The 72,089-nt window shown below is 45.2% G+C and overlaps 1 long non-coding RNA gene across 1 annotated transcript; it reads right to left on the bottom strand.

Annotated features, from left to right (window-relative positions):
* Positions 1-23,242: 23,242 nt before the first annotated feature.
* LOC142768576 (uncharacterized) lies at positions 23,243-43,223 on the bottom strand. The gene is made up of 2 exons (XR_012885344.1): positions 43,065-43,223; positions 23,243-23,500 (listed from the first exon to the last, which is right to left on the bottom strand). It is a non-coding gene; the product is annotated as an uncharacterized LOC142768576 (long non-coding RNA).
* Positions 43,224-72,089: the final 28,866 nt, after the last annotated feature.

Below are 72,089 nucleotides of genomic sequence, written 5' to 3'. Positions count from 1 at the left end.
TACAAAATGAGAGATTTAGTACAAAAATCATACTTTCGGGCATACGTTTGTCCAAAACAATTTTGATTAAATTGCACTAGTGCTCCTAGAACTTTGACAGCGCATTTATGGAGTCCAAAATGCCCAAAAACTCCAAGTTTTTGGAGTCTAAAGAAAATTTTCGGTATCGTACATTACCGAGCAGTAATTGCAGTGTTCGTCTAGCTGTGATATGATGCAGAAAATTTTTGTTTAGAACCTGCAACGACCGAAAGTAGACAACGTACAAGAGGGAGCAAGAATGCGCAAGCATTGAACCTAAAAGAGATGCTTGCATTTGCACATGTAGTGGATGTGTACGTTAGACCTTGGCGCTTACATTGCGCCTACTACGGTCAATGTGTGCCTGACCGGCAGCTCCCTCACGAGATTTGGTTTTGCCGGGACCAAAACAGACAAGATGACTGCGACACACGACGGTACAATGGTCATGGCAGCAAACGAAGTCCATGATATCGCCCTTGATTTAGCGCATAATTAAGTAACCTGATATCAACTGGTAGATTGTGACTGCTGCTAAGCTGGAGCTCAACTTACCACGACAGTATGTCTGTTACAAAGTAGGAACCAGATAATGACACAACGCTCTACGGCGAATTTGCGGATGTTATGGTGTCTCGAAGGCGACACCGCACAACTTCCACAGTGAAGGGACAAGGCAGACACAGCTGAACTGAATCGAAACAACACATGTATTTAATTGCTTTTAGATCAACAATATTCTTAGCCTAATCAGTAAACCTCGATTGTGAAAACGCTATAGCAGCCTTACGCAAAATTACCATATAATCAATAACATAACGAACACAAAGTAGTGTGAAAGTGGTGCCGCCAACACTCGACTCGCCAGTAGGGCCCATGGCAGACAACCCACGGTGCCGTCTACCGCAGACCATCCGCAAGAGGCAGCCGTTCCCGCCAAACCCATGCACCAGAAAGGAGCGGTCACCTCTCATTGCCCGCACCCATGCCTTCCGCTAGGCATCACTTCCGGCACCACTAAACTAACCATGATGATGATGGTGGTGGTAATAAATGCTCGTTAGCACAACGCCACCTATCCTTCGATTGTTGTGAACACTAAATGTGGCGTATGCGCGAAACACGTGCGCCCCGAAGCGCAAACTACTTTACAAGGGCTGTTAACCACCACCCCCTTCCACTGCAATGTTTACAAGGCATTGTGTCTGTGATGCCACGTGTTTAAGCGTACAAGTACAGTTCTATTCATGCAATTGTAGAGTTTGTGGACCCACGTGTATGTTCTACTAAGCTCAGCTTGGCTTTTCTCGCACACTGATGGGTGATAACATACACGGCACCTTCAATATTTGTAAAGCAGCTTTGATGGCATTCGTCATCTCTGTGTCACTCATTCTGCTTGTTCATCTAACCCCAACACCCGAAACCACTTCTTGTCATCAGAAATGATCGGCTTGCGTCATGCCTTGACTAAAGAGGCATGCATCACTCTGTCAGTGACTGCCTTTTTGCTAGCAAAAAATGTGGTGGACTTTCGCAAGTTTGTAATAGGCCTGCAATGGTTGCGGCAAAATCTTCACTTGAAAATTCGGAACTTGGACCAGACAGCCATCAATATCAACATGCTGACGTGTAGGATGGTCAATGAAGGGGGAGGACACAGCGTGCTTGGTAAAACTGTAAACACAGAAAATGCAGTCACATGGCATGGTATTCTAGTTTCTTTTAGTGGTACTAAATGGCCCTCCCCTCTATGGTGGTTCATTTAAATCTTTGAACAAAGAGACATGCTACTTGCGCTGACCTTCTGCTTCTTACTATAACTAGGCTGGGGTTCCCTATTTTCGAAAACGAAACAAATGTGTACCTCACCTTGGGTAATATATGGCTGTAGAGGGTATGGAAGCCACACACAACTCGATTTATGCGCTGAAACACCGAGTGAACAACCTCCTGTTTAAAGTTTTCCAATAGAGGTCACGGCCTTAGAAGATATGATGACGGCCCTCTTGTGGGATGTGGACATGCTGGTGCAAGAATTTTGTGTATTATGGTGTAATAATGAAAATTACAAGAGATTAAACTTCTATTACAGCAGGTTTTCGTTTTTTGCTCATCATATAAACCCTTTTCAGTGGTGTAATGGGTAGGAGTAGTTTGTTGTCGTTACTATGCCCACATTGGCAACGTAATGTGAGATCTCTGATTTCGTCAGAGGCGCATAGCCATAGACTAAGCGAGGCTTTCCGGATGTGTCACTCGTTTCAGCTACTTGCAGGTAGTGCTGTGAGAAGTGCAGTATTAGGGATTGATGAGGTTAATGTGGTAAACAATTACGTGACGTTGGTCACAGAAAAGTGCGCTTACACAATATTACCGTACAATAAATAACTTAACAAACACAAAGTAGTGCGAAGGTGGCGCCTCTAACGCTCGACTCACCACGTGGGCCCACGGCAGACGACCCGCGGTGCCGTCCACCACGGACACGCCGCAAGAAACGACCATTCGCGCCAACTGCTACGCAACCGCAAGGACCGCTCACCTCTCATACGCCACCACCCAGGCTTGCCGACTGGCATAACTGCCGACACCATCACACAAACCATAATGATGATCGTGGTAATAAATGCTCGCGAGCGACACGCCACCTAACACTCGATAGTTGTGTACCCTAAATGTGGCCTATGCGCGAAACACGTGCGCCACGAGGCACAAGCGACTTTACGGGGGGGGGGGGGGGGCGTTAAAGTGGCTAAGTGTTATCAGTGATGTAATGATTACAACCCTGTGTCCGAACCCATTGAGTTCAGCTGCGCTCTAAATTTACGTTATTGCATATTGCAATCATGGTTTATTTTCTTTGTGATCTTTGGACCTTTTTCAGCAAGACATTGAAGGAGAGTCTATTCTTGCACCCACGATACATCGTTTCACACTAGGTATTTTCTGATCACATTGCCGTTTGGCATTTCCTAGCATCATTTATAAGAAAACCTGCTGCTTGTTTCTGCACTAGTTTAGCCTGGGGTCAGCATGCAGCGTTGATCATTTGCAGGCGGGATGTAGAAGGTCACTGATGTCAGTTTTCACTAGTGCGTAGCCATGCTACTTTTTCAAGCATAAATCAATTCCTTTGGAGCCTTGACAAACCTTAACATAGCAGCTGCTTTTGGGCTAACAAGATGTTTATTGTTTAACTTTTTGCAGATTTTCTGCAATGCAATGCATTATATGTTTGTTCTGCGTAGCTAATTGTGGTCATTCATAATGAAAGATTTCCAGAATTACTTCAGAGGATGATGAAAATACTTAGTTATATTCTGATAGTGCACAAATGGAGCTCATCAGCTTGGAACCAGCTATGTAAAAAATCTGACAATGGATGCTTTCTGCTGAAAAAGGACTGGGTCTTGACTTGCCTCCTTTACTAATTTCATTGCGAACCCTCAATGAAACTGGTGGGATCCATTAAAAGGCTTCTGATTGCAGAATCTTATACGAGGTCTGTTAGAAAACTATCCGACCCTATTATTTCTTTGCGAGCACCTGATGGATTCGAAGCAAGCACACGTGCATCAGCTGAACTTCGTTTGTATACGTGAATTTTTTCTCGCCTGCCAATAGCGTCAATCCCTAGGACGCATCGTTTAAAAGAGGTAGTGCGCAATGCTCTCATTGGTTTTTGATTGTAAGCAAAATGACGGATTGACTGGAGCAGCATTACTGCATCAAAATTTGCCAGAAACTGGGTGACAGCTAATTGGAAACCAATGCAAAGATCAAGACTGCCTTCGGTGACGACGTTATGAGTCGCGCACAGATTAAAGAGTGTTGCAACCAGTTTAAAGACTGCCACACATCGGTGGAAAGTGAGTCACGCTCTGGTCACCCATCAATATGCCGAAATGACCAGGTCACCGCCCAAGTGAATGCTGTGGTGATGCAGGACTGTCGTGTGACTATCCAGAAAATAGCAGATTGGCATCAGCATTTTCTCTGCACATTTCATTAGGACCGAAGATTTGGGCATGAAGTGTGTTGCTTCGAAATTTGTGCCGAAACTTCTTATGTTGGAGCAAAAGCAATATCGTGTTGAAGGCTCACATGACATGCTAGATTTCGAAAACTGTGACCCTATCTTAATGAACACCAGTGTCAATAATGAAGAGTCTTGAGTGTATGCGTACGACCCGGAAACCAAATCCTAGTCATCACAATGAAAGCATTTCTCATCACCAAGACCATAGAAGGCCCGCCAAATGCGCAGTAACGTCAAATTGATGCTGAGTGCTTTCTTTGATTCCCGCGGTGTGATACACCACGAGTACGCACCACAGGGTCAATCCCAAAAAGTACTGCAGGGAGGTCCTTCATTGCCTACGTGATGCTGTGTAGCGCAAGAGACCAGAGTTGTGGTCCACACGAAGATGGTCCATTCATCACGACAATGCTCCCGCGTAATACTCACGCTTGGTACCGGCTTTTCGGCGAAAAGACAAACTCCTTAAGTTCAACGGGCTCCTCATTCTCCTTTTATCGCCCCCTGCGACTTGGCCCTTGCACAAACTGAAGAGGACATTGAAAGGAGGGCGATTTCAGACAAGGAAGGACATTACGGCGGCCATCACAGCTAAGCTAAACTCTATTCCGAAAGAGGCCTTCTCAGAATGCTCCCAACAATGGCAGCACTGCTGGGATAAGTGTAGGGATTCCCAAGGGGAGTACTTTGAGGGGGATTGGGTTCCCAACGCTCCAGTTATGACAGTTTTTTTCTTCCACCAAAGGACACATACTTTTCTAAAAAACCTCGTACATGGTCACTCATATCGTGACACTAAAATTTGATTTATGGTGATGGATATGCCCTAGTCCTAAAGAGTGTTCTTCTATTAGATAATGCAAATTAAAAAAATGAACACTAATGCACCACTCATTTTTGCGCACATACTCTGTCGAGGTAAAAATACTTTGTTGCACATAAAATGACATTGACAAAACAAATTAACAAACTTGTTGAATAACTTTTTATTTGTTGACTTTAGGACCTTTGTTTCTTAAAATAAGGCTGTAGTGTGTGCCAATTTTTATAACCCATCGTTATGGCATTTATGGTATACCCAGTAAAGGCACGAAAATAGTGCATACTTTGAAATAAGCATAATAAAAGGTTGAAGATGACATTGTAACCAATTGTGCTTAGCGCGGTCTTTGTTGCACGAGATGAGAACTACACAAGTCAAGGATGCGATAAATTTTGAATCAAGGCACGCAAAAAAAGGATATAGTCAGGAAAGTCTGCAAGCATTCTGAAATACATAGGTAGACAGCTTATTCTTCGGGTGTGATGTGGTGCATGTTCCAATCTATAAACAAACGCAAAATAATATTTCACCTGTCAGCAAAAAGCGACACAGTGTCTGCCCCTCAGTTTTACGCTTCAGAGAGAAGAAAAAGGACGCCGCGGCTACTTCCCACCCTCTACTCATTTCAAATATGCCTTACCAATTCCAATTGGACCCAAATGTCAATTATTCCACAATTCCTCTACTTCCCAGTTGTACGACAATTCACAGGGAAAGAAAAGGTGGAGATTGCGTTTTTTTCACACACAGTTTGCATTTACATAGGCAGAGGTGGAACAGCTGCGCCATTTGCAACTTTGTCCGCCGAACTTCTACCTTTTCCATCCTGTGCCTAAACACCTCTGTTGCGACAAACTCTCACATCCACGCCGTACTAGATTGGAGCAGCCAAATTTTTTCCATAGGTGCCCCGTGCCTGAAATTATGGCTGAAACATTGCATCTTAAGTTTCATTGTAACATTTATAGTTGCGGTTATATTTAAGTTATATTCAAGGCTGTGATCAATAGAGCAAACGCTACGATCTTTGCTTGTAAGGTCCGATAACCAGAGCGTGAGCTATTGCTGTAAGCAACAGGACAATTAGGTCATAAACCCCTCTACGTGCAGCGCTCTCAATGCCACATAACTGTGTTATAAGAGCATATCTTCAGCAATTTGTAGAACTACGACATATGCAATTCAAGAGAGTTAGCTCACAGCCATGTAACATACAAATCTGTTGATAGCACAATAATTGTTTTGCTCTTGCACTGCAATTGTTTTATATACAGTCGAACACAATTACATTGAACTCGAAGGGGATCGCGAAATAATTCGGTATATAAAAAATACGATAAAAAAATTCTGTACTCGAGAGCTTACCAGTAAAATATCATCACCTATACAACAGATACCTTCAAGAATGTCAACAAATTGCACACACACCCCGCAACAGAATAATTTATTTGCGTTAAAGAAATTGCTTATCTAAGCCTCCTTCCTTGTTTTTGAAATGTTGAAGACACTGGCCTCAATCTTATTAAATATGTCTAGGTGCAACAGCTCGGTTCTGTTCACGTGGCCGATACAACGGCGAATGACGCCAAATTCTGCCGCCACTTCAGTGCCGGAGTACACGCGTGCAACCAGAACCTCGTCCGGACGATCCTCCTCGTCACATGAGCTGACGGCCTGCCCATCCTAGGTCTCTGCGACCACAGCTACTATGTTCTCGTGAGTGACGCTCGCAAGGAGCTGGACAATGCAGTCCACTTTCACGAAATCGTCCGCAGACACTTCGTGTGGAACTGCTGCCTAGACGTGGGACGACAACTCGCGAATCGCGTCCTTTATGCACACGACGTCGTCGTCTTCACTAGTTTCTCCAAGTTCCGCCGTCTCCAAGCCTGTCTTGCGGAAGCAGTTGACCGCTGTGTCCGTCTTCACGTTTCGCCAGGCGTTGAAGATCTCCACTGGAGAAATTTCACGGAGATTTCCGGCCACTCCTTCGTCATTCACTACTAGATGTCCTGTCTGCTGACAGCTTCGCTTTCGCAAGAAATGATTTTGCCTATTGGCATACCAGCCGGGGGGGAAGGGGAAAAGGGTGCGAGCCACCCCTTTGAGAAATGTTGAGGGGGCTCAGCCCCCCCCCCCCCCACTTTTTACAGTGGTCGCTCTAGGCTGCAGGCTTGGGAACCAACAAGTAAGACGACGTTTTTCGTCACAAGAGTAATAACTCAATTATGTTCTAACGAGAGAAGAAAAATGTTACGAGGCAATGTTACCAAATAGTGAAATTTTGGCAACATTTCCGCTATGATGATTTTTTTTGTAGGTTCTTTGCGGTGCGGGTCGCCAATGTGACGTTTTTGCGTCTTGCGCTGCAGTATTGCAGAGCAGGCAAGTGCTGCACAGGTGCCCCATAATACTACGTCACTTCTTCACGCTTTTATTCTGCTTTGACTTGCTGATGCAGTTACGGATAAAAACAAGCAAGATTTTCATCGACTGTGAAAAAAATTATTGGAATATGGTATATTATCACCGCTGCTCTGTCAAAGCTGTTACGAGCCCAAGAGTGTGACGAATCATTTTTGATGCTTAAGTTATTCCACTCTGAAACGCCGAAAATTGTTTCCACTTTAGTCTCTGATAAACCTGATCAGCCTTGCTTATGGTAACTTGGAAGTTGGGGCGAGAACGGCAGTAAAATGTGAAGGTAAAATGAATCTTTTAGTTACTCTACATTGATAAATGAGGGTATGCCGAATGTATGTTTTGGTGTTTTGCAGCTATAGCCCCGTTTAATGTTTATATATGTGCCCTCATTGACGCTAGGTACATCTCTTTGCCGACGACTAACATCCCTGATAAATTTAATAAAAAAAGCCTGCGGTGGTATCTGTAGATGTTAACCGCCAAAGCATAATCAGAGAAAGAGAGAGAGGCGTGATAACAAAATGAGCGTCGCATATTGAACGCGGAAATCGGGCTAAGGGCTCCATTCCTCAGACTCGGCCTTTTAAAGTGTGATTGAACTTCGTGGTACTTAATAAAGCGCATCCTGTCACCTCTGTGTATGCAAATTCATATTAAAGTGTTAGCGCGTGAATAAAGAATAAAGTCTTCAATGTATACATATATATGCCCCCGCCACTCGCGAAAGAAGGCTAAAAAAGAAAACATAAAATATTAGAGGGCCTTTTAAACACTGTCGCATTATACCATATAAGTTTCGAGGCTGCACAGGAGCAGTGTTGAATGAAGGCTTGTGATGTGTTGCTTATATTCACCTAATAAACAAAAGGTAGGCGTGCAAACATTGACACAAAACAACGGGCGCTGAGAGTGTCTGTGGTAAACATGCCTACACCCTTTAAATGGAATCCTTGCAAACTAGCTCAAGCTTTTTTTTATGCCACTGATGTTTGCACTGTGGTCAAAGTAAGCATTATGACGGGTAAATCTAATTTCATTGAGCACTGTGCAAACATGCAAAGTCTCCTCAGTAGACTTGTGCTAGTGGTAGTGCACCACCTTTAAGCGGAATACCCACTTCACCCAGTTGGATTGGGCATTCTGATAAAGGTATTGCTTATGGGGGTCTTGTAGACAACTTGATAACCATTCGTTTTCAAATTGAGGAAAGAGCTTTTGAGGTAAGCACTTGAGATGATTTACATCTGTGCTGTTTATTTTCGATGTGCTGCAAGGTGTTACTTGGGAGGACATTGCGATTAGCTGTGCAGTCAATATTGCAGATTAGGCTAGAGATAAAGGTCTCAGTCTAGTATTGTTCTAAATGTTTCGAGCAGCACTGTGGAAGCTACAGGCCTTCTCAACAAATCAACAGGGAGAGCACATCCAAGTGTAACCTTCCGCGCCCTGTCATCTGCTAGCGACGTGCGCTGCAGCGAAAGCGCCAAGAGCTTCTCGGGACACTGTGCAACTGTGCAGTGAGATGAGCTCTAATTTTGAAAGTGGTTAATTATTCTCATCGGCACCGTAAAAGCGGGCGTCTTCGAGATACTTGCACGTAGAAAATTTGAGGGATAGGTTTCAGTGGCTCATGCTGCGCTGGAAAGCGCCGCAATAGCCGAATTGAATATGAAAGCACCACACTTCATCAGATTTCGTATACGCAAGTCTATGCGCATGTGAAGTGCCGCTTGCGTTCGATCCAAAATGATGGCTCTATTGCTGGTGCCTTGCCGTTCTTTTTGTGCCTCGCCGTGCTTATCGTGCTCCACCACCCTTTTGTACGGCGCACGCTTGCTGACGTTGGTGAACGCAGCCGTTCTCTTAATGAGAGAGCTCATGCTTGCATTTCTGCCACCCTCCTCACGCAGTGACCCGAACACATTTAGAGCCAACTGCTTCGCTCCCTTGTCGTAAAATCTGATCCGAGAAAAATATCGCACTAAATATACCACCGCAGACTGATCACAACCAAAAACTGGGTCCTCCGCGGCGCTGTGGACGCTCATGCTGTGCGGACTACTCATAAAAACTTAGGCAGTGTCGTACCATTCCTTCGTACGTTAGAAGTAAAAACATAACACATGCGAGCCACAACAGCGTTATTTCTTTCATCAACTGTATGTTATAACACGTACAACCAAGAACTCTTTCTTCAGCCCCATGGATCCACAAAAACTGTTTTCTACAAAAAATCGACAAAATCGTCCTACAAATCACAGCTAGAACACGTAGAGAAGCCTTCAAGTAAAAATCCTCTGACGAGACCACTTGCAAAACTCACGAGGACGAACAACGGGCTAAGTATATGCGGCACTACATCTCGCTTCGCAACAACCTGCGCTCGAAGGTCGTGTAGCCTTGGCTCGGCTGCACGGAACTTCTGGAACAGAGTATACAACGGTGTAGCGGTTATGGTGCTTGGCTGCCGACCCGAAGATCGCCGGTTCAATCCTGACCACTGTGGTCGCATTTCGCTGAAGGCGAAATGCTAGAGGCTTCTGTGCAGTGCGATGTCAGTGTACATAAAAGAACCAGATGGTCCAAATTTCGGAAACCCTCAACTTTGGCATGCGTTATAATCAGATTGTCAGATTGGTAGATAAAAACGTACTAAAAATCTTGGAAAGTGTTGCGCCGTATGTGGTGTGCTGATTGTTTTACTTTCCCTTGTTGCAGGTTCATTCTGACACGCAGTCAAAGCAGGGTTCTACGACAAAAACTATATACCATGGTTAAAAGAAAAAAAAACAAAGAAATGAGGTGAGGACCAAGATGTTTCCCCGGAAACCAGCGGATGTGCCGGGCTAAAACAACAACATGAAGAAAAATTTGCACCATCTTCACCAAGAACAAGTAGCATGACTGTTCAAAGAGTCAAGAGTTTTTTTTTTCATTTCTTTGTGAGAGTAAACAGAATTTGTGTGCGTTTTATGTGTTCTCATATTATCATTTAGAAATTTAATCATTAACTGGTCGTTTGTGTTCAAACAAAAAAGAAGCTTGCAATTCATGAATACGGAATTTTGTGGAGAGAGCAGCAGGGGAGGTCTTGAAAATAATTTGCGGAAAACAAAAGTATAGTACAAAAACCTCGAAAAGAAAGAGCGCTTCGAGATAGGTAATAGTGCTCATGAAGTGGTAAAAGAATATGTCTACTTAGGACAGATAGTAACCGCGAAGCTGAACCACGAGACTGAAGTAACTAGAGGAATCAGAATGGGGTGGAGCCCATTCGGCAAGCACTCAAATCATGACTGGTAGATTGCCACTATCTTTCAAGTGGAAGGTATATAACAGCTTCAGCTTGCCAGTACTTACATGTGGACCAGAAACCTGGAGGCTTACAAAGGGGGTTCAGCTTAAATTAAGGACGACGCCGTGAGCGATTGAACGAAAAATGATAGGTGTAACCAAAGTGGTTCAGGGAACAAACCAGGGTTAAGAATGTCATACTTGGAATCGAGAAGTACAAATGGACGTGGGCCAGACATGTAGCGCATTGGCAGGATAGCCGCTCGTCGTTAAGGGTAACTGACTGGATTCCCAGAGAAGGCAAGCGTGTTAGGGGTACACAAACTTGAGTGGGGAAGAACAGAGTCAACTGACAGAACATAGAAGAGGCCTTTGTTCGCACATAAAGTAGTCAAGCTGATGAGATGATGATGAAATGTAAAGGTTCTGGACAATTTTCACTTGCCCGACCTCCAGACGTGAACCTGTCTGATTATCAAATGCAGGCCCAGTAGGCAGCCAAAAGTGCATGGCTTGAGGTTTGTGCTGTGGCAGTTTGCAGCAAATCTATTTTTACTTGTGTGTGGCAATTCTGCAGCAGTACGTGCAATTTCTGCTATTTCGCTTTTGTATGTTTGTTAGTAAGTACGTAGTTATTTATGTACGTCTTTTTTTCTTCTGGGTATTTAATGAAATATCTCTTATTTTACACATGCTGTGTTTTCACGGCAACTTGAATTTATTAATTTGTTTGCATGTGTTTGCGTAAAGATGCATCAATTGACAAACCTTTTGCAATTCGTACTATGTAAAAAAGAAAGGTGTGTGGCCTTTGGGTCTAAAAAAGAGAAGATCAGAAGCAATTGTACGCTAGAAAGATATGAAGTTGAGTGTGCTAAAACGCATTCGACAACTGTTTCACAACTAGCATTTCTCTGCAAAATGATGAAGCGATGGCTTGGTTTTCAGCTTGCTGAGAAGCCAACAAACGTCATTGCCCTTACCTTTTTGCATGCACTAGTGCGGCTCTGTGAGAATGTCACTTTACTTTTGTGCCAGCAGAGCCAGCCCTTTAACAATGCTAATTCTCCGAAACCAGTCCCGAGTGCACGGGTGCTCACTCACTTCACGTCTTTATGTTTTCACTACAAATTGGAAGTGTTGGAAACGTAAGATGATGGGGCCGGCTGCCGGCTATCTACCATGTGTTGGAATGCGAGTTGTTTCAAGTTTTTTCCAGTTGTGTGAGTAACTTAACAGGTAATACATGATCAGAATTGTAGATGCCCACTGCAGGGAAGAGACCCTTCCCAATGACGTCTGATTTACACAAGCTCGCGTAGCCAGTTCCATTTCAATCCTGCAAACTTTATTTGTCAAGATACTCGCAGAACAAACATCTTTCATGGTCCCACACCCTACCTGGTTAGTAACGAAGCCAGTCGTATGATTGATTGATATGTGGGGTTTAACGTCCCAAAACCACTATATGATTATGAGAGACGCCGTAGTGGAGGGCTCCGGAAATTTAGACCACCTGGGGTTCTTTAACGTGCACCCAAATCTGAGCACACGGGCCTACAACATTTCCGCCTCCATCGGAAATGCAGCCGCCGCAGCCGGGATTCGAACCCGCGCCCTGCGGGTCAGCAGCCGAGTACCTTAGCCACTAGACCACCGCGGCGGGGCCAGTCGTATGACATGCACACACAATTAAACCAGATAAAGGTGCTGTCGGAAAATGATATGATTATCTATATATTAGAACAATTATATGGTGGGCCAATGCTAGGCATGTCCGTTACACAGGCGTGTAAAGGGTAGCTCATAAACGTAAGTGTTCTTGCCATTACAGCACAGACTCTATTTTCTTCACAAATTAATTTTCGCCCGGGTGTAACAATGCAAGTATAAGTAGCAGGGAACAGGGTATTCGAAAGTGATGTTCGGAACTACGCCAAAGAATTCCCATTTCCATACATTAAAATCCCTTATTTTGGTATTTTTTCCGCAAACATTGATGAAGTTTCAAGCAAACTTCCCTGCACAACAGTGCTGATTCCCCGCCACTGTCCACGCACACAAGTACTATACACGTGTCTCACGTACTGGCGACTTTTGAAATCATGACTAGCACCTCCACTGCCACACATCAAATGCTTGAATTTATTAATTCATATACTGTATACGCAGAAAATTGTGGGCTTCAAGTCTAACACTACTAGTGAACTAGAAATCGCTCCACGTAAATAACAGAAACAAATCTCAAAGGCCATGCTAGCGTAGTCCTAGTCTTCATCCTCTTCATCCATCATCCTAATCTTAACTGGCGCAGTCGAGCAGCAGCTCGCCGCGGCTTCCTGCGGCACAATGAGGCATCCTGCCTTCCTCGCACACAGACACTCCGAAAGCCAATGGCGAGGGCAAAAAAAGGTCATGAGGCGACTTCAGAGCACACACGAAGGTGCTCTAACGTGGCAGCAGAAAGCACAACACTGGGCTGATTGGCAGAACGTGGGATTTTGCCTTGCCGTGGGTGTAGTTAGGCTGGCGATGGTAATTTACTTATGCCGCTGTCAGCTTTAGGCTTGTTGTACTAGCGTACTGATTTGCGCTGTAGTGAGAAATATTGGGGACGGTAATTTTCGTGTTTCGGTATCCCTCTCGCATTTATCGCACTGGCCGTGGGGTGGTACTGGGTGTGGCATTGTGTCTAAGATCCTGGAAAACCTGAAAAAGTCAGAGAATTTGAACTCTTCTGGAAAAGTCAGGGAAAAGTCAGGGAGTTTCCGAAAAATCTGGCCTGATCATGGAAACTTACGGCAGTCTGTGTAATCATCACAAAAAAAAGCTTAAGAAGCCACTCCTTCGGCTGTGACTACACTAAACAGCAAGAAGATGCGTGAAAAAACGTGATATCAACAGTGTGTAACTGTTGCTTCTTAGTGTAGATGTGAAAGGATAACCCCACCAAAGAAATCTAAACTTTACTGATGTTTCGGCACCCGCTACGGGAGCTTTGTTCACAATATTAGCCATAAGAAAGGCACAGGGTATATAAGTACGCCTAAGTGCGTGATGTAAGCACCGTGACTACCTTCTCCGAAGTGTCCCGTCAATCCTGTTCGGCGTAAGTGCAGTTATCTGCATGTGCTGGTATTCCAGGTGCAGGCGGATGCATATTTTTCTATGGCCAGAACAGGCGCCAGTCAGTTTTGTGGCGTGTATATTCCTCATGTTCAGTGAGGGCATGTGAGGTCTTGCGTTGTTTCTTGATGTCATATTTGTGTTTAAATGTTTTCTTGAAATCAGTGGTCTCACCGATGTACTGATTGTTACAATTGTGGCAGCCTAATGCATAAAAAAAGATTATGGAAATTTTCGCTCGGCAACTTGTCCTTCTTGTCTCAAACGTTCCTTAGCTTCAATGTAGGAACATTCACTATTTTGATGTCATTTGCTAGACCTGCCACTCTGGTCTTGTGGCTAAGGTACTCAGCTACCTACCCACAGGGCGCGGGATTGAGTCCAGGCTGTGGCGGCTGCATTTTCAAAGTGCTGTGGGCCCGTCTGTTCAGATTTTGGTGCACGTTAAGAGAACCCTAGGTGGTCGAAATTTCCATAGACCTCTACTACGACATCTCTCATATACATATGGTGGTTTTGGGACGTTAAACTCTATATATCACTCTATCAATCGATGCCTAGTGCTCCTATATATCACACAGCATACTTCACTTTCCGACCACAACATTACGCATGTCAGTAAATCTGTGGATGTTTGTCTTGATTATAAGTTCGGCTTGGTTTGAAGGCCTTCCGGTTCAGATAGAAGCGCCATTAGCACAGGCTTGCCGGGCTATGTGATGCCCTTTATTATTATTACTATCATTTTGTTTATTATAAGCGATGCAACCGCAAATGTCTTGAGCTACGCACTTTTTGTTGCTAGCTCGCATTTCAAGCGTGCATTTGGGTAACTTCATCCAAATTTTCTCTTTAAATTTCTGAAGATGATATTATGGAATCTGTCATTATATTTAGCGTTATTGCTATAGAAGAGTATAAGCCAAGGTAAAACTCACCCGCATCTGTGATAAATCTGTGGAATCGAGGGAGCTGTTGCGACCAGACCGATTCCTTCTTACCAGCTTATGTTCGAATGTCGTCACTTTAAACGCTACCCCTATCTCTCATAGCAGGCATTTGAAGGCTTTGTTGAACTATAAGCGTCGAAGCCCAGAGAAATAAAACTAGAAAACTTCAAAGTGCATGATCATGCACTTTGATGCATGAGCAGAAGAAAAAAAGAAAAAGTATGCGAAGCGACTCTGTTCTGCTGTAGTTAGTTATTGTCAATGCATGGTGCAGAAAATACACGAGAAGTATATAGCTATTATTATTTTTTGTTAAGAAGTATATATTAGAGGCGTACAATATAAGAGGGGATGCAAATCAATAGTAAATACAGATATTCAGTTCGCATCGGATGCAATCTAATCAGCATCCTAGATAGTAAAGTCAGTAAATGGAGGTCGATCTAATCCAGTCTAATCCACATTTCAGGTGGCTTGGGCTGTAGCCATAATAGTGAACTGGAATACACTTCAGTGGCGGAACCAGCCGGGCTCAGGCGTCCTCCTTTTACACAGATGCCACGAGTTGGTGCCACTTTACATTTTCTAGCCGTTTTGGCTGCGTTGTAGGAATACTGTGGGCACCTTCAAACTTCACGTAAAAAACAGCGCCAATAACGACAGACTAGAAAAAGAAGGAGACAGACAGCGGCACTGAACTTACAACAAGATTTATTTGCCAGAACCGCACAATATATACTTGGTCAGTATCTAACAAAAAAAGAAAATACAAAACAAACAAAACAGAATCCACCTAACAACCACATAGTCATCTTCACAACTCACCATGAGCAGCACGTGTGCTAACATGCCGAAGGAAATCTATTTCTTTTAATGATAGCGCAATCGAAGGCCTGCTGACACATGCACTGCTCAGCCTTTCTATTTCTGAAGCCTTATAAATTTCACGTATCAACTGGTCCCGATGCCGCCTAATGACGGTACAAAGCTGAAAATCAGGGACACAGCCGCAGTCTCGGCAATGAATGCCGAGATGGCCCGAAACTGTAGAGGAGACGTTGTGAGCGTGCTCTTTCAGCCGCTCATTTAAACACCTGCCTGTTTGGCCGATGTACCACTTGCCGCAAGACAGGGGTAGTGAGTACACCACTCCTTCAATGCATGGAACGTACTTCTTTCGATGCTTGACTTTGCAGCCTCGCTCGCCCCTCGGACCAGGATTCACGGCTCTGCACAACCTAGCCAGTTTTTCTGGGGCAGAAAAAACCAGGTCTACGTCGCACCTGCTGGCTACTTTTTTGAGATTGTGGGTGACGCCGTGGATATAGGGAATAACGACGAAGTTTCGTTTCCCACGTCCCTTATCATTTGTACGGTTCTGAGCATTATTTTCTGGGCTCGTTCTGATTTCTCTGAGTAGACACTCAGCAACGGCAGTCAAAACGTACATCGGGAAACCAGCTTCTGTAAGGCGTTTAGTTTGCTTATTAAAGCTGGACGGAATTGTGTGATAGCAGGACTTTCGCAAAGCGTTTGTGTAGCAAGTCTTAGCAATAGCGCGCTTCACCACTTTTGAATGTGCTGAACCAAAAGGGAGGATTGGCTTGTTGGCGCGTGGCTCATAGGCCCAACACACGTGGGATGGACTCAACGTTAACATTAAATCTAGGAACCTGATGGCTCCTCTGTCCGGAACTTCATGTGTTATAACAAGCGGAGAAAGACACTTACTGAAAATTTCTAAAATACTAGTCAAAGGCGGACCATCCGAGGAGGTTCCAGCTTGAAACAACACAAGGAAATCGTCAACATAGCGGAATACTCTCTTAACAGATGTGGATCCCAAGCAATTCTGAATGGCACGATCACGGCTGGCTAAAAATAGATCACTCAAAATGGGCGCAAGGCATGATCCTATGCACACCCCTTGACGTTGCAAGTAAATATGATCGTCCCATTCTGCAAATGTCGACCTCAGGTAATACTGTAGCAGTTCCATAAAACCTTCAACAGATATGCCTACTGCATTCTGGTAATTCACAACGCCAAACCTGTCAATGCACCCGCGAATGCAAGCTAGAAGCTCACTGTGTGGCAATGAGTAGTACAGATCTTTAATATCTATTGAGCATGCCTGGTAGCCATGAAATTTGTTATCTTTCAGCACGGAAATCATATCATCGGAACTTTTTGCTAGGAATGGATTGTCTATGCTTAATAACATCAGTTTTCCCTGAAGAAATTGTGCCAGTATTTTTTGCCACGAGTTGGCCTCTGATACTATAACACGAAAAGGACAGTTAACTTTGTGCGTTTTCGCGTTAAAGAAAATTTCCAAGCTAAGGTTTTTCTCGCCATCCATCTTTTTTGCCAAACCATCAAGATTCAATCTTTTACAGATACTTTCTGCATAGGTTTTAACCTTCGGAAGCGACACATTAGCTTGGGGCTGAAAAACAGACAAAAGCGCTTCACCTGCTTTTTTCTTATAGATTTCATTCGGAATAATGACAAAACCTCCCTCCTTATCTGCTGCTACCAAAGACAATGACTTATCCTTCAGGAAGGTTTTTACCTTCTTTACAGGAACCCTGGTTAAGCCTGCTCTATGGTTACAAAGAATGTCACAACCCTCAGAAACACACCTCTCGGCACAGTCAGCAGGCACCTTCCTAGAAATGCTGCGGACCAGGCCCAGAAGTTCTGCCCTTGACCTTCTTGGTTCAACCGCATATTTGGGGCCACGGCTAAGCACACTGCGTATGTTCTCAGGCACAGACACATTCTCCAGAGAATGCAGTCCTTCCTTGCTCGGGGAGGGCTTTTTTGGCAGCGAAGCTCGTAGCTCAGTCAGCATCTGCCGCCAACGGAATTCCGCCGCGGCTGACTGAGCTACGAGCTTCGCTGCCAAAAAAGCCCTCCCCGAGCAAGGAAGGACTGCATTCTCTGGAGAATGTGTCTGTGCCTGAGAACATAGCTCGTAGCTCAGTCAGCATCTGCCGCCAACGGAATTCCGCCGCGGCATTAGCTAGGTCAAGGTGATCACCTTGACCTAGCTAATGCCGCGGCGGAATTCCGTTGGCGGCAGATGCTGACTGAGCTACGAGCTTCGCTGCCAAAAAAGCCCTCCCCGAGCAAGGAAGGACTGCATTCTCTGGAGAATGTGTCTGTGCCTGAGAACATACGCAGTGTGCTTAGCCGTGGCCCCAAATATGCGGTTGAACCAAGAAGGTCAAGGGCAGAACTTCTGGGCCTGGTCCGCAGCATTTCTAGGAAGGTGCCTGCTGACTGTGCCGAGAGGTGTGTTTCTGAGGGTTGTGACATTCTTTGTAACCATAGAGCAGGCTTAACCAGGGTTCCTGTAAAGAAGGTAAAAACCTTCCTGAAGGATAAGTCATTGTCTTTGGTAGCAGCAGATAAGGAGGGAGGTTTTGTCATTATTCCGAATGAAATCTATAAGAAAAAAGCAGGTGAAGCGCTTTTGTCTGTTTTTCAGCCCCAAGCTAATGTGTCGCTTCCGAAGGTTAAAACCTATGCAGAAAGTATCTGTAAAAGATTGAATCTTGATGGTTTGGCAAAAAAGATGGATGGCGAGAAAAACCTTAGCTTGGAAATTTTCTTTAACGCGAAAACGCACAAAGTTAACTGTCCTTTTCGTGTTATAGTATCAGAGGCCAACTCGTGGCAAAAAATACTGGCACAATTTCTTCAGGGAAAACTGATGTTATTAAGCATAGACGATTCATTCCTAGCAAAAAGTTCCGATGATATGATTTCCGTGCTGAAAGATAACAAATTTCATGGCTACCAGGCATGCTCAATAGATATTAAAGATCTGTACTACTCATTGCCACACAGTGAGCTTCTAGCTTGCATTCGCGGGTGCATTGACAGGTTTGGCGTTGTGAATTACCAGAATGCAGTAGGCATATCTGTTGAAGGTTTTATGGAACTGCTACAGTATTACCTGAGGTCGACATTTGCAGAATGGGACGATCATATTTACTTGCAACGTCAAGGGGTGTGCATAGGATCATGCCTTGCGCCCATTTTGAGTGATTTATTTTTAGCCAGCCGTGATCGTGCCATTCAGAATTGCTTGGGATCCACATCTGTTAAGAGAGTATTCCGCTATGTTGACGATTTCCTTGTGTTGTTTCAAGCTGGAACCTCCTCGGATGGTCCGGCCTTTGACTAGTATTTTAGAAATTTTCAGTAAGTGTCTTTCTCCGCTTGTTATAACACATGAAGTTCCGGACAGAGGAGCCATCAGGTTCCTAGATTTAATGTTAACGTTGAGTCCATCCCACGTGTGTTGGGCCTATGAGCCACGCGCCAACAAGCCAATCCTCCCTTTTGGTTCAGCACATTCAAAAGTGGTGAAGCGCGCTATTGCTAAGACTTGCTACACAAACGCTTTGCGAAAGTCCTGCTATCACACAATTCCGTCCAGCTTTAATAAGCAAACTAAACGCCTTACAGAAGCTGGTTTCCCGATGTACGTTTTGACTGCCGTTGCTGAGTGTCTACTCAGAGAAATCAGAACGAGCCCAGAAAATAATGCTCAGAACCGTACAAATGATAAGGGACGTGGGAAACGAAACTTCGTCGTTATTCCCTATATCCACGGCGTCACCCACAATCTCAAAAAAGTAGCCAGCAGGTGCGACGTAGACCTGGTTTTTTCTGCCCCAGAAAAACTGGCTAGGTTGTGCAGAGCCGTGAATCCTGGTTCGAGGGGCGAGCGAGGCTGCAAAGTCAAGCATCGAAAGAAGTACGTTCCATGCATTGAAGGAGTGGTGTACTCACTACCCCTGTCTTGCGGCAAGTGGTACATCGGCCAAACAGGCAGGTGTTTAAATGAGCGGCTGAAAGAGCACGCTCACAACGTCTCCTCTACAGTTTCGGGCCATCTCGGCATTCATTGCCGAGACTGCGGCTGTGTCCCTGATTTTCAGCTTTGTACCGTCATTAGGCGGCATCGGGACCAGTTGATACGTGAAATTTATAAGGCTTCAGAAATAGAAAGGCTGAGCAGTGCATGTGTCAGCAGGCCTTCGATTGCGCTATCATTAAAAGAAATAGATTTCCTTCGGCATGTTAGCACACGTGCTGCTCATGGTGAGTTGTGAAGATGACTATGTGGTTGTTAGGTGGATTCTGTTTTGTTTGTTTTGTATTTTCTTTTTTTGTTAGATACTGACCAAGTATATATTGTGCGGTTCTGGCAAATAAATCTTGTTGTAAGTTCAGTGCCGCTGTCTGTCTCCTTCTTTTTCTAGTCTGTCGTTATTGGCGCTGTTTTTTATGTGAATCATGTCGTAGCAACTCGCCCAAGCAACCACGTTAGCCACCTTCAAACATTTAGCTGCGAATAATTTTAAGTCATGTGTTTTCATTTTGCCAAACAGCCAACTTGCTGATTTTCTGGCTCCCATATATAGTTTAGGCCATATATACATATTTTTTCATATTTACTACACATGCTCAGTACACTCTGATCACAAGCGGTACATTTATTCACTTATTCTATAGGATTGCCTTAGTTTTCTTTTTTTACCGCTCGTGGGTCTATTTCTAGCGCGCGGAGTTTTCTAAGCAGACGTAACCGTAATGAAATTTGCGTTAGGTCATCACGAAAAAACTGAAAAAGTCAGGAAATTTTCAAAGAGCAAATTGGTAGACACCTTGGCTGAGCATAGTAGTTGCCGTAATCAATTAATAGAATACGCTTACAACATTTCTTGTAAGGGAGAAACATTACAATGCATTGATTAAGCAAGCACTTTTAATCGAATTTACCAACCCTGAAGGCCATATCAACCCACATTTCGGAAATCGCGGTGACGGCGTAGACGGCGCTTTCAATGTGTGAAAATTTGCGATGGGTCGAATGAACAAAAACTACGACTCAAGCCGGAATTGAAACGAATCCATTCACACGGCAATCTATCATAGAGCCACGACAGTGCTTCAAACTGTTTTTCGACAAAACTTTATACGCCAGGAGAATACTTTTGTAAGAACGTAATATCGCATATTTCCTCGAATACCAGTAATTACCGGGCAGGAAATTTTCCTTTTTTCAGGGAGTTTACACCTGTCGTATCAAGCCAAAGGGAAAAGGGGGAGTCTTCGTGAATTTTAACAAAATGGTTAAATTCTACTATGACGACCGATAATTAGTGGTCACAGTACGCCTCCATCTGCTTTACTCAGTTCTGGCACATGCACCACGCTAGCATGGCCTTTGAGATTTGTTTCTGACATTTACGTGGAGCGATTTCTAGCTCACTAGTAGTGTTAGACTTGAATCCCACAATTTTCTGCCTATACAGTATATGAATTAATAAATTCAGGCATTTGATGTCTGGCAGTGGAGGTGCTAGTCATGATTTCAAAAGTCGCCAGCACGTGAGACACGTGTATAGTATGTGTGTGCATAGACATGGGCGAGAATTCTGTACTGTTGTGCAGGAAAGCTTGCTGGGAATTTCATCAATGTTTGCAAAAAAAATACCAAAATAAGGGATTTTAATGCATCAGAATGGAAATGCTTCGGCGTAGTTCGGAACATCACTGTCGAATACGCTTTTCACTGTTACTTATACTTTCATTATTACACCCGGGCGAAAATTTATTTATGAAGAAAATAGAGTCTGTGCTGTAATGGCAAGAACACTTACGTTTATGAGCTACCCTTTACACGCCTGTGTAACGGACATGCCTAGCATTGGCCCACCATATAATTGTTCTATTATATAGATAATCATATCATTTTCCGACAGCACCTTTATCTGGTTTAATTGTGTGTGCATGTCATACGACTGGCTTCGTTACTAACCAGGTAGGGTGTGGGACCATGAAAGATGTTTGTTCTGCGAGTATCTTGACAAATAAAGTTTGCAGGATTGAAATGGAACTGGCTACGCGAGCTTGTGTAAATCAGACGTCATTGGGAAGGGTCTCTTCCCTGCAGTGGGCATCTACAATTCTGATCATGTATTACCTGTTAAGTTACTCACACAACTGGAAAAAACTTGAAACAACTCGCATTCCAACACATGGTAGATAGCCGGCAGCCGGCCCCATCATCTTACGTTTCCAACACTTCCAATTTGTAGTGAAAACATAAAGACGTGAAGTGAGTGAGCACCCGTGCACTCGGGACTGGTTTCGGAGAATTAGCATTGTTAAAGGGCTGGCTCTGCTGGCACAAAAGTAAAGTGACATTCTCACAGAGCCGCACTAGTGCATGCAAAAAGGTAAGGGCAATGACGTTTGTTGGCTTCTCAGCAAGCTGAAAACCAAGCCATCGCTTCATCATTTTGCAGAGAAATGCTAGTTGTGAAACAGTTGTCGAATGCGTTTTAGCACACTCAACTTCATATCTTTCTAGCGTACAATTGCTTCTGATCTTCTCTTTTTTAGACCCAAAGGCCACACACCTTTCCTTTTTACATAGTACGAATTGCAAAATGTTTGTCAATTGATGCATCTTTACGCAAACACATAAAAACAAATTAATAAATTCAAGTTGCAGTGAAAACACAGCATGTGTAGAATAAGAGATACTTCATTAAATACCCAGAAGAAAAAAAGACGTACTTAAATAACTACAAAACAAACATACAAATGGGAAATAGCAGAAATTGCACGTACTACTGCAGAATTGCCACACGCAAGTAAAAATAGATCTGCTGCGAACTGTCACCGCACAAACCCCAAGGCATGCACATTTTGCTACCTACTGGGCCTGTATTTTATAATCAGACAGGTTCCACGTCTGGACGTCGGGCAAGTGAAAAGTGTCAAGAACCTTTATATTTCATCATCATCATCAGCCTGACTACGTCAGGTGCGGGACAAAGGCCTCTTCCATGTCCTGTAAGTCAACCCGGTTCTTCCCCACTCAAGTTTGTGTAACCCTAACACGCTTGCCTTCTCTGAAAATCCAGTCAGTTACCCTTAATGACGAGCGGTTATCGTGCCTATGCGCCATATGCCGGGCCCACGTCCATTTGTACTTCTCGATTCCAAGTATGACATTCTTAACCCTGGTTTGTTCCCTGAACCACTTCGGTTACACCTATCATTTTTCGTTCAATCGCTCACTGCGTCGTCCTTAATTTAAGCTGAACCCCCTTTGTAAGCCTCCAGGTTTCTGTTCCACATGTAAGTACTGGCAAGCTGAAGCTGTTATATACCTTCCACTTGAAAGATAGTGGCAATCTACCAGTCATGATTTGAGTGCTTGCTGAATAGGCTCCTCCCCATTCTAATTCTTCTAGTTACTTCAGTCTCGTGGTTCAGCTTCGCGGTTACTATCTGTCCTAAGTAGACATATTCTTTTACCACGTTATGAGCACTATTACCTATCTCGAAGCGCTCTTTCTTTTCGAGGTTTTTGTACTATACTTTTGTTTTCCGCAAATTATTTTCAAGACCTCCCCTGCTGCTCTCTCCACAAAATTCGGTATTCATGAATTGCAAGCTTCTTTTTTGTTTGAACACAAACGACCAGTTAATGATTAAATTTCTAAATGATAATATGAGAACACATAAAACGCACACAAATTCTGTTTACTCTCACAAAGAAATGAAAAAAAAAAACTCTTGACTCTTTGAACAGTCATGCTACTTGTTCTTGGTGAAGATGGTGCAAATTTTTCTTCATGTTGTTGTTTTAGCCCGGCACATCCGCAGGTTCCCAGGTAAACATCTCGGTCCTCACCTCATTTCTTTGTTTTTATCTTTCTTTTAAACATGGTATTTAATTTTTGGCGTAGAACCCTGCTTTGACTGCGTGTCAGAATGAACCTGCAACAAGGGAAAGTAAAACAATCAGCACACTACATACGGCGCATTACTTTCCAAGATTTTTAGTACGCTTTTATCTACCAATCTGACAATGTGACTAAACGCATGCCAAAGTTGAGGGCTTCCGAAATTTGGACCATCTGGTTCTTTTATGTACGCTAACATTGCACTGCCCAAAAGCCTCAAGCATTTCGCCTTCAACGAAATGCGACCACAGTGGTCAGGATTGAACCGGCGATCTTCGGGTCGGCAGCCAAGCACCATAACCGCTACACCGTTGTATACTCTGTTCCAGAAGTTCCGTGCAGCCGAGCCAAGGCTACACGACCTTCGAGCGCAGGTTGTTGCGAAGCGAGATGTAGTGCCGCATATACTTAGCCCGTTGTTCGTCCTCGTGAGTTTTGCAAGTGGTCTCGTCAGAGGATTTTTACTTGAAGGCTTCTCTGCGTGTTCTAGCTGTGATTTGTAGGACGATTTTGTCGCATTTTTTGTAGAAAACAATTTGTGTGGCTCCATGGGGCTGAAGAAAGAGTTCTTGCTTGTACGTGTTATAACATGCAAATGAAGAAAGAAATAACGCTGTTGTGGGTCATGTGTGTTATGTTTTTACTTACAAAGTAGGAAGGAACGGTGGGACACTGCCTAAGATTTTATGCGTAGTCCGCACAGCATGAGTGTCCACAGAGCCGCGGAGCACCCACTTTTGGGTTTTGATTAGTCCGCGGTGGTATATTTAATGCGATATCGTTCCCGGATAAGATTTTACGACAAGAAAGCGAAGCAGTTGGCTCAAAATTTGTTCGGGACACTGCGTAAGGAGGGCGGGAGAAATGCAAGCATGAGCTCTCTCATTAAGAGAACGGCTGCGGTAACCTACGTCAACGAGCGTGCGCTGTACAAAAGAGTAGCGGAGCACGATAAGCACGGTGAGGCACGATAATAGCGGCAAGGCACCAGCAACAGAGCCATGACTTCGTATCGAACGCGAGCGGCTTTTCGCATGTCCATAGGCATGCGTATACGAAATCTGATAAAGCGTGATGCTTTCATATTCAATTTGGCTAGTGCAGTGCTTTCCACGTAAACGTGAGCGACTGAACCCTATCCCTCAAATGTCTGCGTGCAAGTATCCCGAAGACGCGCGCTTTTACGGTGCTGAGGAGAATATTTAACCACTTTCACAATTATAGCTCATCTCACTACGCAGTTGAGTGTCTCGAGACGCTCGTGCCGCTTTCGCAGCAGCGCACGTCGCTAGCAGACGACAGGGCGTGGATGAAAACTCTTAAATGTGCTCACCCTTCTGATTGGTTGAGAAAGCCTGTAGCTTCCACAGTGCCGAACGGAACTTTTAAAACAATAGTAGACTGAAGACCTTTATCTTTAGCCTAATCTGCTATATTTACTGCACAGCTAATCGCAATGTCCTCCCAAGTGGCACCTTGCAGCACACCGAAAATATACAGGCCAGATGTAAATCATCTCAAGTGCTTACCTCAAAAGCCCTTTCCTCAATTTGAAAACAAATGGTTATCAAGTTGTCTACAAGACCCCCATAAGCAATACTTTTGTGAGAATGCCCACTCCAACTGGGTGAAGTGGGTAATCCGCTTAAAGGTGGTGCACTACCACTAGCACAAGTCTACTAAGGAGACTTCGCATTTTTGCATAGTGCTCAATGAAATTAGAACTAAACGTCATAGTTCTTACTTTGACCACAGTTCAAACATCAGTAGCATGAAAAAAAAAGCTTGAGCTAGTTTGTAAAGATTCCATTTAAAGGATGTAGGCATGTTCAACACAGACAGTCTTCAGCGCCCGTTGTTTTGTGTCAATGTTTGCAGCCTACTTTTTGTATATTAGGTGAATATAAGCAACTCATCACAAGCCTTCATTCAACACTGCTCTCGTGCAGCCTCGAAACTTATATTGTATAATGCCACAGTGTTTAAAAGGCCCTGTAACGTTTTATGTTTTCTTTTTTAGCCTTCTTTCGCGAGTGGCAGGGGCATATATATGTATGCATTGAAGACTTTATTCTTTATTCACGCGCTAACACTTTAATATCAATTTGCATACACAGGGGTGACATGATGCGCTTTATTTAATACCACGAAGTTCGATCACACTTTAAAAGGCCGAGGCCGAGGAATGGAGCCCTTATCCCGATTCGCACGTCCAATATGCGACGCTCATCTTGCTACCACGCCTCTCGCTCTTTCTCTGATTATGCATTGGCGGTTAACATGTACAGATACTACTGCAGGTTTTGTTATTAAAGTTATCAGGGATGTTAGTCGTCGGTGAAGAGATGTACCTAGCGTCAACGAGGACACATATATAAACATTAAAGGGGGATAGCGGCAAAACACCAAAACATACATTCGGCATACCCTCATTTATCAATGTACAGTAAATAAAAGTTTTGTTTTACCTTCACGTTTTACTGCCGTTCTAGCTCTAACTTCCAAGTAACCATAAGCACGGCTGATCAGGTTTATCCGAGACTAAAGTGGAAACAATTATCGGCGTTTCAGAGTGGAATAACTTAGGCATCAAAAATGATTCGTCACACTCATGGGCTCGTATTAGCTTCGACAGAGCAGCGGTGATAATATACAATATTCCAATAATTTTTTCACAGTCGATGAAAATCTTGCTTGTTTTTATCCGTAACTGCATCAACAAGTCAAGGCAGAGTAATATCGTGAACAAGTGACGTAATATTATGGGGCACCTGTGCAGCGCTTGCCTGCTCTGCAATACTATAAAGCAAGACGCAAAAACGTCGCATAGGCGACCCACACCGAATTGAACCTACAAGAAAAATCATCATAGCAGAAACGTTGGCGAAATTTCACTATGTTCTAACATTGCCTCTTAACATTTTTCTTCTCCCGTTAGAACATAAGTGAGTTATTACTCTTGTGACGAAAAACTTCGTCTTACTTGTTGGTTCCCAAGCCTGCAGCCTAGAGCGACCACTGTAAAAATTGGGGGAGGGGTGAAGCTGAGCCCTCTCAATATTTCTCAAAGGGGGGCGCGCACCCCTTCCCCCCACCCCCGGCTGGTATGCCAATGGGCAAAACCATTTCTTGCGAAAGTGACGCTGTCAGCAGCCAGGACATCCAGTATTGGACGACGAAGGAGTGGCCGGAAATCTCCGTGAAATTTCTCCAGTGTAGATCTTCAACGCCTGGCGAGACGTGAAGACGGACACAGCGGTCAACTGCTTCCACAAGGCAGGATTTGAGACGGCGGAACTTGGAGAAACTTGTGAAGACGATGACGTCGAGTGCATAAAGGACGCGATTCGCGAGTTGTTCCGCGTCTAGGCAGCAGTTCCACACGAAGTGTCTGCGGACGATTTCATGAAAGCGGACTGCAGTGTCCAGGTCCTTGCCAACGTCACACACGAGAACATAGTAGCTGTGGTCGCAGAGACCTAGGATGGGCAGGCCGTCAGCTCATGTGACAAGGAGGATTGTCCGGACGAGGTTCTGGTTGCACGCGTGTATTACGGCACTGAAGTGGCGGCAGAATTCGGCGTCATTCGCCGTTGTATCGGCCACGTGGAGAGAACCGAGCTGTTGCACCTTGACATCTTTAATATGATTGAGACTAGTGTCTTGAACATTTCAAAAACAAAGAAGGAGGCTTAGATAAGCATCTTCTTTAATGCAAAGAAATTATTCTGTTGCGGGGCGTGTGTGCAATTCGTTGACATTCTTGGAGGTACCTATTGTATAGGTGATGATCTTTTATTTGTAAGCTCTCGAGTACTTGATTTTTTATCGAATTTTTTATATACCGAATTATTTCACGATCCCCTTCGACTTCAATATAATTTTTTTCGACTGTATATAAAACAATTTCAGTGCAAGAGCAAAACAATGTTTGTGCTATTACCATACTTGTATGTTACATGGCTGTGAGCTAACTCTCTTGAATTGCATATGTCGTAATTCTACAAATTGCTGAAGATATGCTCTTATAGAACAGTTTCGTGGCATTGAGAGCGCTGCACGTAGAGGGGTTTATGACCTAATTGTCCTGTTTCTTACAGCGATAGCACAGGCTCTAGTTATCGGACCTTACAATCAAAGATCGTAGCATTTGCTCTATTGATCACAGCCTTGAATATAACTTAAACATACCCGCAACTATAAATATTTATATGAAACATAAGATGCGATGTTTCCGCCATAATTTCCGGCACGGGGCACCTACGGTATAAATTCGGCTGCTCCAATCCAGTACGGCGTTGATGTGAGAGTTTGGCGCAACAGAGGTGGTTAGGCACAGGATGGAAAAGGTAGAAGTTCGGCGGACAAAGTTGCAAATGGCGCAGCTGTTCCACCTCTGCCTTTGTAAATGCAAACTGTGTGTGAAAAAAACGCAATCTCCACCTTTTCTTTCCCTGTGAATTGTCGTACAACTGGGAAGTAGAGGAATTGTGGAATAATTGACATTTGGGTCCAATTGGAATTGGTAAGGCATATTTGAAATGAGTAGACGGTGGAAAGTAGCCACGGCGTCCTTTTTCTTCTCTCAGAAGCGTAAAACTGAGGGGCAGACACTGTGTCGCTTTTTGCTGACAGGTGAAATATTATTTTGCGTTTGTTTATAGATTGAAATATGCACCACATCACACCCGAAGAATAAGCTGTCTACCTAAGTATTTCAGAATGCTTGCAGACTTTCCTGACTATATCCTTTTTTTGCGTGCCTTGATTCAAAATTCATCGCATCCTTGACTTGTGTAGTTCTCATCTCGTTTAACAAAGGCCGCGCTAAGGACAATTGATTAAAATTTAATCTTCAACCTTTGATTATGCATAATTCAAATTTGCCCTATTTTCGCGCTTTTACTGGGTATGCCACGAATGCCGTAACGATGGGTTATAAGAATCGGCCCACACTACAGCTTTACTTTAAAAAAGAAAGGTCCTAAAGTCAATAAATAAAAAGTTATTCAACAAGTTTGTTAATTTGTTTTGTCAATGTCATTTTATGCGCAACAAAGTATTTTTACCTCGACAGAGTATGTGCGCAAAAATGAGTGGTGCATTCCTGTTCAATTTTTTTTTAATTTGCATTATCTAATAGAAGAACACCCTTTAGGACTAGGGCATATCGAATAACATAAATCAAATTTTAATGTCTCGATATGAGTGACCATATACGAGGTTTGTTAAAGTATCTGACCTTTGGTCGAAGAAAAACACTGTCATAATCTGAGCGTTGGGAACCCAATCCCCCTCGAAGTACTCCCTTTGGGAATCTCTACACTTATCCCAGCAGTGCTGCCATTGTTGGGAGCATTCTTAGAAGGCCTCTTTCGGAATAGAGTTTAGCTTAGCTGTGATGGCAGCCGTAATGTCCTTCCTTCTCTGAAATCACCCCCCTTTCAATGTCCTCTTCATTTTGTGCAAGGGCCAAGTCACAGGGGGCGATAAAAGGAGAATGAGGAGCCCGTTGAACTTAAGCAGTTTGTCTTTTCGCCGAAAAGCCGGTACCAAGCGTGAGTATTACGCGGGAGCATTGTCGTGATGAATGGACCATCTTCGTGTGGACCACAACTCTGGTCTCTTGCGCTACACAGCATCACGTAGGCAATGAAGGACCTCCCTGCAGTACTTTTTGGGATTGACCCTGTGGTGCGTACTCGTGGTGTATCACACCGCGGGAATCAAAGAAAGCACTCAGCATCAATTTGACGTTACTGCGCATTTGGCGGGCCTTCTATGGTCTTAGTGTTGAGAAATGCTTTCATTGTGATGACAAGGATTTGGTTTCCGGGTCGTACGCATACATTCAAGACTCTTCATTAGTGACACTGGTGTTCATGAAGATAGGGTCACAGTTTTTGAAATCTAGCATGTCCTGTGAAACTTCAACACGATATTGCTTTTGATCCAACGTAAGCAGTTTCGGCACAAATTTCGAAGCAACACCCTTCATGCCCAAATCTTCTGTCCTAATGGAATGTGCAAAGAAAGTGCTGAGGTCCATCTGCCATTTTCTGGATAGTCACACGACAGTCCTGCATCACCACAGCATTCACTTCGGCAGTGACCTGGTCATTTCGGCGTGTTGACGGCCTACCAGAGCGTGATTCACTCTCCACCAATGTGTGGCAGTCTTTAAACTGGTTGCAACACTCTTTAATCTGTGCGCGGCCCATAACGTCGTCACCGAAATCAGTCTTGATCATTCCATTGGTTTCCGATTGGCTGTCACCCAGTTTCTGGCAAAATTTGATGCAGTAATGCTGCTCCAGTCACTCCATCATTTTCCTGGCAATGAAAAACCAATGAGAGCATTGCACACTACCTCTTTTAAACAATGCGTCCTAGCGATTGACGCTATTGGCAGGCGAGAAGAAATGCACGCATGCAAACGAAGTTCGGCTGATGCATCCGCGTTTGCTTCAAATGCATCAGGTGCTCGCAAAGAAATTATCGGGTCGGATAGTTTTCTAACAGACCTTGTATGAAATTTTGCAATCAGAAGCCTTTTAGTGGATTCCACCAATTTAGTTGAGGGTTCGCAGTGAAATTAGTAGTAAAGGAGGCAAGTCAAAACCCACTTCTTTTTCAGCAGAAAGCTTCCACCGTCGGATTTTTTACATAACTTGTGCCAAGCTGATGAAGTCCATCAGTGCACTATCAGAATATATTTAGGAATTTTTCATTATCCTCTTAAGTAACTATGCAAACCCTTTATTATGAATGATCACAATTAGCTATGCAGGACAAACATTTGATGCATTGCATTGCAGAAAATCTGCAAGAAGTTAATCATTAACATCTTGTTAGCACAAAAGCAGCTGCTATGCTAAGGTTTGTCAAGGCTCCAAATTAAATGCTTTAGGCCTGAAAAAGTAGCATGGATACGCACTAGTGAAAATTGACATCAGCGACTTTCAACAGCCCACCTACAAATGATCAACGCTGCATGCCGACCCAAGGCTATACTAGTGCAAAAAATGCAGCAGGTTTGCTAATAATTGATGCCAGGAAACGCCAAACAGCAATGTGATGAGAACATACCTAGTATTGAACGATGTATCGTGGGCGCAAGTATAGCCTCTCCTTGAATGTCTTGCTCAAGAAGGACCAAAGAGCACAAAGAAAACTAAACCATGATTACAATACGCCCTAACGTAAATATAGAGTGCAGCTGAACTCAATGGGTTCGGACACAGGGTTATCACCATTACATCACTGATAGCACTTAGCTACTTTAATGCCCCCCTGTAAAGTCGTTTGTGCCTCGTGGCGCACGTGTTTCGCGCATAGGCCGCATTTAGGGTTCACAACTATCGAGCGGTAGGTGGCGTGTCGCTCGCGAGCATTTATTACCACGATCATCATTATGGTTTGTGTGATGGTGTCGGCAGTTATGCCAGTCGGCAAGCCTGGGTGGTGGCGTATGAGAGGTGAGCGGTCCTTGCGGTTGCGTAGCAGTTGGCGCGAATGGTCTTTTCTTGCGGTGGACGGCACCGCGGGTCGTCTGCCGTGGGCCCTCGTGGTGAGTCGAGCGTTAGCGGCGCCACCTTCGCACTACTTTGTGTTTGTTAAGTTATTTAGTGTATGGTAATATTGTGTAAGGGCACTTTTGTGTGACCCATGTCACGTAATTGTTTACCACATTGACCTCGTCAATGCCTTATCCTGCACTTCTCACTGCACTTCCTTCAAGTAGCTGACACGAGTGACACATCTAGAAAGCCTTGCTCAGTCTATGGCTATGCGCCTATGACAAAAACAGTGATCTCACATTACGTTGCCAATGTCGGCATAGTCACGGCAACAAACTACTCCTACCCATTACACCACTGAAAAGGGTTTATACGATCAGCAAAAAAACGAAAACCTGCTGTAATAGCTGTTTATTCTCTTGTATTTTTCATTATTACACCATAATACACAAAATTCTTGCAGCAGCATGTACACATCCCACAAGAGTGCAGTCATCATATTATCTTCTAAGGCAGTGACCTCTATTGCAAAATTTTAAACAGGAGGTTGTGCACTCGGCGTTTCCATGCATAACTGGAGTAGTGTGTGGCTTCCGTACCCCAATACAGCCACATATTACTCATGGTGAGGAATACATTTGTTTCGTTTTCGAAAATAGGGAACCCCAGCTTAGTTATAGTACAAAGCAGAAGGTGAACACATTCAGCAAACGCACGTTAGCGCTAGTAGCATGTCTCCTTGTTCAAAGATTTAAATGAACCGCCCCAGAGGGCAGGGCCGTTTTGTAGCAATAAAAGAAGCAAGAATACTATGCCATGTGCCTAAATTTTCTGTGTTTGTAGTTTTACCAAGGACGCTGTGTTCTCTCCCTTCAGTTACCATCCTAATCTTCAGCATGTGGAAATTGATGGCTGTCTGGTCCAAGTTTCAAATTTTCAAGTGAAGATTTTGCGGAACCATCACAAGCCTATCGCAAACTTGTGAAAGTCTACGACATTTTTTCTAGCAAAAAGGTAGTCACTGACAGAATTATGCATGCCTCTTCGTAAGGCATGAGGCAAGCCGATCGTTTATGATGACGAGAAGTGGTTTTGGGTGTTGGGGTTAGATGAACAAGCGGAATGAGTGACACAGAGATGACGAATGCCATCAAAGCTGCTTTACGAATATTGAAGGTGCCGTGTATGCCGTCACCCATCAGTGTGCGAGAAAAGCCAAGCTGAGCTTAGTAGAACATACACGTGGGTCCACAAACTCTACAATTGCATGAATAGAACTGTACTTGTACGCTTAAACACGTGGCATCACAGACACAATGCCTTGTAAACATATCGGTGAAAGGGGGTGGTGGCTAACAGCCCTTGTAAAGAAGTTTGCGCTTCGGGGCGCACGTGTTTCGCGCATAGGCCACATTTAGTGTTCACAACAATCGAAGGGAAGGTGGCGTTGTGCTAACGAGCATTTATTACCACCATCATCATCATCATGCTCAGTGCAGTGGTGCCGAAAGTGATACCTAGCGGAAGGCATGGGTGCGGGCGATGAGAGGTGACCGGTCCTTTCTGGTGCATGGGATTGGCGCGAACGGCTGCCTCTTGCGGAGGGTCTGCGGTAGACGGCACCGTGGGTTGTCTGCCATGGGCCCTACTGGCGAGTCGAGTGTTGGCGGCACCACCTTCAGACTACTTTGTGTTCGTTATGTTATTGATTATATGGTAATATTGCGTAAGGCTGCTGTAGCGTTTTCACAATCGAGGTATAATAATTAGGCTAAGAATATCGTTGATCTAAAAGCAATTAAATACACGTGTTGTTTTGATTCGGTTCAGCTGTGTTTGCCTTGTTCCTTCACTGCGGGAGTTGTGCGGTCTCGCCTTCGAGACACCATAACATCCGCAAATTCGCCGTAGACAGTTGTGTCATTATCTGGTTCCTACTTTGTAACAGACATACTCTCGTGGTAAGTTGAGCTTTAGCTTAGCAGCGGTCACAATCTACCAGTTGACATCAGGTTACCTAATTATGTGCTAAATCAAGGGCGATATCATAGACTTTGTTTGCTGCCATGAACATTGTACCGTCATGTGTCGCAGTCACCTTGACTGTTTTGGTTCCGGCAAAACCAAATCTCGTGAGGGAGCTGCCGGTAAGGCGCACAGTGACCGTAGTGGGCACAATTTAAGCGCCAAGGTCTGACGTACACATCCACTACATGTGCAAACGCAAGCATCTCTTTTAGGTTCAGTGCTTGCGCATTCTTGTTCCCCCTTGTACGTTGTGCACATTCGGTCGTTGTGGGTTCTAACAAAACTTTTCTGCATCGTATCACAGCTAAACGAACACTGCAATTACAGCTCGTTAATGTACGATACGCAAAATTTTCTTTAGACTCAAAAAACTTAGAGTTATTGGACATTTAGGACTCCATAATTGTGCTGTCAGGGTTCTAGGAGCACTAATGCGATTTCATCAAAGATTTTTTGGACAAACGTATGCCCGAAAGTATGATTTTCGTACTAAATCCCTCATTTTGTACTAAATCCCTCAATTTTGGAAGCTGACATGTTGAAGTTTGCGTTTGTTTGGTATTTAGTTGCTACCATAGCTGTGTGGCTTCCCGGATCGGAAGACACACAAGCTTCAAGTATCGGAGGCCGTGTCCAAGCTTGTCTGCAAAACTGTCGTGGGGACGCACCTTTTCTAACATGGGTGTCCCTTGTCAATTTGTTATTTAAATGCGTTACAACAGAACTACGATTATACGTCTCCTGGTTTCGCAATGGACCACATTTTATGACGAATCGGTTTTTTCCCGAGAAAGTTTCTACAAAAATAATGTATTTAGACACCTTGTTTTACGACGCAGTTCTACGCCAACCTTGCACCTTACGAAGAGTTTCATATTCCATCTGAGAAAAAAAAAAGCACATTTACTAAATCAAACGTCAACCAAATGTTCGCGAGTACAAAATATTAACTTCCGTTCCCCTAAGTTGACGATTGGAAAAGTTGAAAGTGAGTCATGATATCATCTTCGAATTGAGAATTATTTTAGAAATTCATGCGCTTCTACATAAGCTTCAACCATCCACATACATATCCGGGTACGTTACCTAGTCAAGCTCCATCCGCACAGAGTATATCAGCGGGATGAAAAGCTGATATTCCTTACTTTTGGTATGTATAAACGTTCCCTGGTCAAATACAGCTGATCTCCGGCCTTTGTCGCATTTGCAGCCATAGGCTTGCACGCGCACAAGGGCACGACGGAGCTGTTTACACCGTGAATGATTACTCCCACTTGACGTTCAAACTAACAGCGCGACATTACCAGTTGTAGTTCACTAGCCAACAAATCGCAACGCGCCCAGCTAAGCCACAAGCGAAGGCACAGTATGCAAACTCTTGGTCCGTCACCATTATGTTGATAGCAATGACGCCGTGCTCGACTCGTCCGACGGGAGGCTGTTCCAATGTGGTTTTGGTTGCACACGCAGGCTATTTTGAGACCTTGTTTATTGGTAAAAAGATGCGGGCTGTATTCAATTTTTACTAAGTTGAGAATAAAGATTCGCTCGCACCTCTTTAAACTAGTATGTAATGCTGCCATTAGCTGCCACTGGCAACAACAATTTAATTCACTTTCGTGCAGAGGCACAACGTCCTGCTGTGAGCTTATTCAGGCAGTCTGTACCTGTTTTTTGGGCAAGGCTTATTGTCGCTGTCTATCATCTTAGTCTTTCGATTATGGTGTGCCCGCTTAATTATACACAATGGCATTGCGTGATCCTCTGAAAGTCATATAATCCGAGTTCCACTGTATTTATAAGGATTAGAAGCCAAATGAGACGGCAGTGGTCTCGGCTCAGCCTCTCATTTGCCAAGCAAGGAAAACATGTTGAACAGCCATTACCAGCATTGATGTATGTAGATATATAGTAACAATGACCGACAAAAAGATCTGCAGGGATTGATAGACAACAGTGGTAATGAGAGAGAAAGGAAGGTTAGATTTGAATTTCCGATAGAAAAGATGAGCTCGGCAGATGGCCACTGCAAATAGCCCCGAAAAGAATGGCCACCGCAGCATTGCGCCCATTTCGCAGGCTCACCGAGTGAGGAAGAAGGACGGTTGCTTGGGCGTCAGTGTAATAGCACCGACGCGGAGGCGTAGCTCCAAGCTTTAGCCGGCCGCGCAAGCTTCGTATAGAACGCGCATCTTCGTGAAGTGTGCAATGAGTTTCCTGTCAGAAAAAACATCGTCACTATTCCGTTTGCTACCTCGTCCACAAATTCAAAAGCTTTTCAACTTTCTGCCTTGAGCTTTTGGCTTTGCTGCCACTAAGCGGACTTGCACAAGCTCGACTCATTTTGGCGTTGCACGTGCAAATTTCCGTTTGAACGCGGCTTCACGCAGCAGGTTACATTGGCGCAACATGGCGCTATTGGCACAGCACTTCAGTCCCTTATTGTACCATGTACGCTGCTTTTGGATCACTGCTTGAGTGTGATCTTTTCAATAATAAATCTTCAGTTTGCCTTGTACAAACTTCTAACGACAACATGCCGAACGGTAGGCTAAGCCTAATCACTGTTTGTGCTTTTCGCAGGCGGTCGCGGGCAATCATATTGCGGTTTTGTACGGCATCGACGTAACTCTTTTCTGTGGCTCTACCTAAGGCAAAAGGGGCTTGGGTGGCACTTGTAACACTCGAATGGTGGTTAGCAATTCGATTGCAACTTCATGTATATGGGGTGCGAGCCCTCTAAATCGAACGATCGGTGCCGTTCAGCGCGATATCAATCTATGTTGCCTGCAACGTAATAGCTGAATTTCCGTGAAAGCACTGTCTTTTTGTGGTTTTATTCGAAATTATTTAATTGGCAACACGGGTTTTCAGATTCTAATTTATTTTTAATTTAAATGCATTGCTTTCCTCGACTTCCCGACTCGGGAGACTGCATGCTCAACAGGTTTTGCACTAGTGGACCCTATGAAGAAGGGTGTTTCAGCTGCAGAGTGGATATTCGTGACTTCGGCAATGTATGCGTTATCAACGCTTTGTTGATATAAATAAAATTTTCGGGAATTGCACTCTGCTTTCTACAACCTAGAATCTTAAACACTCTGGGCAACTCTGTGCAAATTTATTCAAAAAAAAGACTATTTTGTCAGTCGTGCCACAGAGATTACTAGCGTTGCGCATGTTATCTTTCTTTCTCTTTTTCTTTTCTTATCCTCGTGCTGAAATTGCGTTGAACACGTTACGAATGAGCGTATAGTGTGTATGTATTCCTGTTTATATATACTTGTGTATCGAGTATGAAAGTGTAAATCCATGAAATCCACATTCTCGTTCGTAGGCACATATTATTTGCGTGAATTTATGAATATGTCTTGATGCATACAAGTTTTTTTGTTTTGTTACAGCAACTGTATTTTGTATCGCGTAGTACTGTGTTTTTAATGTGTTGCGGTTATTCTTTCTCTTAGATGTGCTGCTGTCATTTATGAAAAAAAGGGCAGGACCTGTGTCAACTTGCATTAGCTTTTAGTACTGTTTTCTCTTTTTCGAATGGAAAATAAATCTGATTTATTGAATGAATGATAGCTGCAATTTCAGGCTAAGAAATTTACATTCTCCGCCAAGCATTGATGGCGACGTTGGTGGCTACGCCAACGAATTTTTGTCTTAAGTTCTCTCGTCTCGCCAATAGATATCCGCTTCAATCAGCGAACCAATCGGCGCACACCGTCGTTACTTTATCTGGTTGATAGCATCTCACAAGCGTAGAACGGGTGCCTAGAATAATTCAAGTATATTATCAGCACTATAGTTGGGGTCTGCACGCTTTGACTTACGTAGAAAACTTCAGGTGACCAACGTGGGCTGCATTTCTCTCCAAAATCAGCACACCTGAAAAACAATTTTATGTTGGCTGGGCATTTTCGCGCAGTGTGGCGCAATTTCAGCAAAGTTTTTTTCGTTTTGGCACAGCTGGGTTCAACAAATGGTAATTGCATCAAGTTGTTGCAAATGGCGCAGCTGTTGCACCTATGCGCTCGGAAAACTTGCTAGCGATAGCCAGGTTTGGCAAGAAAACATGGCAGCCTATTTTCTTTGAGAGCTGTCAATTTTGAAGCAACAAAAGTACACTTCTTGTGCATCTTGATGAATTAGAAGTTTCATTAATTTGAAGTTTTTTGTGGTTCCAATGAACATCGCTTGAATGATAGTTGACCGTACACAAATATTTTTGCCACTGAAGAAGACCTTTTGAATTACGCGCGAAAGGTTAGGTTCTCCCATATCACTTTGTTGTGGGACATGGTTTCTCCCAGCATTGTAGAGAGGAGCTTCAAGAAATTGGGGCATTCAAAAGTGCTTGATGGCACTGAGAATGACGAGCTTTTGGAAAACGGTGACACAGCGGCCGCGAGGATTCCCCATCGGACATCTCAATCTGGGATTCTGAATAGATCACGTGTGACTAGTTTTTGCTGGTTTAGATCTGTGCTAATACTGTGAACCAAAGGAGTACACTTTATTTATGCTTCAATTTATTTTAAGTTTTTTATTTATATATTGCCTGTGTTGGGACCACATTCGCTGACACATTTTTTGTACTCCAAAAATTGGGATTTACTGGATATTTGGACTTAATGGAATTCGGACTTACTTCACAAATGCACTGTCAAGATTCCCATGCAGTAATGCACTTTCGCAACCTATTTTTCTAACGAAATAATGTTTCAAAGATTGACTTTTTAGAATCGGCAATTTTTTCTGAGCTATGCCACTCAATTTCAGAAGCCACCATGCTGGATTTTTGATGGCTTGAGTTCGGCTTGCAGCGGCTTGTTGTGTGGTGTTCGAATTTAGAAGCACGTGCATGCTTCCGATTGCAGAGGTCATGCCTGATCTTCCTTGTGCGCACTATCTTTTAATTTTGGAGACCATGTCTTATCTTCTTTAGCTAGTAAAATGGTAGCAATTATTTTTCAGTCAACCTTATTATCACGATTACTACAATGGTAGGTTTTTATATTCTGAGTGTTTGTTTTTGTGGTCGTCATTGCACATGTCATATTAGTCGTGTTACTAGTGTGCCACGTGTGTTTGAGACGCCCTGCACGTAACATGCTTGTTGCTCTTCTAGATTGCTCAGCAGCACTCCGGGGGGGAGAGGGGGGGAGGGGCACAATGCTTCACTACTGATCTGGGAGTTGTCCTCATCGAAGCGCGTTCAATTACGCAAAAGCAAAAAAAAAAACATTGGGTCGTGGCATCATGGCCCGCTTGACCACATCGGCACACCGAACCCACCAGCACGTTCCCAGCGTAAAAATAAGAAAATAAGTGGACAAAATGTAAAGTAACAGGACTCTTAAACAAGCTTGATTATGTTTCAACGTGCTTGTCAACATGTTGATATGTTTGAAGAGCCATGCAGGGACTGCGTACAGTCCTTTCAGGGCGTCAGGCGGGCGGCCTTGTTAAACATAATTCAGGGGCTAACTCTATTACAGTCCATGCACGGACTCAGATATGCGCGTCCTAAAGCAGATCTTCGGGGGCAGCATTGGTTGCGGTGAAATTCATTCCATCTATCTCAGTTGTATCGAGAGTTGCGAAAACTGCGTAACTTCAAAATGGCGTTTCGCAAAAAAAGATGGGAAAGAGGCAGCACGCTGCTCGCCAGCTCCAGCCATTCAGGAGAGGCCTAATTGGACATGTCCACGAATTGAAGGACACTGCTAGAATTGCTCTCCTGGAACACGCGGGTTTTATCGCAGCCACGAGAGTGGCATTTTCATGGTCGCTGAAGGCTAACATAATGCAAAGTGTCTGTGCAGGTAAAAGAAGCTTACACCTTGTTGTTAAACCAGACCAAACAGGCTAGACGTTGCATGCATCTTTTTGCGACCGGCATGAATTCTTGTTTGCTTGGTTCTACGGAGCCACTATCATTGCCGCCCACAATGGTCAGCGGCAGCGATTCCTAACGCGCTTCCTCACAATGTTACCTTAGCCCAAATAGAACCGAAATTGCTCGTCCCGAAGAACAGCATAAAGCATTGCATTATTTGTGATTTTTTTCCAGGCTTGACCATTTTTTTCGCACTGTTAGATTTCTTAGACTATTTCGCGATCTCCTCCAGTTCTGGAAAATGGGTTGGCGACTGAATATACCATAGAATATAACTTTCGATGCTTTTGTGAAATCTGCGTAATGTGCGCAACCCCTTTTCAGCGCTCTAAAATCACGAAAAAAATGTGCACATATATACCAGTATTTACAGTAATTTTGAAGCAGTGCAATAAAGCCAACATGCACATTGGAATTTACACTGAAAACACAGTAACTTCTTTAGATCTTTTATAGTGAATTATACAATTTCTCGAATACCAGTTTTTTACAGAGTTCGATATATGCAGGCTAGACTGCATTATATTCATACCCTATGAAATAAAAGTGGGTATACTTGCAATGTCAAACCTCTTTTTACTTTTTGTGAAGAGATAACTCACGATTTCTTGCCAGTAGTTGTCCAAGTCCGTAGTCCTCTGGCTTTTGTTCAAGCGGAAAAGCCGATGGCCTTCGTTTTTTTTTCTGGCAGTCTTCACAAATTGACTTGATACCGTACTGTAATAGAGATATCGGTCTTTTAAAAAAAAGCTAGCCAGCCACTTATATATGATACGAATCAACCTGTCTAAGCAACAATTCACATATTATTTAACAGTATGCAGGGGTGAAACTGCCAAAACAAAATGTTGAGCAATTTTCAGACCAGAAAAATATTACTTTTGGAGCACTAAAGTACGAATTTGAAGCTGTATAAAAAAGAAGGCTTACATTTAGAAGAAATAAATGCATGTGTAAAACATCCAACCACCTAAATCATACAATATAAACATAAGCACTGCTATTTCAATAAAAGCAGTATTCTAAAAGCAATCAATGAAGACCACATTAGCATTCTCCATGTGAGTCGAATCCTTTTACTCACTCTGAAAACTCACATGTGGCTCTGCCAAGATAGGGACCTTGACCTTCGGGAGATTCGCAGAACCAAGGAGTAAGGGTGGCGACAAAAGAAAAAAAACTGCCACACAGGTGCGTCTGTTTTTCTTCTTTAGGGCAGCCAAAACGTCATTCGCTTCGCTGCCCCAAATGATGGCTTGTAGCTTTTTTAGACGTCAGTGATCATGCGAATACCCAATAATGCGGCGCATGAGCGCATGGGTAATTGAACAAAATGTGCTGTGTCCCTTGACTGGTGGCAATAGCCCCTTCCAAGTCATTATACACTTTTTTGCGAAGCACCATTGTACGCGGCGAAGCTTGCTAAGCAGCGTTCTGCGTGATTTTTAACAAGGTCAGCCGATTCCCGAACAGCTACACAACCCCCCTCCCCCGTACCCCACTCCCACCTTTCTTCTTCTCTTTCTTTGTTTAGGGCACAACTTCCTGGCTCGCTTACAAGGCACGTTCAACCAGATGAAGTAACAATGCGCACGCCCATTGGCCCGGCGATAACGCCGGATGGCCGAGACAACCCAACTTCAAGACTGAAAAATTTCTTAAGTGTCATTCCTATGGGAACCAACATGGTGGCTGGCAATGACAGCATTCAGAGCACGTCGACGTTGTTCGTGCGCGAAAAGACTGCATACGTTCCTAGCACGCCGTAACCACGTTTGCTGACTAGCAAATTCATATTTTCCGAGAAGCGATGATGGCTAAAGCAATGCCTTTTTTTTCGCATGAAGTTCTGCCGTCTTACCGATAAGTATCCACCGTCGTCACCAGCATCACTTTATCTTATAATTTATCAGGTAAATCGTATCTCGCAATTGTCCTCACCTAATGAGTACATAAATTACACCGTGGCTCAATTGATTAATATGTGAGGTTTAACGTCTCAAATCACCAAATGATTATGAGAGAAGATGCAGTGAAGGGCTCCGAAAATTTTGACAACCTGGGGTTCTTTGACGTGCACATAAATTTGAGCACACGGGCCTACAGCATTTTCGCATCCATCGAGAATTCAGCTGACGCAGTTGGGATTCACTACTGCGACAGCTGCTCAGCAGCACAGCACCTAAGCTACCAGACCACCGGGTGGGGCCTCACACCGTGGCTTAGGGTACAGGTCTGCGCGCTTAGCTTGATTGATGACACAAAATAGAGGGGCCCAATGTGGCCTCCATTCCTCGCTGGAATTAATGCACCTGAGATAATTTTGAGGCAGCTCGGACGTATTCGCTCATCACGGTGTAACTTAAGCGAATTTCACCGGTTTGTTGAAGTTCTCTGCAATAGTAGGAAACTATATTTGACACACTTGGCGCAGTTTTGCACCCCTGAGCATGCCATTGAACCCGTTTCAACAACATACCCTCCACTCAATCTTCTGAGGTCATGATTCACCACTCGAGCAATATTTCAGCATGACAGGTAACCGAAATTACCGAGGAGTTTTGGTTAGCTATTATGGTGCCTCGAAATATATCGCATATATTTTTATTACTGCTACTCTAAAAAACTGTTCAATTTGATATCGAGGAAGCAGTTTTTCAGTGACATGTAACGACAGTGCGATGTCACGGGAAGACAGCAATTCACAACGTTCAAGCAGCAGATCCACTATATTCTCATTGTACACGCAAATAAAGAGTAAATTAACATCCAGTCGCACCGACAGTGACTTCCAATTTAGGCTGTATGCTGGACGCATATGAGCCGACACAGTGGATCTGTGTTGACTCATTCGGATAATGTCCATTGCGATGGGGCTAGCATGCCAATGCTGAGAGACGATCAGATTAAAAGCAAATAAAATATTTCATAAAAGTTTGCTTGGTCCAGTGTGGGGAGTGCGTTAAAGGGACACTAAAACATTGACTGGGTCAAAATTGACAAACGGCACTCTGGGAACTCTAATTCTATATGTTTTGCTATTGTAAGTTCACTATAAGCGGAGAAATTCAAGGTTGATGTTTCATTCCCGGTCGTGAACCCTCTCATGCAGCCCTTAGGGAGGTAAAATGTGCTCCAGGCATCCTAATTGGCGGGAACAGCTTTGCAGCCAGCCCTAGCACACCACACCCCCCAGATATGTGTGGACCTCGTACCTAACAAGACTAGCTCTAAGATTGTGCACAAAGGTCAGCAATTAACCACGTGCTGCGGAGAAGACCATTTGAGACCTTAAACAAGCAAAACCCCGAACGGCTGCATGTCTCAAGCTGACACAAAACAGTGTGACTGGGAAAGCTTCAAACTGAGGCAGTGTCTTCAAACTTAAAGCTTGTTTGCTCGTCCCTCACTTCAGGTGCAGATGCAAGAAGGCACGCATTTCTCACGGCGCAGTTGCACACCCATGTACGCGTAACACGACCACCATAGGAAAAACTAGCGACACCGGATGCACCCCTGTCGGATTTAACAAGAGAAGAAAAACCAAAGCTGCTAGAAACTGGCTGAAAAGGTCACTTTCACAAGTTATACACATGGCAAATATTCGGCAATGGACAAGTATACTGACTACACTCATTTTTCCAAGCTGACACCAAAATGTATCATATGACACGCAAGGGTCGGTGTAACTAAGAAATTATAAACTGACGCATCCCCACGAGTGACGGGCATTTCCCTCAAGTGGGTCACCGAAGTACGCTTTCGCAACACATGCACGTAGGTGTGCACCAAGGTCAGTTAAATATCAATATGTTGCCCAAGCATGCAAGTTCAAACTGATTTTGAAGGTTTATTGGCTAGACAAACAACAAGGAAGTGCTAGGTGGCCAAGAAACAAATCCAACATGTAAAAATCAAATTTCAAATCACTGATGATAGATGATCAACGTGAATAGGCGTGGTAATGAACAATAAAGATTGTTTTCAGTGTCATCAAAATGGCCATGGCCACATATGCTATGTGGCTACCTTCTACCTACCTTCAAAAGACCAACAAAATGGCAAACAAGTTTTTATTTGCTGGGATGTTCAGAATATACCAGAAGGCGGAAAATATACTGCAAAAAAGGAACTGGTGTGTTTACCTTGAAAAGTGAATAGTCACATCCAAGACGAAGCTTACTTGCCACCTCCATGTGGTTAAAGAGGGCCCAGAAATCCTCAACAGTGCCAAAGGAGGCGACTTCAATTTGGTTATCCTCTCAGATGCGATTGTTGTGGTTCTTGTAGTACCACCAGCTCCCTTGATGTTGAGGCGGGTGCTTTATCGCAAGAATTGGAGGATGTGGACGAGAAGCCTTTTTAGCATGGCCAGGCTTGCCAGAAATACTCTGCACAAAATTGAGTTAAACACTGGTTTCGCTTACATTCCCGATTTATACAGGATTGTAGGCACTTAGTGTTTCAAATGACACTACAGTGAAACAGTGAGGTTAGAGCAATGCGCTCGGAGAACTGCTGTAACAATTTTTGCTATTATAGTTCATCAGTTGAAAAAAAAGAAGCTGAGATGTAACAAGATTAGCATACTGCATGTAAACCCCGCTGCTATATTGTCTTAATAATGAGACTGCGTCAACCCCAGTATTTTGTTTTTAGTCTTTTCTGTCTCATGAAGTATCTTTTCAAAGCAAGAATGATTGTTTTGGTAAAATGGCAAAGTTGGAAAAATCCAACTGTAATTAGTTTTCTCTTCAGTGCCACTTTAACCATGCATTGTCACGTATCACGTATTCGACACATACTGAAAAAAGCCGACCAAGCAAGCCACAAAACGTGTTCTGCCTTCGATGCGGCTTGTCGCGTACTCGTAAAATACGCACCTTTCAGCACGAGACATCTCGGCCATCTCATGCAATGTATTTTGGGCTAAAACCAAAAATTCTCAAGCTCATGACGGAGTGCAGAAGCACATAACACAGCTCTCAATTCTTCGTTTCTTTCTCACTTGAGTGACTAATGGTGTATCTTTTATAAAATTTTTTTGGCGTCCACACATCCAAGAATTGTACACATGTCACGTTCTGAAGAAAGTTTATTTCACAATGTTCGCTTTTGTGGTTTGTCGCTAATTCGCGACATTTGGAATTTGAGGCAGTAAGTGGTGAATGCCAGCATGAGATGTTCGTAGTTTATTTATTATAGAGGAGCAATGTCCGCTCAATTCATGGAAAAATAGGGCTTCGCACGTGCTTGCCACTTGAAGATAATAATAACAATAGCTATTTGTACATCGATGGTGATTCTAATGCAGAAGCACGAATTTGCCTTCAGCAAGAAGTGACGATGAAAATAAAGGTGCGGTAAGTGAACCGAGTGCCTCTCTTGCACATGCAATGGGATGAAAAAAAACTGTCAAGAACAGCAAAGACTTCCACCCCGAAAAGACACTCTTTCTTAATAACAATATCTAAAGTCTCGAACAATACTTCAAAACCTTTATTGTGAAACTGTCATTGCTTGAGCAGAGCAAACTTTTTGGAAAGCAATAAAAAATATCCCAACAAGGGGCTGGCTCTGCCTCATGATATGCTAGATGAATATTTTGACGCTGTCACATTATGGCACATTTTCCACTCCCAAAAAGTCTGTTACTTTAGGCAGCGAAGTCAACAGTTCTCACATGGTCCCAGACACGAGGTCACGTGATCACTGTAAAAATTTAAAACAGTTAAATTCGCATTTGAACAAGTGACAATCGACGATCAAAGCCTCTCTTCAAATGATAGATTGATTTGTGGGGTTTAACGTCCCAGAACCCCCATATGATTATGAGAGGCGCCGTAGTGGAGGGCTCCGGAAATTTCGACCCCCTGGGGTTCTTTAACGTGCGCCCAAATCTGAGCACACGGGCCTACAACATTTCCGTCTCCATCGGAAATGCAGCCGCCACAGCCAGGATTTGATCCCGCGACCTGCGGGTCAGCAGCCGAGTACCTTAGCCACCAGACCACCACGGTGGGGTCAACAAAAAACCTCTCTTCAAGGTTTGGCATTGAACCCATCTGTGTATTGAGCCACCTACTGGCTTAATAAGAGCCGGTTGTTTCAGATTTGCAACATACCTAGATGGAGCAATGCATTCAAGCCGCATTTTGGAAAAGAATTTGCAGAATTAAGTAAAATTTGATATTTATAACTGAAAATGAAAACAAAATTTTTAGTGAATCATGCATCAAACAGGCAATGTAAAAAAACATTAGATATCCAAGCTTGGAAGGTTCGAAAACTACTGGGTGGGTTATGAGAGTTTCGAAAGCACAGGACTCCAGATAAATTCCGACTACTTGGGCATGGACTTGTTCCAAAGCCTTCTTTAAAAAGGCACTGAAACAAACATGCAAGGCCGAGATAGCCTGCGGGATCGATTCCAGTGATCATTCGTATATCATCTGCAAAATATCAACAGAGAATATAGCTTTAAAGGTATTTTAATTGATTTTGAAGTTTGCGTGAGCACTTGACTCCATGGCGCCATTGACACCCTGGAAGGGGATCCTTAGCGAACCTCTTAGTTCTCTCAAGTCACCACATTGCAGTCAATAAAACAAGTTATGATGACGTCATAGCCGCCATTTTCTTTCGCCGGGTTTGTTCCCGCTACAGTGTTGTTACCGCAATGCCTTCTTCTGAGCGGTTGGTCGCGAGTGTGTGGCCAACCACTCAAGGTTGAAGGTTTGAAGGCTCTGTGTATGGAGACACTGCAGTCCCGTTTCCTATACAGAAGTAATTCTTGATGTGGAGCGTGCGGAAATGCGTCAGAGTTCTGTGCCTTGACGTGGTCGAGAGCTGCACACACTATGTGGCAATACTTGCACCCGTCGGCTTCTAGTTTTTGGAGCTCTCTCAAACCAAAACCTACCAATAATGAGGGGGCTGTAAATATTTATCTGTCGCATGCTGCTACAAACGATGTGTCGTATTATGACTCATTATCATCATCATCATCAGCCTGACTACGTCCACTGCAGGACAAAGGCCTCTTCCAGGTTCCGCCAGTTAACCCGGTCCTGTGCTTGCTGCTGCCAATTTATACCCGCAAACTTCTTAATCTCATCTGCCCACCTCACCTTCTGTCTCCCCCTAACCCGCTTCCCTTCTCTGGGAATCCAGTTAGTTACCCTTAATGACCAGCGGTTATCATGTCTACGCGCTACATGCCCGGCCCATGTCCATTATGACTAACAGGCCCCAAACAACACTTTGCAGCAGAAAAAACGCTAGGCCAAAGTTTTTGCGTCCGTATGTCATTAACCACACCGCAGGCTTGCTGTTCCATTCTAGCTGCAATTCATTTTTATCGTAATATAACACACTGCTAGGCTCTCACACAGTGAGCAGTAAACTGGACACAAAGGTTTAGAGGTTAACAAATATGACAAAACTTCTGCACTACAATCCCTAACTCTGAGACACGACCTCTTAATTGAACACCAGTGCACACAGCAAGAGAACGCGCCCCGTCTTCTGCAACGCGCATTTGACGTTCATTTAAATAACAAGTTTTATCGCGCAACGCACCGCGGACGACACCAAACTCTCAAGGAGAAGCCACAAATACAGGGGCAAATTTATCCACATAATTTAGTGGTAGTCTGTCAGCAACCACCACGAAGTCTGGCAACTGGAGCATGAGAGGCCGAACAGGACCTTGCCTGCCAGTCTGGAATACTCGCCCAATGGTGCAGGCTTGTGTGCATCAGCCTTGGAAGATGAAATGCCGCTGCCTTATAAGCGACTATAGGTGCTGCAGCGCCGACTAGTTTCATAAAAATATCATCGGTCATGAGGCCTGACACACCGTCGCACATCTTTTCTAGAGATCGCAAGTAGCGTAGAGCTTGGATAGGCGCTGCTCAGCCATCATGTGAAACCTGGACACCTTTTAAGTTGACCTCATTTGCTAGCTTAGAACACACTTCGTTGCTTGACTTGGCTGCATTTGAAAAAAAAAGAACAGCCAATGAATAGTATGCAGGCAAGCCAGTCTTGTATTTGATTATTTCGGGCTCTCTATTGTGACTAAGTCAACCGATTTTGATTATTTCAAGCTGTAAATGGCTTCCAGTAGCATGGACGTATGAGCAGCTGTCGTATGGACAGAGCTATAAGGAGGAGGAGGAAGCAACAAATAGGAGAAGGCAGGGAGGTGTACCAGAAAGACATCCGGTTGGCTACCCTACACTGGGGGATTAGAGAAGGGGACAATAAAGACGAGAAAGAGGGAGAGGGGGAAAAAGGGTGGGGGAGAGACTGACAGTAATTTCACTGCAGAGTGTAGAACTCTACCGCATGTCAGAGGCGTTCACACAAGCCTGTCTTTCTCAGGAAACACAGCAGGGCTTTCACTGCCTTGTGGGCTGTCGAGGCATGTGGACGTTGCTGTAATAGCACCTGCACAGAAAGAGGCCGATCGTCCAGTCGCCGCATTGCGTTCGCAAGTACTTGTCTATCTGAGGCAAATCGAAGACAATGGCACAGCAGGTGTTCGATATTTTCGTCGGTACCGCAAACATCACACGCCGCACTGTCAGTAATTCCGATTAACGTGGTATAAGCTTTCGTGAAAGCAACTCCCAGCCAAAGGCGATAGAGAAGCGAAGCTGCACGTCGATGTAGGCTGGGTGGAGGCCGGAGTTTTAGTGAAAGGTCGAGCTCGTGCAGTCTTGTACGTCGTATGCTTGGCGTGTTCCACTCAGTCAGTGTGAGACTGACTGAGTGGAACACGCGGACTGAGTGAGTCAGTGTGAGACTGTGAGACCACTCAGTCAGTGTGAGTTGACGAATCTGCCTCGCCGCATCCGCTCTTGAAAGCGGAATCGGAACGCTGTTCGCTTGTTTATGTGATGTGCGAGCAGCATGATCTGCAGAATCATTGCCGCCTATACCACAATGCTCAGGTAACCACTGAAAGACGATGTCGTGGCCTTTTTGTATTAAAAGGTGGTGAAGTTTCATGGTTTAGTAGGTCAACTGGTCATGGCATCCGCGTCGGAGAACTGATATCAGGCACTGTAACGCTGGTTTTGGGTCAGCAAACACAGCCCATTTACCTGGTCTTTCTTCTGAATTGATGCGTTCCAGTGCATTGCGCAGAGCCTCGAGTTTTGCCGCCGTGAAACCACCGCAAACGACATCATTTAACAAGATAGTGTTATTGTTGCGAGTACGAAACTGCGATATCATGTGAAATATTGTGAAAGCACAGAAAACGGTGTGAACTAGCCAGATACTGCGTCTTGTACCATTAGAAGTGCGAAACTGCTATATTGGGCAATTCTCGTGAAAGCGCATGCAAGCATCGTGAAACCTCAAAGAACGATGTCATTAAGCGAGATACAGCGTTCTGCACTGTACTAAGTTGGTGAAAAACTGTGTGAAAAACAGAGCAATAAAACTGCTGATAAATGTCACACATGCAGTGCTTCTCGCACAAAAAACTGCGCAGCGATCACCACGTAGACTCCATAACTACACACAAAATGACAAACTACGATGGCATAATTCAGGTGTAATAGCAGCCTTTCTACTTACCCAAAGTGTGTGAAACACTGAATTTCACATCCTCCACAAGAGCATTATTTATCTACTGCTGTGACTACACGTTGGACCACGTTGGTTTCCTGGACTGCCTGACTAGCCCTTTTATGGCTTCCTGCTCCTCTTCATCGCATGGCACAGAATTTGTAACTGGTAGAGGGACCACGCACGACATAAATGCATACCGTGTTATGATGTCACTGTGCGTGCTTCGAAGTAGTGGAGCTGACCAGCTGTCAAATAAGACAGTAAATCATGGCTTCGAACCCGCATGGCCTGATTGGCTCGGTACACGCTCGCAAAAACGTAGAAAATAAGACCAGCCACTGAAAATTCCAATAAGTGACGACTTTGCTCGATGTAGCTGTGCACTAAGAATTCTTTTCCAGCATTTTTGCGAAGTTTTCGGATTTCACTTCAGTATTAAAGAGATGAACAGCACAGTGTGCAGCTCCCTGAGTAGTAGAGAAATATACACCTGCACGTACGCACACACTGTTACGCTGCGCTTCAGCAACACGTAGCTTGATCTGCGAATGCGTGCAGTCGGTGTGCGTGCCGTCCCGCTGGTCTCTGTCTAGCTTCTCAAGGCGTGTTGTTTGCTTTCTGCGCTTCTGCAGCAGCTTTATTTGTCAGCGACTCGAAGCAGTCAGCTGCGTATCAACACTGTTGCTGCATGTGGAAGATGTACTACAGTGATAACCGTCACATGCTAACACAAAGCGAAAGGTACAGGACATAACTGCGTCAAAACTTACTCGCGATGCTAGCAAGGTCAGTGTTTTTTACTGTAATAGACACTTTAACCACAGTCTCTGGAGGCCATTCATTTATTGAGTCTTTGCTGAAACGTTCGCTATCGGCACTACTAAATGTCATGCCACATTACTTTCTCTGACAGCTCAAAGACGGCGTAACCCTACCGCCCTGAATAACTCCTCCAACAGAGAGCACAGTGCCAGCGACGCAGATGGTGCGACGTGGCTTTCGTCCGAACCTGGCACACGGTGATAAGTCTGCGACGCAGTGCGGCCTCGCGGTATTCATAAGCGCCGACTCGTTTTCATTCAAACATCTAAATGCGTCTTTCCAGCGCGAGAAAGTGTGGTCTGCAGCGAAACTAGGGCCTGACGAGCTTCGCTGCCTGCCTTCCCCATGGCTGACTGAGACGGTGTTGCGACGCGCACCTCCGACGACGTTACGAAGGGCGCCTCGAAATCTCACCGCTGCAACCACTGTTTCAAAAGACGGCAACGCCAACACGGTCCCGAAGGCGCCACTGCTTCGAATTCCACCGGGAAGGTCACCAGCCGTTTGGTAGCGTAGGTTTCTCACCTCGCGACTGCTTCTGCGCAGAGCTGATAGACGAGCGGACGAGACGATGGTGAGTTAAACAAGGTTTATGTACAGCATATATACAGAGGCGCTACAAATTCGGCACTGGGGCCGACAGAGACGCGAAGAGCCAAGCTCTTCTCTCTAACACATAGCTCTACTCTCAAATGGGTCTGCTGTCAAAGGGGTCTTCCTCGACGCGCCGCAGGGCTTCTTTTATATGCCCCGGGTCCAACCCAAATGTCCAACCCGAAGCGCCGCTGGTCGCGAGGTCAGAATCCTCCAATGAGGTCGCCGCTGGGCCGCGTCCTTCTTTCTCATCGAATCTGGAGAGGCTGCGCTGCAGGTGGCTGCACCCAAGGACGAGTGACGTCGCCAAGCATTTCGTCACCCCCCCAGACAGGAAGATGCTGGTTGTTTACTCGACGGGCTCGCTGGCTGCGCTGACTCACTGCACGTGCGCGCCAGAAAGGCGCCGCACGTGTTTACGCCGTTGAGTTGTTCGCGTCAGGCGGGCTGGCCTTGACACAGATTGCCTTTTTCAGAGGCACGGACGTTCGCTGTGGACTCGCAGGCATAACAGCACCCCCGCCGCCAGACAATGCGCCGAAAAGACGAGCTGCTTCCACGTGACTCGGATGTCAGGCGCGCTTGTTCGCCAGGTCCCACCAGGTTCGTCTTCAGGGCCATGGGGAGAATGCAGCTCCAGACTCTGTTCCGGGAACACATCCCATTCTTGAGGACGGATCCCAGCTCCACTGGCTTGTCGCCACAACTTGCCGGCCAGCTTCGCTCGTCTCTGACGATCCTTGGTTTCAGCACTTGTCGATGGTTCTGCAACTTGTCAAGAACGGATCGACAACAGACAACACACGACACAAGCAAGTGCCCTCGGTCACCCGACAGAACACCAGACAAAGTATAGTACAACATATACCTAGCTACGCGTCCATCGGAATTTCTTTCCCTCTACATCAAGAAGCACATGTGGGACACAAGACTCTTAAAATGAGAACTCGAATTTTCACACGTACAAAAACGCAACGATTAGAATAGAACATAAAGTTCGCTCCTTGAGCTCACTCTGGACGAGAACGCTCTGCTCAGGTCGTCATGAGGTCAAAATTTTGCCCCGAATCGCCAGCGAGAAACCGAAAGGTGGAGAAGGTACTAACTAAACGCACGGCTCAATGCGTCTGCATTAGCGTTTAGCTTTCCTTTTTTGTAGCGAACGTCAAAGTTGTGCTGTTGGAGTATCATGCTCCACCTTAGTAACCGGCCACTTTTAGGCGACATGTTATTTAACCAGGTTAGAGGACAGTGGTCCATTTCAACCACTAACCTCGAACCGGAGACATAACAAGCTAGCTTTTGAACGGCCCACACGAGGCAAGCGCATTCCTTTTCAGAGGTACTGTACGCCTCTTCGCTGCCGCTGAGTTTTCGACTTAAATATAAAACTGGCCTTTCGTTACCAGCACTGTCTTCCTGACACAATACAGCTCCCATGCCGTGATCACTCGCGTTCGCATTGAATCACAAATCCTTTAGAGAAATCGGGTGCCATTAGAACAGGCTTTTCGCTTAGGGCCTGTTTTAGCTGGCAAAACGCATTCTCCTTTTTTGAGTCCCATACTACTTTAACCAGCTCGGATTTTCGAAGTGCGTCAGTTAGAGGGCTGGCAATGCTAGAGTAATTTTGCACGTAATGCTGATAGTATCCAGCCAGGCCCAAGAATGCCCTTATCTCAGATTTCGTGGTTAGTCGTGGATAGTTCACGTCAGCGGCTACCTTAATTTCTGAAGGTCTACGCCGGCCACACCCCACAACGTGCCCCAGGTAAGACACCTCGCCACACCCTAGGTGACATTTAGTAGGTTTCACGGTAAGGCCAGCCTCTCTCAACCTGTTCAGCACGACGCGTAATTGCTCGACATGTTCTTCCCAGTTGTTGGAGAAAATGGCGACATCGTCAAGATACGGCAGAGCGAACTCGGATAGGCCTTTAAGAACGCGGTCCATTAATCCTGAAAAACAAAAGGGTGCATTTTTCAATCCAAAACTCAGCTTAAGTGGACGATACGTTCCAAATGGAGAAACAAATGTGGCATAGCGGCGAGCACGCTCTGTAAGGGGGACTTGCCAATACCCTCGCACGAGGTCTAACGTGTAAATATAGCTGGACTGTGACACAGTTTCCACCCTCTCCTCTAGGTTTGGTATCGGGTAAGTTTGGTCCCGAGTTATTGCGTTAAGACGCCGGTAATCGATGCATGGACTCGGATCTTTTCCTGGCACCTGAACCAATATTAGAGGGGATGTATAGTCACTCTCGCCCGGTACTATGGCTCCCAACTCCAGCATTTTATCGATCTACTCTTTCATGATCTGCTTTTGCACGGGGGAGCAACGATACGGCTTGCTACGGATTGGCTCCTCACAAGTTAGCTCGATATCGTGCTCGATCACCGTCGTGTTTCCGGGACGGTCCGAAAACACGTCTTGAAACTCGAAAACAATCCTTCTCGGGTCCTCCTTTTGGACTTCACTTAACCTAGGCTCTAGGTTCAACTGCTCCAAGATTACCTGCGATCCCCTTTCGATTACCTCACTAGAACTAAAACTTTCTTCTCCCTCTTCCTCTGAAGCATTCAACAGCAGATTTACGACCGCTTGACGTTGAACGTATGGTTTCATTAAGTTACTGTGGTAAAGTTTGTTCGGCCGCCTTCCTAATTTCACTTCATATTAGGTATCAGAAAGCTTCGATATTACTTTGGCGGGCCCTTCCCAATGAATCTCAAGCTTGTTCTTTTTGGACGGCCGCAGCAGCATTACTTGACTACCAACTTCAAATGTGCGCTTCTTCGCCGATTTTCGTAGTACTCCTTCGACAACACTTGTGCAGCCTTCATGTGGCTTTCCACAAGAACTTTCGTTTTTCCAAGCCTGTGAAGGAGGTCTAAAACATACGCAACTACATTAGGGTCCTCATCGAATCCCTCCCAGGACTCGCGTAGCATTCGCAATGGTGTTCTCAAACTCCTGCCATACACAAGCTCTGCAGGGCTAAAACCAGTGCTCTCATGAGGAGCTGATCTCAAAGCGAACATAGCGGGAGGAATACACGCTTCCTAGTCGCATTTGTGCTCGTAGCAGAGAGCTCTCAGTATCCGTTTCAGAACGGAATGCATACGCTCTACCGGATTAGATTGCGGGTGATGGATCGAGCTGTGCACTACTTTTATTCCACATTTATCCATAAAGGTAGAGGTAAGGCAGCTGGTGAAGACACTACCATTGTCACATTGGATTTCAGAAGGAAATCCGACGCGTGCAAATATGGATATCACTGCACCCACGACATGAGGAGAATTGAGCTCCTTAAGGGGTATCGCTTCCTGAAATTTGGTGGCTACAGAGAGAGCCGCCAGGATGTACCGACAACCTTGCTTTGACTCTGGCAATGGCCCGACTATATCAATTACTAGGCGCCGAAAAGGTTCTGTGATAATCGGCACAAGCATCATGGGTGCCTTCCACTTGTCCGTGGATTTCCCCGCTCTCTGACAAGTGTCGCATGAGCGCACAAAGTCTTCAATATACTTCCAGCATTTCGGCCAATAAAACTTAAGGGAAACTCTAGCCTTGGTTTTTTTTATGCCGAGATGCCCTGCCCATGCGTTTTCATGCGCCAGTTCCAATAGTTGGCGATGATATTTTTGTGGCACCAAGAACTGCTCATACTTGCGACCTTGCGCATTTGTGTAGCTCCAATAAAAAAGCCCTGCTTTCTCCAAAAAAGAAACATTCTTTTTCTTTTTTCCCAAGTTTACGCTTTCCAGTAGCGCTTTAATCGAGAAGTCCTCACGCTGCTCTCGAATGAGCGTTTCTCGATCAACCCTCGACAGCTTACTCTAACTTTCCGCTACAGGCGAGAGCGTTGCAGCCCTCTCGCTCTGATTCAATGGCGCCATGGCGTCTCCCCTTTCTACGGAAACCGCGCCGGTCGCTTCGGCGACGGGCCGCTCGCGTGACTGCTCACATGACTCACGCGGAAAATTTCCTCTCTGAAGTTCTGGTGACCCGCCGACAAGGTCACTTGAGAGTTCGCCGCATTGAACAAGATCAAGCTCCTGCGAAAGCTTCCGCGCTTGCGATCGCGTGAGGGCCATGTACGCTAAGTTGGGAAAGAACGATTTACCCTGTTCGTTGAGAAGCTGCTCTGAGTTGTTAGAGAAAAGATAAGGAAAACGATCGGGAAGCGTGGCAGACACAGCCGCTTCGGTGCGAAGCTTACCGAACGGGCCTTCAATGACAACCGTAGCGATCGGTAAGCAAGCACTCTGCTCCTCGGTGACTTGCCTGATCCACGCGCATTCTCCCGTAAAGTCATCCGGAGACACCAATGAAGGATGGACGACGTCCATGATTGCCGGTGAGTCTCTAAGCGCTCGGCACGTTTTCCCATTCAAACTAATTTCTTGGATATATGGCTCTAACAACCGCATGTTCTTTTCCGATTCTCGAATGGTTGCGAAAGCAAACTTTTGCTTACAGTTTATCGCGATGTGCCCTTCCTTTTTGCAGTTGTAGCAGATTAGTGGCTTCCGTGATTCAAACGCCCGTGTGGTATCAGTGCGTTGTTTAGGAACCTCACTCGATTTTTCCGCTTCTGTTTGCCCTTCCCCTACACTGTCCTTCGAAAGAGACGGGTCCTTCTTGAAATTACGGTGCGGAGCGGGTTTCCGTTGATCAGGTTTCTTTGAAAAGCCCTCTTTTCTTTCATCCTTTTCAATGCGCACTGCCCTGCTATGCAACTTTCGGCGAGTATAATACTCCTCAGCTAACTCTGTTGCCTTGTTTAGCTGTACTTCACCAAGTTTGTCCTGCAGCCAAAGTTTGACATCCTCCTCGATGCAGCGGTAGAATTGCTCCAATGCAACGCATTCCACAACTTTATGGCGGTCGTCATAAACACATTCGCCCTTGAGCCATTCAATTAAATCGGCTTTAAGACGAAACGCAAAGTCAACGTGTGACTCTTTCCCCTTTTTAGCATACCGGAACCTTTGCCTGAAAGCCTCGGGTGACAACTTATAACGTCTCAAGAGCACTTCCTTAACCTCGCCATAGCTCTCAAACGCTTCCCTCGACAAGCAAGTTATCGCATCGGACACTTCGCCGGGAAGAAGAGCTAACAGGTTCTGCGCCCAAAGAGACTGCTCAAAGCGTTTCGCTCACACACGTGTTCAAACTTGACGAGATACTTCGCCATGTCTTCGCCTACTACGAACGGTGGCAGTTGGTCCCGAATTCTAAAACCACTGACCTGAACTGCTGGAGAAGCTACGCTAGGCGCCTGCGAGCACTGTAGGATTGCCAATTCCATTCGTTTCAACTCGAGGCGCTCCTGTTTCTCGGCCTCCTCGCGCTCGCGACGCTCGCGCCTTTCAGCTTCTTCACGACCTTCTCGCCTTTCGGCTTCTTCACGTTCGCGAGCTTCTCGCCTTTCAGCTTCTTCACGAGCTTCTCGCCTTTCAGCTTCTTCGCGAGCTTCTCGCCTTTCAGCTTCTTCACGTTCGCGAGCTTCTCGCCTTTCAGCCTCCTCGCGGCGTGCTTTGATATCCACCCAGGCCTCATCGACTTCCTCAGCCGACACTCCCTCATCCTTCATGATCTCAAGGATCGCTTGTTTTCGTTTCGGACGGCCCAAAGTAATGCCGAGTTCCTCACAAATTTCGATGAGTTCCTTCACTTTAAGGTTCTCCATCGTTCACACTAGCCTCTTGCTGTTTGCCCCTCTTAACAATTTACTTGCCGTACCCACTATAAGTCAACTAGCAAGACGCGCAAGCAATTTTTCACAATCCCGTGTTTACCCCCTCCGCATTAACTTTGGTTTCAAAGCACTTCGACTTTGCTTGAAACGATCAAAGCTCGGGGAAAACATCAGGAACTGAGGGGAAAACATCAGGCACTCACCGCATCGATGTCGCTGACGCCGGCCGATCCCGCAGCTGCCAACCACTGTTGCGACGCGCACCTCCGACGACGTTACGAAGGGCGCCTCGAAATCTCACCGCTGCAACCACTGTTTCGAAAGACGGCGACGCCAACACGGTCCCGAAGGCGCCACTGCTTCGAATTCCACCGAGAAGGTCACCAGCCGTTTGGTAGCGTAGGTTTCTCAGCTCGCGACTACTTCTGCACAGAGCTGATAGACGAGTGGACGAGACGATGGTGAGTTAAACAAGGTTTATGTACAGCATATATACAAAGGCGTTACAAATTCGGCACTGGGGCCGACAGAGACGCGAAGAGCCAAGCTCTTCTCTCTAACACATAGCTCTACTCTCAAATGAGTCTGCTGTCAAAGGGGTCTCTCTCGACGCGCCGCAGGGCTTCTTTTATATGCCCCGGGTCCAACCCAAATGTCCAACCCGAAGCGCCGCTGGTCGCGAGGTCAGAATCCTCCAATGAGGTCGCCGCTGGGCCGCGTCCTTCTTTCTCATCGAATCTGGAGAGGCTGCGCTGCAGGTGGCTGCACCCAAGGACGAGTGACGTCGCCAAGCATTTCGTCACCCCCCCAGACAGGAAGACGCCGGTTGTTTGCTCGAGGGGCTCGCTGGCTGCGCTGACTCACTGCACGTGCGCGCCAGAAAGGCGCCGCGCGTGTTTACGCCGTTGAGTTGTTCGCGTCAGGCGGGCTGGCCTTGACACAGATTGCCTTTTTCAGAGGCACGAACGTTCACTGTGGACTCGCAGGCATAACAACGGGCACCTCAGCAACCTCTCGTCCGCCGTTTTGAACTAACGTCACACCATTTATAGTAACGGTAATGATGAAGGTGTGTTTGTGGTGCACCGAGCCTTTGGCATCGCGCGCTGAAAGGTCATACGTTCGATTCCCGCTGGTGGATTTTTTAAACACGATAGTTTTTCTCGGTGACCTTCTACGGAAAAATTTTGGCCTGTTTGTCTATCTGTCTCTACATTTGTGTGTATGTCCGCCCTAACCATACCTCAAACGGCATCAAATGGCCAACGCCATCCGCAGCGCCCACCAATATTTCTCAAGGTTTAGGCGTTCATAGTTGTGCGATTGTCAATTAAAAATGAATTATTGCGCATATCTGAGGTGCCACAATTACGCTTCGTTGTTTTCTATGTCTGCCTTTATACTAGAAGCGGCACACACTAGTAACTCTAAGGAATGTAGCGTTTAATCGCGCAGCACTGACAGTGCAACGTGATGCTCACAAAAAAAAAAACTCCCAAGCGTTTCCCCGAGGGCGAACATGGTTAAGTGCGAATGCACGGGGTGGTGCTATGAGGGGGAGTAAAGTTAAAATCCGTTGGCATTCGCCAGTGAGTTAACGTAAACTCCCCCGTGTGATCACATTGCGATTCCCAGGAACAATTAGATCCTCTCGGGAAATTTTGGTGAGTTTACGCTCATATGTGAGAGTAAATTTGCACTATAATGATGTTTATATCCGTGGCCCATTTCGCCCGCTTGCACTCGGCATCACGTGTTCTTCGCCGCGCTGCCTTGTCTTCAACCGGCGCGACATCTTCAACGACGCGTGCAATGCTCGTATTCGATTGCGTTGTACTCGTTGTTCGAAGTATCCAATTCGAGGTTGATGCCTGCGATGGATCTATACCTATGATGACTTGCCGATCTCGACCAAATCGTTGCTGCGCGGGCGCGTGCAGCCACGGAGCGGATGGCGGAGCGCGCGCAATCACGTGGTGTGTGACGTCGCTTCGCCGTTCCTACAGACGCTCCTCTCCACTCCTCGCGCCGTTGCTAGGGGAGAGGAGGAGGCGCACCGCAGATGGCGGATTCAGGGTCGCTTATAAAGTGCATTCGCATTTAAAAGGTATTTCCGACGCTTTGCTACAATGTCATGGTGGTGGCACCTACCCGTCGCTTTGCGTTCTACACCTTGTCACCTCCGAGACTGGCGCGCATCTTTCTCCGCGGGCTGCGCGCCTTCGTTTTTGAAGATAATTGCCAGATAGCACTTGTGTCTAACGTACCTAGATGCGCTCCTTCACCTCCGCCACACGCTCAAGAAACTCTAACGCAGCGCCTGCAGAATACCATTCACCCAGTTTCTTGCGCAGAACTTCAAATAAACGTTTTGTTCACTCTCTCCAGACGCAAGACTATCGTCTTTCGATGACATTTACAGTGTAACATTTAGAATCGGGCCAATTTTTTTCTTAGTTTTTTTCTGGTTCGTCAATGTCAATCTTACTACCTCATATCTGCGGCAGAAATTCGTTACTGAAGTCCTGGTAGACACCAACATGAAACACTTTTGTTTAAACAAAAATGAGGGTGGCGATATCACCCTGAAATTATCACATCACTGTGACGCCAGGGGCACGATTGTCAGTGGCTGCACCTAGTGGCCATCACTTCAGCGGAGCACGTTGAATTACTTAAAAACTTGGCGAGTCGCGACATCATCGCGCTCTTTGCCACACTGACGCAACAAATCTGCCAACATATTCTTAGAGTAGAAAGAAAGTGGACGAAATGTACTGTAACGTGTTAACAGTAACAAGAGAAAAGCCTGAACTTGCATATGAACTTGTTCAGATGTTTCAAAGTTATGCAGAGGTTGTTTCGCTTTAGTGTCGCTGAAATGTCCAAAATATCGATGCTTCAAGAAAGGTTTCTGAAGTTTTATAATCAGATTGCACATCGATGAAGCATCCCAATGCACCTAATTATATCTTGGCATACTAGGCCTGTAGCATTGACTGGTACAAAAAACTTACCACTTGTAATTGCAACAGCACAAACGCGGTTAAGCGAAACAGTTATTCAAAACAATCTCTTTATAATCAACCTGAATAATTTGTTAAAAGTATGAAGTCCACACTAAGCCTGCGTCCATCTGACAAAACCTGGATGGTATCAGGCTAAAAACTGAGGCAGTTTTTCTTCATTTCGGGTACTCCAGAGCTCTACAAAAGGCTCTGCTCATACATATTAATCAGGCAGTACGCAAGTCAGCAATCTTCCCACGATTCATGTTAAGCTGCCATAACAATCATTCAGATACGCTTTGTACAGTTCCTTATAAAACATGCATTTTTCAAAAATTGCCACCTCACCCAAACAGCCGTATTGCGAAAACCAGCGCCACTGAGTACCAGCGTCCAGCGCCCTGCCTGATTATGGGCCCAGTAAGGCGCTGGTACTGGGACGCTGGAGCGGCGGCGTCCCCGTACTGTGCGAAAAATGGCTTTCAAAGGATAAAATGGTGGTGCCCATTCGCCTATAATAAATAAATATATAAGTAAAATAACGCGCATTCATATTGAAAATAAAGAAATTTAAAAATCATTAAAAATAAGAACACTGCTTCGACGGGACTTAAACTTGGTATACATTTTGATCTCTAACTGAGTACGCTACGCACTCAGCCACGCCAGAACGTGCTTGTAGTGTTGTAAAACGACTAGTTATCCGAAGAACACGCCGCTCAACTTCATGTTTACAAGTTGCACAGTCAAGACTGACACAATATTCCTTTCCAAATAACAGTTACGTCTTAATTAGACAGTGACGAACTGCTTCCGGGAACCGAATGACGAGCAGATATTAGCAAGAGCGCAATATTTTGAAGCATATACATCTTAACTCTCAAAAAACTCAAATTGACTGGAGGAGCAGCCACAGATTGTCAGCTGTTGCTGCCGATAGTTTTTTTTTTTAGGGGCGAAGCTCCTTAGGGCGTGGGCTGTGCGTCCCCTGTATGTAGCCACCTCTAGTTTAGTTCTTGCAGTGTTCACTAGATGGCGGTACCGTCCCCTGTATGTAGCCACCTCTAGTTTAGTTTTTGCAGTGTTCACTAGATGGCGGTACCGTCTCCTGTATGTAGCCACCTCTCGTTTAGTTCTTGTAGTGTTTACTAGATGGTGGTACTTGTAGCTGATGATGAAATGATGCAAGATGTTATAAACTAGAAAGCGGTACTTGTAGTTGATGAAAGACTCGAGATCTTATAAAATAGGAATGATGTCACATATGGCGCGTGTCATTGGTTGAAGGCAATCGTTCGATTTAGTGCGGCGACGTACGCTAGGGGGAGCGATGTAATAAAATCGAGTGGGAAAAATGTACAGAGGATTCATGGTTTACCAGGTTTACCTCCGGAGCTTCGCCCACTCATCATCATTCACTTCGTGGATATGGCGGCACTTTTTTCCTTTGCTAGTAGTTTCTAGGACTTGCTACTGGTCAACAAGTACAGATAATTTACATGACTTGTTTGGTAGATATCAACGCACGCGAGTGAATATTCAGTTTTTTTTTTCGCGCAAGCGACGATGTAGCAGTACACATCCGGCATGCCAGATTACATACTTGCTGTTATATCGATACCTGCAACTAAGAAACCGCCGAAGAAATGACTAACTCAATCCACTGAAAAAGTATGCCAATATGTTAGTTCACTAACGCGTACTAAATTATCAACTCAAAGTTGCGCGTTCTTACGTACGAGTCAGAGAAGTACCGGCTAATGCGCTCAGAAGGAAGCTTTCGGTGACAGCCTACGTTGCTGAAAGCACGACACATCGATCGTCGCCGCTCCTTGTGCGGGCACCGCCCAGGCGGATAAATGGTTGCTTTAGGCTCAGGGATGTGTAAAATGTACTTTACAGTCACTCTTACACTTTAGAATTGTGCCTACTTAAAGTAAAAAGCACCGGAAGCATGAAGGTACACCGACGCGGGCGGCACGATAGGCCTCGCTGGGATGGGGCACTGGGTAAGGCTGCTTTCGAATTAGAGTTGCGATGCTTGAAGTTTCTGCACTTTAGCTTCACAATATTTCTAACTGTTACCTAAACTGTACCTGAAGTAAGTGGAAGGTCAATGAATGCCAGGAATGCATTTATGAAGTGGCGATGGCTAGCGACAGCTGTTTTTCTGGCCTCCGCAGGCAGTATACAGCGGGCGTGCCTGTGTACAGATATGTGCAGTTATATCAATAGCAACAAATAAAAAAACAGCCATAGAAATACCAATCCAATCTGCTGAAAATATAAGCCAGAGAGTCAGTTCATGAAGGCGTACCAAATAACCAACTGGAAATTGCGTGTTCTTACATATCAGTCGGAGAAGTACCGGCTAAGTGCGGCCGGCAGCTTTCGGTGACAGCCTGCGTAGCTGAAAGCGCGACGTTCGATCGTCAGCGCTCCTTGTGTGAACATCGACACAAGACAAAATAGTTTATTTAGGTTGATGAATGTCTAAACTATACTTTACAGTTATTTTCACACTTTAAAGTTGTGTGTACACGAAGCAAGAAGCGCCGATAACGTATATACCAACGCGGCTGGCACGGCAGGTTTAATGCTCACTGGGCCGGGCACTAGATGAGACCAATCTCGAAGCGTTGAGTTGGTATATTTGAAGATTCTGCATTTGAGGTTGAGAACATTTCTAACTCTTACCTGAAGTAAGTAGAAGGATAAGCATGACCAGACAAACATTTATGCGGTGTGGCGGAATCGAATGACAGCTTTTTTCTCGCCTCCGCTGAGAAACCTTGCGAAGCGATCGAGAGAGCTCATTTATGTTTCCTCAGCTCTGCGGGAAAAACAATTTCCTGTTTCTGTTAGGAGTGGCCTGCACCTCCAGGCTTAAGAACACTGCAATTTAGAATAGCTATAGCAATACACGGATGATGCGAATATGGCTAGTTTACGCGGAGGCTTATGCAATAAGATTGTGAATCTTGTTGTGGCCTAGCAACGAATGTTGTATTTGTATTGCACTTGGGAATACGCACACTGGTATTCTTGACTACCTAATATGTCTCTGAGTTGTCTTGTTTATGTTAGTATGTACACTTTAGTGATTCGCTTGCGTTGGTGCACCTTTTGGCGCTATTGTGATTATAGATTTCATTGTCGTTTGGCACGAAGATCGCATGCTAAAAATGCTTGTAGTAGTACTGTACAACATCCTGTGTTTCTGAGTGTTAGCTTCTTTTTTATGTAACATTAAGCCTGCATCACTGTATACATTTTCTTTTTGGACCCAGGACTAGCCTTTGGCTATGGATCCAAGCAGTATGATGATGTTTTGTGTTGTATGATTCAACAAGTAAAAAAAGGTGCATTATAGTTGTTGCAATGCGTACGTGCACCGCAAAAATTACGTATGCGTGGTATCTGTTAGGGTAGCATCTCTCCCTGCCATCGAATCAAGCGTTTCATATTCAACGACACCCAAACAAAGCATGGCACACGCTACAATAACATGCACGCTGCAGCTGCGCTGGTAGAAACAGTGCGTGCTCCAGTATTCACCAGCGCTTGCCAGTGAAAATTCCATCGCTGCCAGCGCTTCGCAGTGCGCACCGGCATCACAGTGGTTCAGCCAGCGCCCCTACCAGTGCGACATAGCTTTTTCCCAGTGCGCCCAGCGCAGTGCCAGTGATTACAAGCGTGTACCAGTGTCTCCAGCGTGTACCAGTGCCAAAAGACGTACAGGCATCACGCTGTTTTTGCAAAAGGGGGCTTTCTTACCTAATGGTTGGTCCCTCAGCCACGCTAACACACAGCGAAGCGCAGATTCTTATTTGATGTGCATGCTACATGGCATAGAACTATGTTTGACGTGCAGCCGTGAATGGCAACGCCCGTGGGCAGTGCCGGCTTCAGCTACAAACACGCAAACTACGTATAATTTCAAAGATGCCACTGTTGTGGGGCGAGCCTTGGACACGTCAAGAAGCACCATGCGATGGCAAAGCGCGTCCACAAGGCGCTCTCGGTGACGCTGGTGATGCGAAACGTTCGCGGGTCCTGCCTCCGCGCACGGGCACCCACGGGGCTGTACTACGGTTGGTTGCACACGACAAAAAATAGCACCTCAATGATCTACACAAGTGTCGGAAGCGTACTTTACTTAACTAAAAGCTCATAACACTGAAATGGGGCAACGCAATCAACGAGAAAACACTAGCTCGTCGGGCTTAAGCCTATACACGAAATTCGATGCAGCGACGCACCGGATCTGGGAGCCCTACCCGACAACCTTCAATGTCAAAAAAGCTAAATGGTTGAAAATATGAACCTGTATCTTCCGGTAACGTCTGTGAGAGTCACAAGCCCGAAACGTGTTAAAAATAGGATTGACATACCTTCCTATGCTTGTCCTCCGCCGCCATGATGGTAGAAAACTATCCGACGGTTCCACCTGTTCCAAATGTGCCACGACGGATGAGCACGAGAGTGGCATGTGCAGTACGCGGTGATGCTTGGTGGCCTACTATTGCCTACTAATGCTACTATCAGAGTTTCTCGCAATGTTTGTGAGACCACTATGTGGCACGTGGTGGCGACACCAAGGAGTATTTCGAAACTACTGTGGAGTCTTAGATACGCTGCCGACGCAGTGACTGTCAAAGTGACAAAATGGATACAAGCAGCTGTCCGCGATAAATATGGGCCGCAAACTTCTACTTAGGAAAAACTGACAGTTTTAGGGGTGAAGCTGCTTAAGCTGTGGGTCATGCGTCTGAGATGTATGTATAGTGGTAGTAGTATTAGTAGTCGTACTACTCCGTAGCCACCTCTTGTTTAGTTCTTGGAATGTCCGCTGGATGGCGGTACTTCTATATGATGAATATATGACGAAATTATGCGAGATGGTGGAACATGAATTGTTCACTAGATGGACGGATAAACAGACGCGTGGACTGATGAATGGACAAACGGAAAAAGAACGAAAAAAATGGCAGCATATCCACGGAGTGAATGATGGACAGTGGGGCGAAGAATTCGTCCGTCCATTCGTTCTTGCTTCCGTCCGTCCATGCGTCCGTCAGTGTGACCGTCCATGCGTTCATCAGCCCGTCCGTGCGTGCGTCTGTTCGTGCGTCCGTCCCTGCGTTCGTCCATGCAGCCGCCCCTGCGTCCGTTCATGCGTCCATCCATTCAGCTGTCTATGTGTCTGTTCGTCCATCTATTCAACACTCCAAGTACCACCATCTCGCATCTTTTCATCATATATTCCCCATATAGAAGCACCGCCATCCAGCGGACATTCCAAGGACTAAACTAGAGGTGGCACACGCACACTTTCTTACGGCTTGCGCTTCGGGTGCACTTCCCACCTTTAACCATCTCGAGTTCATGGTATACACTAGTTCACTGTATTCATGGCACTGCGGCCGAACACTCGCTAAACCTTTAGAAAACCAAGGAGGTTACGCCCAGCGAGTATGACGTAGCAAACTTTTTCAGTCAGATAGTGCTCAATGTACATACCAATGGCTGCTAATGGTGATCACAGCCTGCGCGTTAACTAAAAGCCGAATGCTCTTGTCTCTCATTCCCCATTAGCAGCCATTGACATGTACATTGAGCTCTATTTTTTATTGTTCAACAACGCACAGAAGAAGTCTCTCACCGGCACCACCTTGGAGGTCAAAATGTTATACTTGTTACATACTACGGTGGACGAACGGGTGCCGCTATAAGGAGCTTCGCCCCTAAAATGGACGGAAGTGCAGATGGACTGATGGACGGTAAGCCCCACTTATCATCATTCACTGCATGGATATGCTGTGATTGTTTATTGCGATGGCGATTATAGGGACATTCTCGGCTCGTTTTTGCCATCGCCACCTCCGCCATTCACTTCACTTGACTTCAGTTCACTTTATTGCCCCGCTGTGGTAGTCTAGTGGCTAAGGTACTCGGCTGCTGACCCGCAGGTCGCGGGTTCGAATCCTGCCTGTCGTGGCCGCATTTACGATGGAGGCAGAAATGTTGTAGGCCCGTGTGCTCAGATTTGGGTGCACGTTAAAAAACCCCAGGTGGTCGAAATTTCCGGAGCCCTCCACTACGGCGTCTTTCATAATCGTATGGTGGTTTTGGGACATTAAACCCCACAAATCAAATCAAATCTTCACTTTATTACCTTAAAGACCCCCTAGAGTGGGTATTACATAAGGGGTGGGAAACATACAACAAATGTAATACATATGCAGGATGGATACAAGTATGAACAGGGGTAACCAATATAGAAATAAAATAATACATGTGCAGGATCAGTATACATATAACAGGCGTAACACTTTGACAAAAAAAAAGAAGACAAAGTGAGAACCAGTGGCACAAAAAGGAACAATGTAATGTATTCAAATTGAAAAGAAACGAGTGCCATTTTGTGTAAATGTTGAGTGCCACATTAAGGTGGCGAGATCAGTGGAAAGGCCATTCCAGTCGGAAGCTGCACGAAAAAAGAAGGAGGCGGAAAATGTCGTGGTACGGGCGCGTGGCCGGCCGACATGAAAGGAATGAGTGGTGCGGTGAGATGTGCGGGCAGGAGGCAAGATATAGGGCGGGTGGCCGAGTTGACTGTGATAGAGCTTGTGGAACAAAATGAGGCCGGCAACTCGGCGACGAATGGCATAGAGATCCACACAATGAAGAGAAGGACGACAGGGGACAGACCGGCGCGAGCATCACAAGGATGTTAACAGTGCCATAAAGGAATTTATCAGTCAAACTAAAAGAATATTGAATTGAATAATTCTTTTTTAAACATTTAAGTACGAATATTCCGTAATAAATTTGTTGTATTACCTATCCCTAGCTTGCACGAGAAGTATCGTGAGCGAACACTTAAGAAAATTCACCTAACACTTGGCCGATCCCATGCATTGCTTAAGAGACATGAGAAGAGAAGAAAAAGAAGAAGAAAATCTTTGTGTGACTGGCCCACAGTATCCCTGCCCTTCCTCTTTCAGTCCTCCTTCTCCCGCAGTGTCAATTAGATATAAAAATTAGCTATTAAATGCGAAGCATTTCTTAGTGAACTTCGGCGAAGTTGAGCGTATCTATCTATCTATCTATCTATCTATCTATCTATCTATCTATCTATCTGTCTGTCTATCTATCTATCTATCTATCTATCTATCTATCCGCCTACGACTTTGAGCTCTCCTGGTCGTTTCGATAATGGTATCGATAGCAAATTTGGTATGGCATAACATGACTGTATGAACATAACATGACTGTAGAACATATTTGACTAGTCATAACAAGAAAATCATGACATGCATGTCATGAATGTCATGATTTACATTTCATGGTCCTGCAGCTCTTAAGGCGGTTTCGTTCACAAGGCATGTAGCAAAACTGGAATGGTATGATATTATTGCATGGCGAAAACAAGCGACAGACCCTAACATGAAAATCATGACATGTGCGTAATGTGACACACATGACTACATGCCAAGCTCATGATGCGCTCGCGGGCGTTTCGCTAGCGTCACATGTACAAATTTGATATTAAAGTACGCGAATGAATAATGAAGAAATGTGACTGGTGCAAACATGATAATCATGATATGCGTGTCATGTAACAACATGACTACATGCCTAGCCCATGATGCGTTCATGGGCGTTCCGCTAGCGTCACATATACCAAATTTGGTATTACGGTACGTGAATGGATGACGAAGGTATGGTACTGGTGGAAACATGATGAACATGGGATGCGTGTCATGTAACAACATGACTATATGGTACGGTAATGATGTGCTCACGGCCGTTTCGCCAGCTTCACATGTACCAAACTCGGTATTACGTGAGTTCAATGGATGACGAAGCTACGTGACTGGTGCAAACATCAGAATTATGAGATGCGTGTCATGTGAGAACAAGACTACATGTTACAGTCAAGACGCCAATACATTTCGACGAGACGCGGTGCACGTGCTCGCCGACGTTCATTTCATCGCGTCACGCCAGCGTTGCCATGCCAGGCGCCAGTAGTGTAATATACTCGCAGGCGCGCGCCCGCACTGCGTTGCTTTGACGCATGTGCACTTCAGCGCATCCGGCGTCTCTTCGTTCAAAAAAGAGAGGACTCAGTGTTGTCTGGTTAACACATCGGTGCGAAATTCAGCATGTCATATTTCGCATCGGTTGTTGTCGGGCTGCGCAGACGAATGCTGGTCGCGCCTGGCGTCAGACTATGAGTTCTAACGTTTTGCTCGCGTAGCGTCGCTGTGCCCAGCATGCGCACGCGTCAACGCTACGTAAAAATATATTAGGTCCTTCATGATGCACTCGCGGCTGTTTTACTAGCTCCACATATACTAAATTTGGTGTTACGTGACGTCAACGGATGGTGAAATATATTACTGGTGCAAACATGATAATCCTGACACGCGTGTCATGTAAGAACATGACGACATACCACGTTCATAGCGTGCTCCCGGCCGCTTTGCTAGCTCCACATTTACCAAATTTGGTAACACGGGACATGAATAGATGACGAACGTAAACGACACATCCAAACATCGTAATCATGACACGGATGTCATGTATGGCATCACTAACCTCCACCTCGTAACGTTGTGCTGATTTTAAAGTGACATATCAACATTTCTCATTCGTGCTTCGCATCTCATCGAATGCCACTGCACATGAGATCTGCCAATTTTTATACGGATATGTTGGAAAATATTACTAAATTAATGGACTATCAGCGCCTGAAATATTCTAGGAAACTTCAGTGGAGTCAATCTAGAAAGTTAGAAGTCATTTTGACCCAATTTCGATGTCATGTCCCCCCCTTCAACTTTTATTTACACAGAACAGGTCTGACGATATCTCCCCTGCGCCCATTCTGCGAAAAAAAAAGCAGAAACAATAAAGTAAAGCAATACTTTATATCATGTAGGAACTATACATTATATACGATAGGACTTCCAGTTGCTCTAATTTCTACAGTAGGCTTAAATTTAACTGCAGATAATGTTCTCAGTTTCGGCGCCTCTTGCTTGGGACATTGCCACAGAAGCGTATTTGATACTCTATGCAATTCAATTCAAGGATCTAAGCGCATGTCAATATAACGCCTACTTAAATGCAGTCTAGACGACTGCTTGTTGTATGATTGATAATGTGAATGAATGTCGCACGTTAACTAGATTTTCACCAGGGTGAGATGAACTCAACTGTCTCGTCTACTCAAATATATTGTAACCTCTCTTATTTCCTTGATGATTGATCTTTATTTTATAATTTATCATTATTTTTATTTTCTAATATTTTTCAGTATTTTATTATTTTTCTTCTTTTAACAACAGGCTCTGAATAAGTGTATCACATGTAGCCTACTACAAGATTTCATGGCCAATCCCCCCGAGTGGGTATGTGCCAGTACTTTACAGGCAACAAACAAACTAACAAGCTGGTGCTGCTTGCTTAACTGGCTGTAAGTATATCTGTACCTACTTCCCCGAGTCGGTTTCCTTCTCGTAACATCTTTGGTGGAGTTGTGCGTTCCCCGTCCTCGCCACGGAACTTCGAAGCGGACGCTCGCTCGTGGCTTTCAACATGACCACTCAAGACTCGCCTACATCCTCTCCGGTCACCCGGCCTCCGGGCCTGCCTGCCAATCCAGCAGCTGCAACAGTTTTCGTGATGCTTCCGGCCCTCAAAGATCCTGACGTGTTCTCGGGCCGTGAGGGCTCCAACGTCGACCAATGGCTACGCCTTTACGAACACGTCAGCGCCATACAAAGGTCAAGTGAAGTCAAGATCTTTGACGACGTGGCGCACACCCGCGCTGGGGGATTGGCCAAGAACCGGATAGTTTTCATGAATTTGTTCCTTAATAACGGGTTAAGATTAATCTATTTACGAGAAATAAAAGAAAGATGCAACAGGACGAATTTGATGGTTGAATTGTAAATGATCTGTAGTGTATTTCAATTAAGCGGCGTATTTGATTATTGTGAATTTGGAAAAGTCAAAATCTACTGAAGAATGATTTCAACATTTAAACCTCTTTGAACTTTTCAGGAACTGCTGCGATGCGTCCGGCAGGTTTGATCTGCAGCGGGACCGTAATGTTGATTTTTATTTTGTTTGCTGTTTTCTCGATTTTTTGCTCGCAACCAACCGTGCCGACACTGGCTGAGGAATATTTGTGACACGAGCTTTCTAACGCTATCACGTTAAAGTTCCCGGAGGGGGAGGTTCAGAAACTCCTACACTTCCCCTTTAGTTACCTCTTTGCGTTATACGTCTAGGTCAATACTCAAGGCACTCATTGGACTAAACGGTACAGACCCGTATATCGTGACATATTAGTGCACGTTAACGAACTCCACATGGTCGAAATTTCCGGAGCCCTTCACTACGGCGTCTTTTAGAGACGACTTTCCGCAGCTAGTTTTTCTGAGCGAAACGCACCAAATCACCACGGCCTTCTTGTCAGCGGCGCGGCCGCGATGTGGCGAGTGGTGGAAGTTGGCCTGCTGCCTACGGCAGGAAACGGGCGGCGCGGCCTATGCGCCCGCTTTGCTGGCCTTCAACCCGGGAGCGACGGCGGGGAATCGGCCGGCCGTCGGTTTGAAGAAGTAAAAGCCCATTTAATATCACCGTAAAAACTCTGTACGGCGGGAAGAAACAAAAAACCGCCCGGCAGTATTGTCACGAGCAGTCCACAGTGGCTGTGTTGTGAAGTACATCGTTTGCAGTGCCGTTTGCAATGCGCGCCATTGGCTCCGTTGTGAGTGACGTAAGTCGTCAATCCCGTGGCAGCCACGGCTCTGAGCCCATGTGAGTTTCTCCAAAAACTTCTACATAGGTACACCGTGGACAACACGATAGTAAGGTAAAATTTTAGAAGGTAGGAGAGGCACCGCCCAAATGACTGAAGCACAGCATTCAATTTGCTCCGTGACTAAAGAAACAGTCCCTCTCAAAAATAGATTGATATGTCGGGTTCAACGTCCCAAAACCACCATCTATGATTATGAGATATGCCGTAGAGGGGTGCTCCGGAAATTTCGACCACCTAGGCTTCTTTAGCGCGCACTCAAATCTGATCACACGGGTCTACAACATTTCCGCTTTCATCGGAAATGCAGCCGCCGCGGCCAAGATTCGACCCCGCGACCGGCGGGTCAGCAGCCAAGTACATTAGCCACTAGGCCACCACGGCGGGGTGACCCGCACTCAAAATATTGTGACTGCTTTTAAAACGCATCTTTCGATAAGCAATGTCTTTCACGCATCATGTTCAATTTAAAAAGTGGCATTGAAACACATTTCAATTATGGCATATCTGAATTGAAACACTATCGTTCCCTGATTATTGTTGGTGAGCTCAAAATGCTCATTTGGGCAGGCAGACGCTCATCTGTCTTATCCCACTGCTGCCAACAATTGATCGTTTGCACGCTCTGCTGGAAACAACAAAAGCAGCATGTTCTGAGTCGGCAGGGTCACCGGCCATCCGGCTCTAGACGTCACCTGAAGTGCGCGCCTATTGGTAGATGTGCGTGTGCATCCGCCTTAAAGTGGAAAATGCCGCTGCCTTCTAAAGCTGTACCCGACTATCGGCATGCAGTGGAAACGTGAGAGAGCTCGTAGTCGTCGGGCCGGGGCACCGGGCGCAAAAAAAAAACAGGCCCGGGAAGTCGAATGCTTGAAGCCTTTCTACCCACGCTATAGCGACAACGGAAATGCAAGCGCCGGTGACGGACTAATTCTGCAAACCACGCCGTTTTGTTAGCTCGCGATGGCAAACGCTTGCAACAACACGTTGCTGTTGCTTTAATGTGATAATCGCGGGAGTACATTCGCCGGGATGGGTGCTAGCATTCGACGGTAGTTTATCCAGCGGCACATTGGCTTCGGTAACGGCGTCTGTGACCGCCTGGGTTTCCAGAATAACCACTGTATTGAACGCATTGCGAAACACATTCATCCGCTCATTACACGCCTCCATGACCACGATATAGCTATAGTTGGTGACAAGCTAAGCATAAAAAGTAAAGTGTACCACTGTCCATTTATATTATGGGCGTCCAACTGCGGCCGCTCATGACTATGACTTAGGAGTCATGATGAACCAATGACAAATTTAGCATGGCACCGTTCGCGACGGGAGGCGATGTGTCGCTGCACGAGAATAATGTCGGGCGTTCATTCGGTTTTTTTGGCGTTTTCTTCATCAAAAAGAAACTATTTCATCCTCTCGCTCTCAGCATCATCGTCGTCAGCCGTCATTCGATGCTGGCGTTGCTGATTTTGCAGCACTTAAAGTGCACCGAAGCGGCAGAGCTTCACCGCGTTCCGATGGTGCGGAACCATGAAGCAGCAACACCGCGTATACACTGTGCGTCGCTAGGGTGACCACTCTCGACGATTGTCGTCGTGGTCATTCGTGTGCAGTAAGGTGAAGGTGAAGTCTCGATGTGCACATGTGTGTTCTGTGGAATGTGCGCGTCTGTGATTTCCCGCCCGCAAAAGGTGCAGCGTTGCCGCATATGCGTGCATGAGTGTGTTGCTGGGGTGTCGCAACGTGAGGGATCTTGGTGATCGTTTGCAATATGTGCTGTGTTGTGCACCCATATGAGTGTTGTAAGTGCGAGCGAGGTGTGAGAAGAAAGGAACCGAGAGGACCTGCCAGCGTCACGCAGTACAAAAGTAAAGAAAACAGATGAAAAAAGTGTGCATAGGCGTATGCATTGAAAAGCGAATTTTGGTCATCGTGTGTGTGTGTGTAATCATTTTCACGTGTGCCAACTGGCACAGCTGCGTCATTTTAACACGGTCTATTGCCACAGGCTCATATTTGCGTGCCTGATTGAAGTGTTCGTTGCGTAAGCGCTTCTCTAACGCTCAAAGTACGAACGCCTTGCATGAAAAACGCCGTGCTAGGTTCTTCAAACCGGGAAATGACGCGAGCTTTGTAATATCGCTGCATAGATTGTTATCGACGCAGCGATCATGATCAATCACGATCGGCTTCATCGATCATGATCGTCACTGAAGCGACGCTGCTAAAACTATTCTTGAGCGAAAAAAAGAGAAACATTTCGTTTTTTAGGACAATGTACCATCCTTAACGATATCATATTAGAAAGTCTTACTTTTGTGTAGTTTTTGTTCATTTTGCCTGTATTGCGCGCATGTATTACGCATAGAGATGGCTTGTTTATATTAAATGGAGACCCATGAAAGAAAAGACGGATGCAATGCTCTCCCCTGTGAAAGCAAATTCTGACACGATATTCACTCACATTCGCCGGAGTGAATAACCTTCTTGCCTGCACAGACACGCCTTCGCACAGACACATTCATTGAAGGTAGTGGCCCCTGTTGCAGCAAAACTGGGCCCTGATTTGAAATTTTTAAGTATTCAAGGACTGAC

The sequence above is a fragment of the Rhipicephalus microplus genome, chromosome 1, assembly GCF_043290135.1.
Source record: "Rhipicephalus microplus isolate Deutch F79 chromosome 1, USDA_Rmic, whole genome shotgun sequence".
NCBI classification, from domain to species: Eukaryota; Metazoa; Arthropoda; class Arachnida; order Ixodida; family Ixodidae; genus Rhipicephalus; species Rhipicephalus microplus.
The sequence above is the reverse complement of the archived record's forward strand: the minus strand, read 5'-3'. Positions and strand labels throughout refer to the sequence as shown.